This window comes from Gossypium raimondii, chromosome 3, assembly GCF_025698545.1.
Source record: "Gossypium raimondii isolate GPD5lz chromosome 3, ASM2569854v1, whole genome shotgun sequence".
NCBI classification, from domain to species: Eukaryota; Viridiplantae; Streptophyta; class Magnoliopsida; order Malvales; family Malvaceae; genus Gossypium; species Gossypium raimondii.
In genome coordinates, this window is record NC_068567.1 from 10,462,722 (window position 1) to 10,534,810 (window position 72,089).

Below are 72,089 nucleotides of genomic sequence, written 5' to 3' on the forward strand. Positions count from 1 at the left end.
AATAAATTATTATTTTAATATTATTTCTGTAAATTTTCCCTCTTGACTCTTTAAAGTAGAGGACAAAGAGTTGCTAACATCCACGTGAAAATACTGCAGATTCATGGATTTTTATGTTAACCAATCCATCAGCTTTTATGTAAAAGTAAACCCTTGAATTACTTGTACGTACTATATTTACTTCATAAAAAAGTTTGATATTTACCTGGACTAATCAATCGTCGCTTTGATTTTTATTTTGACAAATTCATGTTCCACATTCTTGATTAATGTAGATATAATATTTTAATAACTCTTCAAATCAAAATTAAAAAATAAACATATTTACTCGAAGACATATTTTTATTTAATATTTAATTTTAAATACAATTAAAATTTTTGATTAACTTGGGAGTTTATTAAATTTACTTTCCATATTTTCATTCAGTTACAACTAGATGAATTTATTAAAAAAGAAATACCAATGTTTAGTTACACCATTCAAAAACTTCTTATATCCGTGGGGCTTTATTTAGTAATACATTTTAAATTAACAAGTAGACAAATTTAATAATAATAATAAAGATGAACACCAAATTTTAGTTATACCGTTCGAAACTTCTTATATATGTGGGGCTTTATTCAGCAATATACTTTAAATTAACAAGTACAAGACATTATTTAAATTTAACTCACTCACCAAGTTGTAACCTCTCTTCTACATTTGTTCTAGATAACTCTCTTCGCTAAAATTTTCCCTTTAAAAGCTTAGTTGTAAGCTAAATAAGAACAATTTATAATGAATTTGCACTAAAATAAGTTTCTCATTTGAATAGAACAAGTGCTCTCTCAAATTCATGAATAAATATGAATAAAACAATGATAATCCTTTACTTAAATAGACGATAGACGATTAATGGTTTGTTAAACTACAATCAAGTGTGAATAACTATCTCCTCAAAATTAGCTTTTAACTAAATCTTCAATATAGAATAAAGTGGAAGAGATCTTATCGATATAAACTTCCTTAAAAATTAGATTTCTTCAAATATGGAAACTTCGATCATATTGAAAGTCTTCATAATATTCTTGCTTAACTCGATTTTTCATATTTTATCATCAATAAAGTGTTGCTAAAAATCTTTAAGGACGTGTTAATAAAAGCTCTAACAGTTTTGGCGAAGATGTCAACCAAATATAACAAGTTACATTGACCGAGCAGGAGAAAGCTAAGTTGTAACTCAAGATGCATTTTAACCATGAACTCACTCATTCTTGTAATTCATTCTTTTAATTACATGTTCTAATTTTGTTACATGTGACCCATGTACTCTCTCCTTTTAATGTAATATAAGTTCTAACTTTATTTTTTTTTTGTTTTCCAAGGAATTTATTGGAGTGAGTCCTGTGAATAATCCTCCATATTCATTGCAAGTTCTAATTTTATTTGTGAACACAAAAAGTTTGTGGAAAGTGGCTAAAACACCTCAAAATATATAGGGTTATAAGAAATAAATAAACAAGAAATTACTTAGTCTTGACGGTTAAGTAGTTAACATATTCCTTAGAGATCATAGATTTTATCCACTCCTCTCCCATTTTCCTTTCTTTTTTATTTTTAGTAAATAAGGATGAAAATCACCCTAGAATAAATTTTAAATGAAGTAAAAACTCACCAAGAGTGGGTAGCAACCCAAATGGTTAAAGCATCTACTTTCTCCTATGTATTTCCAAGTTCAAGCCATGCCAATCTTAAATATTTTGCCTTCTAAATTTGGGAGCATGGGAAAATTATCATACAACCCCTCTAAAATTTGTTAACCCTAACTATTTAGTCCCTTTTTTCTTAGTTACACTAAGATTGTGTTTCTTTTTCCATTTCAACTATAATTTTTCCTTTTTTTTTTCTCTATTTCTCTATTTTTTTTCTTTGTCATCGAATCTTTCGATAGTCCAGACAAATCTTGAAAACCACTATTAATTCTTGTGTAAATGTCATTTGAAGGACTTGATATAGGTACCATAGATCGAATTGGAAACGTGAAGAACGTCACTCGAGATCCTAGAGACAGGTGTGTGTGTGTTCTTTTACAAGCAAATCGGGCAAAGCCATGCCTAGGATAGGGCCACAGAGTCTTTCACACGGGTGTGTGGGTGTAAACTCGAAATTATATAGGGTTTTTTCTTTATATATTTTTACCACCTTTTTACTTAATAAATGTGTTTATCTTGAGTAGCTATTATTGAAATAAGTGAATTTTACTTAATTAGTAATTTTAGACATGAATTTAGAAAGTATGTGAAATTATGCTTAATTACATGATTTTCATGCATATTTTATATTAATTCATGTTAATTTATTAATGTATGTATTTTTCATTGTGTAGGAGGTCCATTGGAGACATGATTTAAATAAATACAACATGGACATGTACAAGTTATCCATGTGGATGGCAAGACCATGCAATTTGGGACATGAGGTTGACTACTTGACCCAATAAAGAAGGTGATGAAAGATGAACATGTCTGCTAAGTTTTTGGACTGAAGAATCACCCAACAAGGGGAACTAAGAGCCCAAATTCAACACTTAAAGGTGGCTGCCTAAAATATGTTTTGGGATAATTAATTGAAGGTCCTTATAGTTGGAAAATAATTGAAATTTAGCCCAACATCTTCTCTATTGAAATCATCCACTCTATAGCTATTTTAAGCTTGAATTTGAAATTCTAATGGAGAAGACTTTGTCATCCCTTGTTCCTTGAAGCATAGCCAACCACATGAGGGAGGGAAGGAAGGAAATTTAAACCTACTTTTAGTAAACTCAAACCCTTACCTTTACCTACAAATACCTTGCCATCTCTCACTTCTCAATCATCCCTCAACCCTCATCCCTTAACATTCCTCTCTCACTCTCACTAGTTTCATCTCAATTCCTTTTCCATTTCTCCCTTGCATAGTCGTCCATCTCTCCTCCATTCTTTAGCCTCAAAAGCTTCGTCAAAAGCACTCATTAGCCGGCTACCCCTTAAACACTTAACAAGCATCAAGCAAAACAGAGGAGCACATCAGTCAGAATAGATCCAAAAGGCTGCTAAACTAAATCAGTCATAATAGATTCGAAAGGTTGCTAAATTGGATAGTGTTTACTTTTTCCTCTTGTTATTTATTTTAATCATGTTTGCTTTGAGTTTATTATTTTTGACATCAATAATGATATTTTAAATCCTATTTGCTAGGATGATTATGTTAATTCAATAAGATCTATTTTATTCATGTTTAACATTTTTAGCCCTCAGTCAATCATGTTTTCAATTAATACCATGATGTATTTCATTCATACGTGATTAGGTGCACTTAGATTACTTGAGCGATCCTAACTAGATGACGGCTAGTAGACCCATAATTGAAAAGTGCAATGCTCAATTTAGGTTATTAAACTCGACTAAGTTGAGCTTCATAATATCTTTAGTTAGCTCTATTACCTTGCATAGTTTTTAGGTTTATATAATTAAACTGTTGCAAACGTAAATGTCCCTGTGACCTTACATAAATGCTAAAAAACCCTTAGCTAATATGATCAGTAAAATGCCTATTTAACTAAGTAAAAGACTCTAAAAGGACTTAATTTGGTTTCCAAACTTATTAAAGATTGAGTTGTCGTGGAAGTATTTTTGAACATTGTTAAGCATGATAAAGTAATTTGAATTGATTAATATAATTATCCTAGCCGATTTAATGTTAATTGTTTTTGTTGCTAAAACCATTCATTCATACATTTAGATAAATTACATCTAGATTAGAATTGCATAGGGATTAATCTTTGCATGTAATTAATTTACTTAGTTTAATTATCACCATCCAAATTATTGAATTTTTACATCTAGTTGTGAAGTTATAATTTTACAAATATTTGGTTAAGCTTATACAGTCCGTGTGGAGATGATAACTCATTTTACTTACTTACTACTTGAACGACTGTGTACACTTACACAAACCACGCTATAATGGGCCACGCGTGTGGACCACAAGACCCTTTAAACATCCATGTCCTCTTAAAACCCTAGGTTAGTTCGTGAACTGCACGACCAAGACCTCTCCACACGAGCTACCACATAGTCATGTCTCCCCTCCACCTTGGTTTTGTAATTTCCACACGGCCTCAATTTGTAACACGACTTAGCCACACGATTGTATACCCTTTTCACACAGTCCAGGGAATTCCACACGGTCTGATCACATGGCCGTGTGTCCTTTGTACCTCAAATTTTGCAGTTTCAACCCAAAATTTTATGTTTTGTTTAGTTTAGTCCCTAGATGATTTTCGAACTATTTTTAGTGCTTCAAAATATTCAATTAAGCCTCTGATGGTATAAATTATGTTAGAAACCATAATTTGATGGATGAATTTAGTATGATATCTATGTATATATGCATGAATTGTGAACATTATGTATATGTCTATTGTTTCAAAATTTATTATCATATGTAGGGTATGCCTTATGACACTGTCAAACCGAACACCCAGAAAATATGATTTTTGCTACTGAATTGATATGTCACAAGCACATTAATTACTACTGAATCAAACTGATAAGAGCATACTATTTGCTACAATATTGTTTTGTTAAAAGCATATTTAATTCTATTGTACTAATATGATGAACATATCATATTGCATTGCATGGGGTGGAACGTTATGAACGAAGGAAATATTGTTAATTTATCTTTATTTATTTTGCTATGTATCCACAACCATAAGCAGATTCCACCTTCGACGTTTTTGTTGCACATCCACAACCATTTAACAACTATCATTTGCAAGTTTGTTGTGCATCTACGACCATTAGTAGATTTTACCTGTATTATTTTGTTGTGTATCCACAGCTATATGCAAATTCCATCTGTGGTGTTTTGTTGTGTGTCCACAACCATTGTCAGTTAATCTGTAAATTATTGATGGTTAATCCAAAATCTGGTGTGTTGTTCGTTGGAGTTCTAGGTAACTCCCATTGTGGTGTGTAGTGGTGGGGTAGGATCTTTTCTGTTAAAACTGATATTGGATGGCATATATGAAAGCATGTGCGTACAAACCTTGAATTTCTGGTAGGATATATTTATATCTACATATATGAATGAGTACATTGTGAAACAATATTCTGATATTTGCTATTGTGAATTCTTGATGCTAATGGCTAAGTTGAAAACTGATATTCTAAACTGCTACTTAATTACGATCATGTTATGCATTATTATCTAATATATCTTATCGACTGTTACACTGATATTCTTATGATTGAACACACACTAAGTGTCATAGCTCATTCCCGCTTAAATTTTCATCCTTACAAATAATCCATCAGGTTAGAACATAGGCGCGACATTTGGAGGGTCTCAGCTTGGTTTTGTTAAAAAAAAATTTGTGATATATTATTTGATATTTTATTATTAAGATATTGTATTATTATTTTATTTCGAACTGTGACATGTTTAACACTCCAAACCCAACCTAGATGCTATGGCTGAATCTAGAGATGCTACGTAAAACAGTTGTAAATTCGACTTCCGCTTATTGCAAAACATAGTAAACCTTTGTTACTTAAAAGCCCGTTTTATTTCAAAACGTTTAAACATAATTATTCAATTATAAACATTGGTTATTTTCATTTTCCAAATACAGCAGATGCTTTGCAACGTCAATTCTTAAAACGTTATATTTTGGAAAACCAAGTTTGTTTTATCGAAAATAGTTTATTTCAAAAAAAATATTCATTTTTTAGAAGTCGTTTTATCGAGTGTTATGCCAAAAATTCAAAATAAAAGTCCAAATAAAAATTACCCCAAATGTTTAGAGAGTCCAAAATTTACAAAACTCTCAAACAAGAAGTTTAAATAACTTAAATTTAAGTAAATTAAGGTTACCGAAATGTGGATATAACCGAGCTCCCACTGCACCGACCCGCCTAAGTCTGAGGGTTACCTAAAAGTGTTAGACAAACAGAAAGTGAGTTTTTATAACTCAGTGTGTAACTTAACAGAAAACTGAATTATAGATTTATTTCCGGATTTATTACATAACAGGCAGATTCAGATGTATATCTAATACAAAATCAGAATCATATACAAATTACAATCCTACTCCCATCCGCTACACACAATCTCCAACCATCCCTGCACACCATGTAAGGTCTTAAAGACCCATCCAGCCCTACACGCCACTTAGCGTCGATATGACACTTTTTAGAATATTCGCAGCAGTACTGTCAATATAATGGGCGAGATGTTGCCTTTCACAGAACACTTCCTCCACATAACATATATCCCACCCCAAAATTAGAGATAAGCGGAACATAAAACATGCAAAACAATTTAGTCACAAATCATGTATATAACATTACTCTCGATTTAACCTGTCATATGACAGCTCAAACACATTTGCAAATATCAGAATTTATACTAATCAGATAACCCAATATCGTGTTTCATAGTTTATTTAATCACATACTGACCCCACAGACTGCCCACAGTCAATCGGGACGACATGTACGTCCTTAGGGAAAAAATATAAATTTTGGGCCCATATGCTAGTGTGGCCTAGACGGCCTATATTGACTTTGTAATGACCCAAAATTCACAAACACCGAAAAAGTACATTATCGGGCCTCCGTCTTAGTAAATTGAGTTCGAAAATAATTATTAGAAATATTTATTAGACTAGTTGTGTGTTTAATTAGGTATTAATTGGGTGAATTTAGTTTAATTAAGAGAAATTAAGAAAAATGACTAAATTGATCTAGGGTAAAAGTTGAATTATAGATTAATAAAAAATAAAAGGATTAAAATGGCAATTAAGCCATTAATAAGAAATGGGACGGTAAAAGTGATAAAATCTTAGATTTTTATGTTTTATATATATTATTTTATTATATAATATATCATATTATATTATATTGTATTATATTATATAAGTAAATAAAAAAGATGACAAATGTATGGTAAATATTGAAGACATGTGTAATAGTAATAATTACATGGGTACACTTGTAATAAAAATAAATATGTGCTTAATTAATAAGTAAAAGATTTTTTAATATATTATTATTAATATTATTAGTTAAAATAAAAGATATAAAGTAAAAGAAAGAAAGAAACAAAGAAGAAAAGAAACAGAATAGCTAGAAAAGAAGCAGGAAAGAGACGAAAACAGGGAAGATAAGGGAAAGAAAAATAAAAGGAAAACTAAGGATTTAAAGCTTTAAGTTAATTGGTAAGTTAAATTTAGCCCTTTCCTCTTCATTTTGATATTTTAAAAGCTTTAAAACAAAATTTTGTTGAAGTTAAGTGGAGGTTATGGAAGTTCATAGGTTTTTGAACATGATTCATTTTGAACAAGTTGTTAAATTAGGGGTTTAGTTGATAGAATTTCTAGTTAGAATAGATAAAAGAATGATTTGTAAACTAAGTTGTAAGTTTTACATAGTTGGGATTAAGTTATAAAAGCCTTAAATTAGGGTTTATGTTGAATAAATGATGGAATTGAGGGTTTATTTGATAGAGTTTCTAGTTAGAGTTGATAAAAGGATTAAATTGTGAACTAAACTATAAGTTTTGAATTTTAGGGATTAAATTGAGGAAAATTCGAAATTAGTGAAAAATGCTGAAAAATTAGTAGATAAATTTGAGTTTAGAAGAAATTTGAATAGAAATAGAGTGTGAATTAAGTTAGAAAAATAAGTAAGCTTAGTTAGAATTAAATTGGGAATAAGTAGGAATTGAATAAAAATTTTATTATTATTATTATTGTTAATATAATAATTATTATTATTATTTTTAATGATTGTAATTAATAGTGAAAATAATTATTATTTTTGTAGCTAACAAGGAAAACGAGGCATCGGCATCTAAAGGAAAAGAAAAGATCGTTGAGGAGTAAACGCGTATTCCGGGTTTGTATTACTATAACTTAATCTATTTAATAAATGCTAAATTGAAATTGTATTCATGAGACATTTAAAGTAAGGTAAGTATTAACATTTGAAATTAAGTAAGAATATGTGTGAATATTGAATTATATGTGAATTGAAATAATAGATGTTTTGTATTGATTGAATATTTGAAATTGTTGTGGAAATGAATTCGAAATTGGAAAAGTAAAATAATACCCTATTAACTTATCGGACTAGATTGGATACAAATGGCATGCCATAGGATTTGTGATGTGATGAGGAGATTTGTAGTTCGCCGAGAAGATGACTATGTTATTATATGCTTCGTTTATCCGAAGAGGCATTAAATGCCTTATTGGTGTGTTTGGGAGGATATGATATCTTGGTGTGTTATGGAGGATTTAAATTATTCCGTGTGTTTAGGTTGGATATTTTGGTGTGTTTGGGTGGAATCCACGTATCTGTCAGAGTCTGAGCCTTGTTAATAGGGTAAATAATTGAAATGGAAATTTGAAAATGAGATTAGTTGATTTGACATTATTGAAAAATATGAGAAAGAATGTATGATATAAATTATGAATTGATTTAGTATGTAAATATTTAAATATATAAATTTAAGATTTATGGAATGATATATGAATATTTATATTTAGTTTAAAGTGATTTTTAAAGACTATGGTCAATATTTGAAATTTTATTATTATTAAATAGTTTAATTTATAGTAATACCACTGAGTATAAAATACTCAGCGTACGGTTGTTTCCGTGCGCAGGTTGAAAAGGGGTTAGAGTCTCGGTTCAGCATCCAGGACAATCCCGACTCCGACATAAAGATTTTGGTGATGTTTTCTTCCTTTAAGAGAAAGTGGCATGTACATAGGATTTATAATAGTTATTTTGGCATGTTATATAGTTTTGTTGTAAAGTAAGATATTATGTGTTTTGATGATTATATTAGAAAAATGGTATAAGTTTTTTTTATAGCATTGGTATCAAGTTGAAATGGCTTAGTTAGTTTTATGTGTTAATTAGAAATGATAATAGGATTTTATTTACTTAAGTTGTTATGTCTATATGTCAAGTAGGATTAAGTATATAAATGCCTTGGTTGAAATACTGAAATTGGGTTGGTTATGTTTGAAATTTTGCAGGGGGTTTAATGTAAAAATAAGTCAAATGTCATTAAATTTTTATAAAAAAAAAAGAATGAAATCAATTAGTACAAATTTATAACAATTTATGAATTATTTTAATATGTTGGTTATTTATTTCGATTTATTTGTAAATTGTTTGATATGTCCGGTAATGCCTCGTAACCCTGTTCCGGTGACGGTTTGGGGTTGGGGGGTGTTACATTTTATGGTATCAGAGCTATCGGGTTTAGTCAATTCTCGGACTAAATCGGGCTCAGAATTGAGTTTAGATGTACATGCCACAATCGAGTCAAACTGAGTCGAGATTTTTGGATGCTGATATAATTATTTGTTTTGTTTTATAGTTAAAATGTCGAATGAACACGTGGAAGATGTAGATCAAGAAATGTATATCAGAGATAGAGAATTGGATGAAATAGAATCAGCTATACTGAGTGTAAATCCATTAGGTAACCAACCTAATATAGAACGGGAAAATGTTAGAGACAGAGATGACTCCCATTTACTGAGAATTATAGCCGATGCTTTGCAACGAATAGCGGGAACTGTACCTGCTACGACATCTACTCCTACTACTAGACGGGCCCCAATTAAAGAATTACGAAAATACGGTGCTACTGAATTTTTGGGTTTGAAGGGAATTGATCCATCCACTGCAGAAAATTGGATGAAATCAACTAAACGAGTTCTACAGCAATTAGAATGTACCCCCTGAGAGAGCTTGATCTGTGCTGTTTCTCTACTGCAAGGTGAAGCCTATTTGTGGTGAGAATCATGTCTGACATCTACCTACGAAACGTTGACATGGGATTTATTTCAAAAAGAATTTCAGAAGAAATATGTTGGGGAGCTGTATATTGAAGATAAGAGGCAGGAGTTTTTGATGTTGAAACAAGGTAACCTGTCTGTTGTAGATTATGAACGTGAATTTTCCAAACTCAGCCGATATGCTTCTGAGTTTATACCGACAGAGGCTGATAGTTGTAAAAGGTTTCTTCGGGGTTTGAGAGATGAGATCAGGGTACAGCTGGTGTCACATCGAATTACAGAATTTGTAGATTTAGTAGAGAGAGCGAAGATGGTTGAGCAGGTGTTGGGTTTGGATAAAAAGCCTGAGATAGCTAGATCGACTGGGAAACGAGCTGGCATTACTATTTCAAGTCCTCTACCGAAAAGATCCCGAGAATTCAGAGACAGTTGGAAGTCAAGTTTCAGATCAGATCGAGGAGATAAAAATCGAGACAAACAGACTGCTGTTTCTACCGGTAGTGTAAAAGGACCTTCACAAAATATTGATATCCCCGACTGTGAACACTGTGGAAAGAAGCATTTGGGCGAATGTTGGAGGATAACTCGACGATGTTTTCGATGCGGGTCTACAGATCATTTCATCCGGGATTGTCAAAAAAATGAAGGTTCTTTACCTGCAGCATCTCAGAGATCAGTATCTACTGCTAGAGGCAGAGGGTCAGGTAGAGGTAGTTCACTTTTAAGGGGAGGAAGTATTAGGAGGAGCAGTGATATAGCTACTCAACAGTCTGAAGCGAAAGTACCCGCCAGAGCTTATGTTGTCAGAACACGGGAAGAAGGCGACGCCCATGATGTAGTAATAGGTATATTCTTACTATATTCTGAACCTGTTTATGCTTTAATTGATCTCGGATCTTCACACTCTTATATAAATTCAAAACTGGTTGAATTGGGAAAGTTAAAATTTGAAATGTCTAGAGTTTTAATAGAAGTGTCTAGCCCTTTGGGACAAACTGTGTCTGTAGATAGAGTATGCCGGAGATGCCCGTTGATGATACATGGTAAAACGTTTTCTGTTGACTTGTTGATTATGCCTTTCGGTGATTTTGATATAATATTGGGTATGGATTGGTTATCCAAATACGGGGTGATTTTGGATTGCTACAAAAAGAGGTTTAGTATTCAGACAGAGGATGGAGATAGACTTGAAGTGAATGGCATTCGTACCAGTGGCACGACACGTATTATTTCAGCAATCAAGGCTAGTAAATTGCTTGCTGACGTGGTTGTACAAAGATATCTAGCTTATGTTATTAATTCTGATTCGATTGATAGTCAGTGTAGTCAGATTAGAACTGTATGTGAGTTTCGAGATGTATTTCCTAAAGAACTACCGGGCGTACCACCTGACAGAGAGGTTGAATTTGCTATAGAAGTGTACCTGTGCACAAGACCAATCTCTATACCTCCATACCGAATGTCGCCCACTGAATTAAAAGAGTTGAAGGTGCAGTTACAGGACTTACTAGATCGTGGATTTATTAGACCGAACATTTCACCTTGGGGAGCTCCAGTGTTATTTGTTAAAAAGAAAGATGGATCAATGCGGCTTTGTATTGATTATCGGCAGTTGAACAAAGTGACAATCAAGAACCGGTACCCGTTGCCTCGTATAGACGATTTATTCGATCAGCTAAAAGGAGCTTCGGTATTTTCAAAGATTGACTTGAGATCTGGGTATTATTAGCTGAAAGTAAAAGAAAGTGATGTTCCGAAGACTGCATTTCGTACTCGATATGGTCATTATGAATTTTTGGTGATGCCGTTCGGGTTGACTAATGCTCCAAATTGCTTTATAGATTTGATGAACCGTATTTTTCAAATAGTATTTAGATCGGTTCGTGGTGGTTTTCATTGATGACATATTGGTTTATTCAAGACCGAAGTAGAACATGATCGAGATCTTAAAACCGTGTTCTGATTCTCGCGTGAAAAACAGGTTGTATGGAAAGCTCAAAGAAATGTGAATTCTGGTTATCAGAGGTGGTATTTTTGGGACATGTAGTATCGGCAGATGGAATTAGAGTTGATCCGAAGAAGATTGAAGCTATTGTTGAATGGAAGGCACCAAAGAATGTATCTGAGGTACGTAGTTTTCTTGGTTTGGCTGGGTATTACAGAAGATTTGTAAATGGATTTTCAAGATAGCTTTGCCGATGACCAAGTTACTACTGTAAGAATGTTCCTTTTATCCGGGATGATCGATTGTCGAGAAGTTTTGAGACATTGAAACAAATGTTAACAGAGGCACCGGTTTTAACTTTACCAGAATCGGGGAAAGATTTCATAGTGTATAGTGATGCTTCTCTGAATGGTTTGGGTTGTGTATTGATGCAAGATGGAAAAGTAATAGCTTATGCATCTCGATAGTTGAAGCCACATGAACGTAACTACCCGACACACGATCCGGAGTTAGTCAGTAATTTTCGCATTGAAGATTTGGAGGCATTATCTTTATGGTGAAAATGTTACATATATACCGATCATAAAGTCTCAAATACCTTCATCATAAAAGGAGTTGAATCTAAGACAGAGACGATGGATAGAACTTCTAAAAGATTATGATTGTGTTATAGATTATCATCCAGGAAAGGCAAATGTGGTAGCAGATGCATTGAGTAGGAAAGCAGCGGTTGAATTACGGGCGATGTTTGCTCGGCTTAGTATTAATGATGATGGAAGTTTGTTAGTTGAGTTAAGAGTCAAGCCGGTAATGTTTGATCAAATCAGAGCAGCACAGCTAGAGGATGAAAAGTTGATGAAGAGAAGAGAAATGGTACAGCTTGGTACGGTGGAAAATTTTAGTATTGATGAGCATGATTGTTTGAGATTTCGGAATCGAATTTGTGTTCCAGCTACTTCTGAGATTAAAGAGTTGATTCTTCGAGAAGCACATAATAGTATTTTGCTTTGCACCTGTGTGGAACGAAGATGTATCGTGACCTCGAGAACTGTATTGGTGGCTGTGGATGAAGAAAGATGTAGTCGAGTATGTTGGTAAATGCGACTTGTCGGTAAAAGGTAACATCAAAATCGGCGTGTTTACTTCAGCCTATTAGTATCCCCGAGTGGAAATGGGATTGTATTACTATGGACTTTGTTACGGGATTACCGTTGTCAGCAAGTAAAAAGAATGCCATATGGGTAATTGTTGATCGACTCACAAAGTCTGCTCACTTTATAGCAGTCAGAACTGATTGGTCACTACAGAAGCTTGCTGAAGTTTATATCTGGGAAATTGTTAGATTACATGGTATTCCGGTATCAATAATTTCAGGCCGAGATCCTCGGTTTACATCGAGATTTTGGAGGCAGTTACATGAGTCGTTGGGTACAGGCTTAATTTTAGCACTGCATTTCATCTGCAAACTGACGGACAGTCCGAGCGGGTAATTCAAAATTTGGAAGATATGTTGAGAGCTTGTATTATCGACTTTGCGTCTGGTTGGGAACGATATTTGCCATTAGCAGAATTTGTTTATAATAATAGTTTCCAATCTAGTATTCAGATGGCTCCGTATGAAGCACTATATGGTCGAAGGTCTCGATCACCGATATGTTGGATGTAATTGAATGAAAGAAAAGTGATTGGGCGGAATTGATTCAAGAGACAGAGGAAACAGTTAAAAAGATTAAATATAGACTGAAAGTCGCATTCGACAGACAGAAATCTTACGCAGATCTGAAACGACGAGATATTGAATATTCTGTTGGTGATAAAGTATTCCTCAAAGTATCGCCATGGAAGAAAATTTTGAGATTTGGTCGGAAGGGAAAATTGAGTCCACGTTTTATTGGGCCGTATGAAATTGTGGAAAGAATCGGACTGGTTGCCTATCAATTGGCTTTACCTCCGGAATTACAAAGGATTCATGATGTTTTTCATGTTTCGATGCTTCGGAGATATAGATCAGATCCTTCTCATGTTATTCCCACTGAAGACAATGAAATTCGATCTGATTTAACTTATGAAGAAGAGCCGGTTCAGATATTAGCACGAGAAGTGAAAGAATTAAGAAATAAACGAGTTCCTTTAGTAAAAGTCTTATGGAGAAGCCATAGTGTGGAAGAAGCGACTTGGGAACCAGAAGAGACGATGAGAGCACAATATCCTCATCTCTTCTCGTAAATTTCGAGGACGAAATTTATTAAGGGGAGAAATGTAATGACCCAAAATTCACAAGCAAGAAAAAGTACATTATCGGCCTCCGTCTTAGTAAATTGAGTTCAAAATAATTATTAGAAATATTTATTAGACTAGTTGTGTGTTTAATTAGGTATTAATTGGGTGAATTTAGTTTAATTAATAGAAATTAAGAAAAAAGACTAAATTGATCTAGGGTAAAAGTTGAATTATAGATTAATAAAAAATAAAAGGATTAAAATGGCAATTAAGCCATTAATAAGAAATGGGACGGTAAAAGTGATAAAAATCTTAGATTTTTATGTTTTATATATATTATTTTATTATATATTATATTATATTATATTATATTGTATTATATTATATAAGTAAAAAAAAAAGTTGACAAATGTATGGTAAATATTGAAGACATGTGTAATAGTAATAATTACATGGGTACACTTGTAATAAAAATAAATATGTGCTTAATTAATAAGTAAAAGATTTTTTAATATATTATTATTAATATTATTAGTTAAAATAAAAGATATAAAGTAAAAGAAAGAAAGAAACAAAGAAGAAAAGAAACAGAATAGCTAGAAAAGAAGCAGGGAAAGAGACGAAAACAGGGGAAGATAAGGGGAAAGAAAAATAAAAGGGAAAACTAAGGATTTAAAGCTTCAAGTTAATTGGTAAGCTAAATTTAGCCCTTTCCTCTTCATTTTGATATTTTAAAAGCTTTAAAACAAAATTTTGTTGAAGTTAAGTGGAGGTTATGGAAGTTCATAGGTTTTTGAACATGATTCATTTTGAACAAGTTGTTAAATTAGGGGTTTAGTTGATAGAGTTTCTAGTTAGAATAGATAAAAGAATGATTTTTAAACTAAGTTGTAAGTTTTACATAGTTGGGATTAAGTTATAAAAGCCTTAAATTAGGGTTTATGTTGAATAAATGATGGAATTGGGTTTATTTGATAGAGTTTCTAGTTAGAGTTGATAAAAGGATTAAATTGTGAACTAAACTATAAGTTTTGAATTTTAGGGATTAAATTGAGGAAAATTCGAAATTAGTGAAAAATACTGAAAAATTAGTAGATAAATTTGAGTTTAGAAGAAATTTGAATAGAAATAGAGTGTGAATTAAGTTAGAAAAATAAGTAAGCTTAGTTAGAATTAAATTGGGAATAAGTAGGAATTGAATAAAAATTTATTATTATTATTGTTAATATAATTATTATTATTATTATTGTTAATATAATTATTATTATTATTTTTAATGATTGTAATTAATAGTGAAAATAATTATTATTTTCGTAGCTAACAAGGAAACCGAGGCATCGACATCTAAAGGAAAAGAAAAGATCGTTGAGGAGTAAACGCGTATTCCGGGTTTGTATTACTATAACTTAATCTATTTAATAAATGCTAAATTGAAATTGTATTCATGAGACATTTAAAGTAAGGTAAGTATTAACATTTGAAATTAAGTAAGAATATGTGTGAATATTGAATTATATGTGAATTGAAATAATAGATGTTTTGTATTGATTGAATATTTGAAATTGTTGTGGAAATGAATTCGAAATTGGAAAAGTAAAATAATACCCTATTAACTTATCGGACTAGATTGGATACAAATGGCATGCCATAGGATTTGTGATGTGATGAGGAGATTTGTAGTTCGGCCGAGAAGATGACTATGTTATTATATGCTTCGGTTTATCCGAAGAGGCATTAAATGCCTTATTGGTGTGTTTGGGAGGATATGATATCTTGGTGTGTTATGGAGGATTTAAATTATTCCGTGTGTTTAGGTTGGATATTTTGGTGTGTTTGGGTGGAATCCGCGATCTCTGTGAGTCCGAGCCTTGTTAATAGGGTAAATAATTGAAATGGAAATTTGAAAATGAGATTAGTTGATTTGACATTATTGAAAAATATGAGAAAGAATGTATGATATAAATTATGAATTGATTTAGTATGTAAATATTTAAATATATAAATTTAAGATTTATGGAATGATATATGAATATTTATATTTAGTTTAAAGTGATTTTAAAGACTATGGTCAATATTTGAAATTTTATTATTATTAAATAGTTTAATTTATAGTAATACCACTGAGTATAAAATACTCAACAGCATTTGTTGTTTCCGCTTGCAGTTGAAAAGGGGTTAGAGTCTCGGTTCAAAGATCCGTGACAATCCCGACTCCGACATAAAGATTTTGGTGATGTTTTCTTCCTTTAAGAGAAAGTGGCATGTACATAGGATTTATAATAGTTATTTTGGCATGTTATATAGTTTTGTTGTAAAGTAAGATATTATGTGTTTTGATGATTATATTAGAAAAATGGTATAAGTTTTTTTATAGCATTGGTATCAAGTTGAAATGGCTTAGTTAGTTTTATGTGTTAATTAGAAATGATAATAGGATTTTATTTACTTAAGTTGTTATGTCTATATGTCAAGTAGGATTAAGTATATAAATGCCTTGGTTGAAATACTGAAATTGGGTTGGTTATGTTTGAAATTTTGCAGGGGGTTTAATGTAAAAATAAGTCGAAATGCTGCCGAAATTTTTATAAAAAAAAAAGAATGAAATCAATTAGTACAAATTTATAACAATTTATGAATTATTTTAATATGTTGGTTATTTATTTCGATTTATTTGTAAATTGTTTGATATGTCCGGTAATGCCTCGTAACCCTGTTCCGGCGACGGTTTGGGGTTAGGGGGTGTTACAGACTTGCCCATGTCGCCCACACAGCCCGAAATAGGCTAATCTATGTGTCACGCATGACCTGCCACATGGCCTAGCACACGGCCATGTGGCATTGACAGTGCCCAATTTTGTCTTTCGTTGTTCGTTGTTTTTCGGGTTTCTCGTCACACACCTAGTTTGATTCTGACGCAAAAACACCTACAAGACTTCCAAAACCTAAACAAAATAATTAACACTCACCAAATCAGTAATATTTCATAAAATCCATCCACAAAATCAACCACAATCAACTTGCACACCCTTTCCAAAAGAACATCCACACGTTTACCTTTAATGAATAGCCACTGCACGAGTCCTACGTTCTGGAGGCACACCAACTGCGCCTTGGACCTCTCTTAAACATAGCGAACTAATTAGACAACACAACCAAAACAGAAGGAATACATGAATTTCACGCCACACTAACGAAATTCTGAAATCCTTAAATGCTAATGAATATTCCCATACGAAAACAAAATAGAAGTCGTTAAAAACCTTACCGTTAAGGGTTGAAATCAACCACCCGAGATACCTAAAATCTTAAAGTAACAACTAACTTAAACAAGAAGAAAAGGGACTAACAAACAGGAATTGAAAGGAAGAAAAATATTTATGAAAGAAAGGAGTAAAGAAAAGAGAAAGAAGGAAAAAGAAAAACGTGAAACAATGGGGGCAAACATGGAGCAAATTTTGGGTGTAACAACCTAATATTTTTTTAGAAAAACAACTAAAATAAAATAAAATAATAAAGAAACCTAAAAATAATAACAAAAGAAAATGAGATTTCCAAAATCCTTTATCAAATCCTACCCACCAATTTGCTAACATATTCAATTTAAACAAGTTCAAATCTCAATCCAACACACCCACTTGAGCAACTAACACAAGCCCAACATAAAAAATAATTTAATTTACTTTCATAGGAACTTGAACCCAAAACCTTAAAGACATCGCTCCAACACCTAACCACTAAAGCAAGTACAAAATTATGTGACTACATTTAGCAAATCACTTAGACAAACTTTGGGGCGTTACAACATGAGACTTAGGATTTGAGTTGTTTTTATTTTGCATGGCACTTAATTTAAATTTTTAGGACATCATGTTATGATTATTAATTAGTATGCATGAACCCCAATTTTTATTAAAAAAAACCCAAATAGATATTACTCTTCCCTTACTAAATCATAATTAAAATTTTGAGAAATAATAAATCGGTATGTAACTAAGTTTTCTACAAAAATAAACAAATGTTTTAAATTGACTATTTTCAAAAAAATCTGATAGCTTACTCGATCACTTTGATGGCTAATGCAATCTTTTGAATTCGGGTCTAACGCCTAGACTGGGTTAGGGAGGTTACATTTGGTGTTATTAGAGCCTAGGTTTTCTAAACTCGAACTTGAAAATTTGAATGAGATTGCATGCATGCATTAAAGGGGTATTTTTGGAAAAAAACCATGCCACAAGATTTTTGAAATATTGATTTTTTGTAAGAAATTAAATCTAAAACTCCAGTGTTGGTCCTATTTTAGTTACTATTACAACTTTAGATAAACTGTGAACTTTAGACTGTGAACATATTGGAATATAACTAATGCTTGAACTTTTGTTTGAAAATTGCAAATATACTTTAGATTTAAAAGTTTCAAAAGATCACTATGAACACTCAAGGTAGACGTGGTAGGGGTAGGCCGCGTATGGCTACACCTATAAAGTTACCCATTGCCTAGGGAAAAACCTCAATCTCTAGGAAGGATTATGTTCAGACTCCACCACCAATAGTGGCGAAGGCTACGAGAATGGTGAGGACATAGTAACTCAGACGATGTTGTGGGTTTTACAAATGGTTGTTGGAGCCCAAATTAGATCAGGGAGCTGCAAATCTATTACGAAAATACTCTAATCAAATGGGATGAAAACTTTTAAAAGCATTGCTGGTACGACTCCTACAGTGGCCAAATATTGGATGAAATCAATGGAGAGGATTCTGGAGGGCTCAGACTATACTCCGAAGCAACAATTGAAGGGTATTGTGTCCTTGCTTAGATAGGAGGCTTATCGTTGGTAGCAGTCTATTGTAAGGGGTACATAGGCTGATCGGATTAGTTGGGAATAATTCCAAGAGGCCTTTAGAAAAATTATGTAGGCAATAAGTATATGGAAGCCCGCATGCTCAAGTTTATTGAGCTAAAGCAAGGAAAAAATACTGTAGTAGAATATGGGGATGAATTTCTAAGGCTTAGCCATTATGTCCAATGGATGGCTGCCACGGAATAGGACAAGTGTGTGAGGTTTTGAAAATGGGTTAGGTTTCGACCTTAAGATTCAAGTTGCTCCACACCAAAAATGGGTGTTTGAGACCTTAGTGGAGAAAGCCAAGATCGTGGAGGAAATTCAAAAAGTGAATCGTGATCAGCAGGAGAAAAGTAAGGATCTAGTCAAAAGAGATTCGAGTTCCACTGGTTCAAACTCTCATATTGTAAAATGAGTTAGAGAGAGTAGACTATAACAAAGAGGCAAGGTGGCTAACACTAGGGATGAGGTTTACCACTATAAATTTTATGGAAGGCGCCACTTGGGTGAGTGTTGGAAGAAAAATGGCGTTTGTTTGAAATGTGGGTCGATGGAGCATTTGATGAAAGATTATCCTCGATGAACGAAATAGACACAAGCTTTGGCCTAAAACCAAACCCAAAATTAGAGAGTGGGCCAATCACCTTCGAGTGGTCGTAGGTAGAATAGGATCGCAAACACTATAGCTACTGATGCAAACCGAACAGAGGCTAGACAACTTGCCCTAGTTTATGTTGTTAGAGGACGTAAGGATAGAGATGCGTACGATGTCATTGCAAGTATTTTTACCATTAACTCTGTCCCGTACTTTGCCTTGATTGATATATGATCCACCCACTCTTATGTGTAACACCCTATACCCAGCTCGGTTGCTGAGCCCGAATATAAAGATTCCACACCACTATCTCAATACTTGTACATTACAATGTTCATTTTATTAAAACCAACACATGCTATTCTTCGTATTTGCATAGGTTTTAAGACATACATACATTAATCATTATTAAATCATGATGGACATACATCAATGTTAAAAACTTAAGCATTTGGACCATTTAGCAAAATTTAAAAGTTAAACACGTAGGTATCGATACAGACCCTAGGGTATCGATATTATCTTTAAGTGGTATTGATACCACCTGAAAAATCAATACTAGACTTGCATTCTATTTCTCACACAAAAATCATACTATCGAAAATTATCGATACCTATCATAGAGTATCGATATAGTTGCCCCGAGTATTGATACTCGAGCAAATGTATCAATACCAAATCTCTGTTCTGACTTTCTTGCACATTCAAGAACACAAAGGTAACTTTTCTAAAAGATGAATATCGATACCTCTACCTCAGACCACAAAAGTACAGTATGCAAAAGTATTTAGACCATTCTCAATTAGTTCTTAAACATCATGCATCAAATACTTTGATAAATAATCACCCAAACAGCTAAATTTAACAGTTCAAAACATCATAAGATTGTCCAAGCAAGAAACATCATGATATCATCAATGTTCATAAACCTAAGCATACTTGTAACTTATAAACCTCTTAAACAAAAGCAATAACTAACAAAATGCTCAGAACTAACATGGTTATAAACAAGTCTACCACATTGCCTTATTCCTCAAAACGTAAATAAATAATGAACACCTACAAAATATTAACAAGCCTTCCTTGGATCACTCCCACGGAAAGAGCACACCGCCCACACTGTGACATCACTAATCTACATATGTTGAAAAGAGTGGATGAGCTTAAACAAGCTCAACGAATTATTAGAATAACCACTACGTAGACATGTCATCATGTATCCATACCACAACCATAAATATATACAATTACAATATTCTTATGTCTAGGGTCATATAATACCTATTCATCCATTATCTATTAGTTCATTTACATAGCATTTACATACTCATTCAAGCATATATCACATAACACATATTCCAGTAATCATGTATCACATTTCATACAATCACATATAATGATAAATTGACATTTGAGGTATGAAACATAAAGTGGGCACTACCACCAAACATCGGATACACGGATATCTAATCACACCAAATGACTCATAGAGTTGTACATATCTCATAACTGAAGCATATAACTAACACTCTCCTTATTTCCCCTCACATGTCCTATTGAATGGAGCTTAAATCACATTCCCTTATCCCTCAAACATGTCCTAGGGCCTATAACATGCCAACTATATTTAATGATTTTAAGATCACAAGACCAAAATATCTGAAATCAAACATATATAACTTACCGATTATCTGTGCACTATCACTGCATATTTGCATTTTTAGGAAAACACTGTCATTAACATTTAACATATACATAACATGTACACATTTTCACTTTCACAACAGTTATCATAACCAGATATCACATGTTATAGCATCTAATCTCAATTTACATATTCACAAACACATAAGCACATAGTTCACAAGGTAACATATGTATGAAAAAGCTTACACTCGAAATTTGGAGTATGGGTTTAGGCTACTACTAAATTCCCAAATACACATGACTCTTGTCTACGAGCAACGATTCCAAACACTCAACAATTAAGATTTCACAAAAAAGGCAAAAGCTCAAACTAGCTTTTTCTTGCCTTTATCACTACTCGTAGAAGGTCCTATCGATTCCAATGCTTCAACAAAGTAAATCACACAACAACACAATCAAAATTCAGCCAAAGACTCACATCAAACAATCCAAAACCACAAGCCTAAGCTAGGTTCACTTTTGACTGAAACCTTCGACATAAAAAACTTAAAATTCAAATATATTAGTCTATACTTAATCTTTTTGCCTAAAACCAATTTTGTTCGTCTAATTATTTACCTATGGCTGATTCTCAACCTTTAAACTACACAAAACTACCCAATTCATGGTATCAAAATTTTTGACATTTTAACAAAAATTCATTAAAAATCAAGAAATATTTAATGAAACTTCAAGGTAAATTTAGAAACTTCTTAATCATGTCAAAACTAATTTAAAAACACTTTGAAACCACGTTTTTACTCAAGATCCCAAAATTCACCATTAACGACTTTGCTTTCGGCTTTTAATCAAAACATATGATTTAATTGCTAATAATTTAATTTTAAAGACTAATTAACATTAAAAAATAATGGATAGACAAAGGGTTACCTTTGATTGAAGAAAAACAAAAAAAATTTGAAAACCCAAAAAACTAGTAGATGAAGAAGATGATGAAATCTATGGAGTTTTAGGATGTTTTTTTTTTGAAGATTTATGAAGGTTTAATACTTGGGGAATGATGGAAATCAAACGAGTGAAAATTTAACAAAGAAAATTGGGGATAAGAGATTGTGAGAGCAAGGGGCGGTACTAACAAGCAAAAGAGAAGAAATAACGAGAAAAATGTAGGTGGTGATGATTTTTAGATTCAATTTTAAAAGTTGGTAAAACTGCAACATAAATGCTCACAATTTTTTCTCTGTTACAAATCAATCTTTTTTCTAAAACTAAAGGTTTCCAAAACAATTTCTCAAAAATTAATTTGATTTTCTAAAAACCATAATCGAAAACATTACCGATATAACATGTCGTAAAAATTCGAACACTATAAGGCTAAAATTCTTAAAATACCCCTAAAACTCTTAGGCCCTATTTTAGGCCCTATTTTGGAGTGTTACATTATGTTTATTGTAAAATCTCCAAAAAATTGAGTGTTGGGGTAGAGGAAACCACTACTGATGTAACTATAATAAGCCCCTTAGGATAATTAGTTATTGTAAACAAAATCTATAGGAGATGTCTGTTGGAGGTTTAAGGGGTAGTGTTTCCACAAATCTTATAGAGTTACCTTTTGGAGAGTTTGATTTAATTCTTGGCATGGATTGGTTAGTAGAACACCAAGCAGACCTAGATTATGCCTCTAGAAGGGAAACTTTAAAAACAACTGAGAGTAGTGAAATTGTTATTATTGGGGAGCGATGAGATTATCCGTCTAATGTAATTTTTGCTATGATCGCCGAAAAGTTAGTTCAAAAAGGGTATGAGGCTTACTTAGCTTATGTGTTGGATGGGAATGGCAATAGCTCTACATTTGATAACATTTGAATTGTTAGGGAGTTTCCAGATGCATATCGGCCTTGGATGTGTGTTGATGCAATGTGGTAAAGTAGTGGCGTATGCGTCAAGAGAGTTGAAGTAGCATGAGTGCAATTACCCGACTCATGACTTAGAGTTGGCTACAATAGTTTTTGCATTAAAAAATTTAGAGGCATTACTTGTATGGAGTATTACATTTACATTGATCAGAAGAGTCTCAAATACCTTCTCACCCAAAAAGAATTGAGTCTGAGGTAGTAAAGGAGGTAAAAACTATTAAAAGATTATGATTGTGTAATTAAATACCACCTCGGGAAAGCCAATATTACAGCAGACACTCTAAGTAGAAAACATATAATAGATTTAAGAGCAATGTTTGCTAGGTTAAATTTAGTAGATGATGAAGGTTTGTTAGCCGAGTTGCAAGTAAAACTCAACTTAGCCAATAAAATCAAAGCTAAACAACTTTAGATGTGGCCTTGTTGCCATGAATTAAGAAGGTGGAAGCTGAAAAAACTGAGGATTATGGATGCAATGATAAGGGTATCTTGTGCAACTAAAGAAGGTTTTGTGTGCCAAGTGAAAAAGATTTAAAATAGACTATACTTCGAGAAGTGCATGCTAGCCCTTATGCCATGCATCTCGGAGGAAACAAGATGTATTGGGATGTAAAAGAATTATACTAGAGGCCTAGGCTAAAACGTGATGTAATAGAGTTCGTAGCTAAGAGTTGATCAGGTCAGCAAGTTTAAGTTGAACATTAGTTCCCTTCTGGGTTGTTGCAACCTATCAAGATACCACAGCGGAAGTGAGAGCGAATAGCGATGGACTTTGTTAGTGGGTTACCCTTAAAACCCACTAAGAAAGATTTAATTTGAGTGATAGTAGATCGTTTGACGAAGTCAACATATTTCTTATCGTTTGACGAAGTCAACATATTTCTTACCTATCAGAAAGGATTATTCATTGCAGAAGTTGGCTAAGTTATATACTTCAGAGATAGTGAGGTTGCATAGGGTGCCTATATTGATTATTTTAGATCGAGATCCCCGTTTCATATCTCAATTTTAGAAGAAGCTACAAGAGTTGTTAAGTACTCATTTGGATTTTAGCATCGCCTTCCATCCGTAGACTGACGGGAAATCTAAGTAAGTGATACAAATATTGGAAGATATAATACGAGGTTACATTATCAAATTCTAAGGCAATTGGGAAAAAAATTTACTTTAGTCAAATTTGCCTACAACAACAACTTCCAATTGAGTGTCCAAAAGGCACCTTATGAGGCATTGTATTGTCGTAAATGTGAAACACATTTGTGTTGGATCGAACTGAGTGAAAACAAAGTTGTAGGTGTAACATCCCTAACCCGTATCCGTCGCTGAAATAGGGTTACGGAGCATTACCAAAAACTTTTAACATAAAAATATTCATTCTCAAACATTTCAAAAATCATATCATAGTGCATGCAAACACTTGCATAACGTCCCTTTTTTGAGCCCCCGAGGCCTTAGAAACACTTTAGAAATGATTCGGTGCTAAATCAAAAACATTTAGAACTTCATGGAAAAAGATAAAAACAATGTGAGATGGATTAGACCGATACCACCTCAACATCGAGATGTGAAACACATCGTGGATACGGTCTAACATCGAGACGTAAAACACATCGTGGATACGGTCTAACTCTGGATGTAGCTCCAACTGATAAGCGATTGGTCCCACACACTTCAAAATTCAATACGACCCAATAAACCTAGGGCTCAACTTGCCTTTGCAATAGAATCTCAGAACTTTCTTCCACGGAGAAACCTTAAGAAAAATGAAGTCACCCGTAGAGTACTCAATATCTCTCATCTTCAGATCTGCATAAGACATTTGTCTATCAGAAGCCACCTTCAGATGATCCTAAATCAGTCTAACCTTGTTTTTGGTCTCAGATACCAACTCAGGACCCAAAACTCGACGCTCACCCAACTTAGTCTATCATAACAGAGTACGACACTTACGACCATATAGAGCCTCGTAAGGTGTCATCTGGATGCTAGTCTGGAAACTGTTATTATAGGCGAACTCAGCTAGCGGCAGATAATCCTCCCAACTACCTCAAAAATCTATTACACAACTCCGAAGCATATCCTCTAGTATCTAAATCACCCTCTCAGATTGACCATCTGTCTGAGGATGGAACGTAGTACTGAAGTCAAATCTCGAAGCCAGAATCTCATGCAGTTTCTTCCAAAACTGAGAAGTGAAGTGATGATCTCTATCAGAAATTATCAAAACAAAAACCCCATGCAGTCTTACAATCTCGAAGATATAGAGCTTCGCTAGTTTTTGTAGAGAGTAGTCCGTTCGTACCGAAATAAAATGAGCAGACTTGGTAAATCAATCCATTATAACCCAAACAGAATCATTCTTAGTGGGTGTCAAGGGCAACCCACTAACGAAGTCCATCGTCACTTTTTCCCATTTCCATAAGGGAATCTTAAAAGGTAGTAACAGACCCGACGACAACTAGTGCTCAGCCTTAACTTACTGCCACGTTAGACAATGAGCAACGAAATCTATAACCTTACGTTTCAAACCCGACCACCAATACAGTTCACGGAGATCCTGATACATCTTATTACCACCAGGATGCATAAAATACGGACTACTATGTGCCTCCCTCACAATCTACTGCCTCAGATTAAAATCATTCGGCACACAAATTCGACCTCGAAAACACAAAACTCCATCTTTATTCAGCCCAAAATCTGAAGTACTGCCACTCTCAATCTGACGAAACCGCAAACCTAGAGACTCGTCCCTTAACTACTTATCCCAAATCTGATCAATCCAAGTTGGCTTAACTTGCAACTTAACCAACAGACTCCCATCATCAAACAAACTAAGACGAGTGAACATCGCCCTTAGATTAGTCATTGCTTTACGACTTAGAGTATCGGCCACCACATTGGCCTTACAAAGATGATACTCTATCGTGCAGTCATAATCTTTGAGCAGTTCAATCCATCGGCACTATCTAAGATTTAACTCCTTCTGAGTAAGGAGATACTTAAGACTTTTGTAATCAGTGTAGATGATGCACCTCTCACCATACAGATAGCGCATCTAAATTTTTAACATAAAAACCACAGTAGCCAACTCGAGATCATACGTCGGATAATTCCTTTCATGTGTCTTAAGCTGAAGGGATGCATAAGCCACAACCTTACCATCTTGCATCAATACACATCCCAAACCAACGTGCGACGCATCACTGTGCACCACAAACTCTTTACCAGATTCAAGCTGTATCATAACAAGAGCCTAAGTCAGAACAGACTTGAGCTTTTCAAATCTCGCTTGTTGTGCATCAGTCCAAACAAAAGGGACACCTTTGCACAAAAGCTTAGTCAAATGAGCTGTAATCAAAGAGAATCCCTCAACAAAATGCCAGTATTTTTTGCAAGACCCAGAAAACTACGAATCTCAGATACATTCTTAGGCTGTTTCCAATCAAGCACAACCTTAATCTTTTTAGGATTAACTCGAATCCCCTCAACAGAAACCACGTGACCCAAAAACGTTACCTCTCGCAACTTGAACTCACACTTGCTCAACTTAACGTAAAGTTGTTTCTCTTGAAGTATCTGAAGCACTATTCTAAGCTCCTCATCATGCTCATCCTCAGTCTTAGAGTAAACCAGAATATCGTCAATGAAGACCACGATGAACTGATCTAGATACAGTTGAAAGACTCAGTTCATCAGATCCATGAATGCAGCTGGAGCATTCGTCAGACCAAAGGGCATAACTAGGAACTCGTAGTGCCCATAACGAGTCCGAAATGTCGTCTTATGAACATCAACCTTCTTAACTCTAAGTTGATGATAACCAAAACGAAGATCAATTTTCGAAAACACAGAAGCCCCACAGAACTAATCAAACAAATCATCTATCCTCAAAAGTGGATGTTTATTCTTCATAGTCAGTTTATTCATCTGCGATAATCGATGCACATCTTTATGGTGTCATCATTTTTCTTTACAAACAGAACCGGTGTCCCCCACAGAGACATATTAGGACGAATGAAACCACGATCCAGAAGTTCTGTAAGCTCCTGCTGTGTCATACGGTATGGAGAGATGGACACTGGAGCTGTACCCGATAAAAGCTCAATGCCAAACTCAACTTCTCGATTCGGAGGTAAACTTGGTAACTCCTTAGAAAAGACATTCGAAAAATCCCTCACTGTTCTGATATCCTCGACAGAAGAGTCCCTAGAGACAAAAACACTGATGTTCCAAATACGCCTTACACCCTTTCTGAATCAGTTTCTCAGCCACAAAAGTGAAAATCACGTTGGACAGTTAATCTCGAAACTCACCGATCACAACCACCTCCTTATCATCCTCAGTCTTCAGAACGATCCTCTTAGTCACGCAATCCAAACTAACTCGGTGCTCAACCAACCAATCCATGCCCAGAATTAAGTCGAACTCCCCAAATAGACTGCCCCGACGGGCTTAGTACAGTAATCTCACTAGAATTTGTTGAGTTTATTTATTTCAAAATTTATTACATTAGTTTAGATTCGAATTCTTAGATATTTTAGATTACTAGATATATCATTAAAGGTTTTAAATTTTTATTTTGAATTCTTTGAGTTTATTTTTTAAAATTTATTTTCAACATAAATCACATCATTACACTAATAACCAAACCAAGTAGTATGGACTAAATCAATCACATGCCCTTTAAATTATAAACTTTTGGGAGTGGGAATTTCGTATTTTCAAGGATTATGATTGGAGTGTGAAGAATAACCCCAACACACAAATATGGATTTTACTTGCTGTATTTGTAATTGTGCTAGTTTAGTAAATAAAAAATATAATTATATATTTTACTTACTGTATCAGTAATGTCAAGCATGCTTGCTTATGTAAAACCCTTATTATATGCTCGTAAATTTGTAAATTAAAGAATTGATATATATATATGAAAACTAGCGATCGGTTTAAGATCAGTAGAGCTAATTATGCAGCTTTTGATCTTTCTCGATGCAACGTTCGTGGTAAAAGCAACGCCAGCGGTAGCTTATCAATCCAACTCCACCTGACTAATTTTTACTCGATGTAGAGCTTCATGCATTTCAAAGTTTATTTCTTTTACTTTAAAAAATAATTTTTTTAAAAAAATTATAAACTTGTAAAAGTATTATTAAAATTTACAAAAAATTCAAAAAAAAATATTTTAGAAGTTAAGTCTATAATGATTCTGGACATAGCTTTGGCCAGATTCAATGTGAATCTGGACAATATTATGTTTCATTCAAGACATTTTTTCTAAATTATATAAAGTTTAAAAATATTAAAAATTAAAATTATTTATATTTATTTTCTAAAAATTTTAGAATGAAAACATTTTCCTTTTGAAACAATACAAAAAATTAAAATTAAAATTATTAAAAATTAATTAATAAAATCGTTGTTCTCAAGTTTCAAAAAATACAGAAAAGGAATCTTTGTTGTTGAACTCAAGTGAAGACTAATAAATCCACTTGGCAAACAGCTGTAAGGACCTGAACCTGTGGAATGAGGATTCACTTGGGTTTTCAATCATTCAGTTTAACCAATGGAATGGAAGAAGGTGATCTTGGACTTGGCTTTTAAATTATTAACTTGTAGAAAGGGGGTTGGGGTCGTGGACTTGGTCTTATAGCAAGTCAATCATCGTACAGAGAGGGTTTCCTTGTTAGTCAGTATAAAGAAGGCTTAGATGATCACCAAAAGTTGAGAAATCAACTAAACCAAGTTTATTAAATAGAGTGAGTGTAAGGAGGGAGTGTGGGAAAATTGTGTGCCAAGTGCCAATCCTCATATGGCAACGCTGGCTCTGAGAATTTTACAATTGATACTTTTCAGCTGTTTGCTTGCAGCAGGAGCGTCGGTGGCTTCTCAAGCCTTGCCAGGTTGCAAACATGAGTGTGGAAACCTGAGCATTCCATATCCTTTCTGCATGACTCCAGGGTGTAACTTGCACGAGGACTTTCTAATCACTTGCAACACGTCTGTCAGCCCCCCTCGACCACAATTGTTGGATGGTAACTTAGAAGTCACTAACATAACACTTGACGGTCAGGTGGAAATCTTGAATTATGTAGCTAAGGATTGTTACAACCACAACGGAACAAATGCGGACTGGAATTTCCCTCAGCTTCGGGCGGCCATGTTTACCATCTCAAATGATAGAAACAATTTCATTGCTGTTGGTTGCGACACAAAGGTGCAAATTTGGGATGAACGTGAGCATAACAACAGTACATATTTTACCGGCAGCATGGCATATTGCGAGAAAACGGACGCTCTCCACCTTAATGGTTCTTACTCAGGTGTAGGATGTTGCCAAGTCTCCATTCCTAGTGGACTTAAGAATCTTAACATGTCAGTATTAAGCTACTACAACCATACTACAACCATACACGTGTATGGGACTTCAATCCTTGTAGCTACGCCTTTGTTGTAGACAGAGCAAGTTCAGTTTCAGCGATAAAAGTTTTGGTGAGTTAGCGAATAAAGAATTTCTTCCCATGGCGCTAGATTGGGCGATTGGAAATGAACCTTGCAATGTATCTGAGCATAAACCTGATTATGCTTGTAAACAAAATAGCATCTGCTACAACCCTGAAAACAGGTCCGGTTATCTCTGCAAGTGCAAGGATGGCTACCATGGAAACCCATATCATCACGATGGTATCTATTCTATGCTATTGCTCATATTACCATTTCTTTTTCATTGTTCTGTTCCTTTTTTGCCACTTTAGGAGTGATCTGTTTTCTTTTAATGATTTTCAGATATTGATGAGTGCAAAGATTCGAGCCTACACAATTGTATTTCTGAAAGGAATTGTTTTGATACGCCTGGAAGTTATAGATGTTTTTGCTCAAAAGGCTTTTATGGGGATGGCGAAAAAGATCGAAAGGGCTGCATGCGAAATCAAGCAAATGTCATAAAAATCTCTATTGGTAGGTGTTTCAATGTATGCATTTTTTTAACGTATTGGATCGATTCTAACTTTAGCTTATATAACACATACTGCTTAGATCATTTCCAACATTTTAGCTTCTGTTTTATGACAGATTTTAGCTTATGTGTGCTGGTTGTTGTCGTGGGTTCTTCATGGTTGTTCTTCATAAACAAGAAAAGAAAGCTACTCAACATGAAAAAGTTCTTTAAGCAAAATGGTGGCTTACTGTTACAGCAAGAGCTTCATGAATAACGAGTATCAACTGAAACCGTCAAGATTTTCACTGCAGAAGCTCTAAAGAATGCAACCAAAAACTATGATGAGAGCCAAATTATTGGAAAGGGAGGGTTCGGCACTGTTTACAAAGGTATCCTGAAGAATGGCACTGAGGTAGCTATCAAGAAATCCAAAGTTGTTGACCAAAACCAAATTAAGCAGTTCATCGATGAGGTTATTATTCTCACCCAAATAAACCATAGAAATGTGGTCAAACTTTTAGGTTGTTGCTTGGAGACTGAGGTCCCCTTGTTGGTTTATAAATTTGTTTCCAATGGCACCTTATCCGAGCACATCCACTGTGAAGACAAAGCTTCTTCGATTTCTTGGGCAATTCGGTTAAGGATAGCTACGGAATCAGCGCAAGTGTTGTCATATTTTCACTTTGCAGCTTCTATACCAATCATTCATAGAGATGTGAAGCCTACAAACATCCTCTCTGGACGACAATTATACTGCAAAAGTTTCGGACTTCGGAGCTTCACGGTTAGTTCCGATGGATCAAACTCAGTTATCAACAATGGTACAAGGAACTCTTGGATATTTAGACCCTGAATACTTGTGTACAGCGCAACTGACAGAAAAAAGCGATGTCTACAGCTTTGGTGTAGTCCTAGTTGAGCTGCTAACGGTAAAAACTGCGCATTCTTTTTTAAGGGCCTGAAGAAGAAAGAAACTTAGCGAACCATTTTGTTCTATGGTTGAAAAATGATCGGTTTTTTGAGATTCTAGATGATAAAGTGGCGAAAGAAGGAGTGGTTGAGCAGATTAAAGAAGTAGCTAAACTAGCAAAGAAGTGTTTAAACGTAAAAGGTGAAGAGAGGCCTTCAATGAAGGAAGTTGCACAAGTGCTTGAGGATGTAAGAAGACTCAGGTGCGAACATCCATGGGCTGAAGTTGCTGTTAATTTGGAGGAAACAGAGTTTCTGCTTGGAGAAACATAGATGTTTCTACTAATAACAGCAGCCAAGGTTTCACAACAATGGCGGTGTAGTTGTTTAGCAAGAAATCAGATAATTATATATCTGTATATATATTTGTGATCTTTGTTGATTTTAAATTTGTTTTCGGACATTTTAGGTGTTTATATTTTGTTGCTTATATGTAAGATTCAGAAGTAAATAAAACAGCCCTCGAGGTGTTTCATCTTCAGTAGTAAAATTAGAGAGTGCAACCACTCTCTAAAACCCACCTGGAAGGACATATTATGGAGGGCGTTGATGAGGTTAAGGAGGTTGGCGACGTTGGAGAATGATGCAGCCGATTTGGCGAGGGCTTCAAGGTACTTGGTGGCTACCAAGGTCAGGCTGTCCAGTGCCGAGACTCACCTGAACCTGAACCCGAACCCAACTGATTTGCAAATCTAAGACACTGCTACTTTGGTTATATTCAATAACTCCACGAGATGTGTTGTCTCTGGTGTGGTTATTTGATTTTCTCTTAGATTTTGGCTATTTCATGGCACTTGAAATTGATCGTCTTCTAATTGCTAAAATCCTAGGTTCTAATATTTAAATGTGTTTGATATATTGGAACTAATCTTTTCTGAATAGTACTGTAACTGTAAATGAACATAGCTTCGTTAAACAGTTTGGTTTTTGTTCATTTATATTCACATGAACAAGATTTTAAAATTTATTAAATGAACCAAACACAAACAAAGCTTGTTCGATTCATTTATATTTAAAACAAACTCGTTTATGTTTATTTAAAGCTTATTTAATAGATCATTTAAACTCGTTTATTGTGCTATATCTATACTATATAATAAATAAGATTTATTATGCATTTTACTGAGTTAATGTCATTTAATAATCGAGTCTCAACTCACTTATAAAATTACCAAAAAAAATTTCTTTGCAAAGTAAGTTATATTATTATATGGAGTTATTTTGTCTTTTTATATTTTTATAAAAATAAAAAGTATCCATAATAAATCAAGTACACCACGCATATAAATTTTTTAATTTATCATTTAAACTAAAGCAACTTTTGTACTTTAATAACTATATTTGTTATATACATTTTATATATTTGTGCATATATACTTACCATTAATAAAAAATTAACTGAGTTAATGTTAAGAGTAAATTAGTTACTGAATTAGGTTAGTGAAATTATGGAAATATATTTTCGTATTTAAAAAGTTATATTATTTGGGATTATTTTAATTTTGTTATTTTTAGAAAACTCAATAAAACCTTAGATGCGGTTAGATTTGAATCGTGCTATTAGCATCAATAAAATTCACATTTCCAAGAAACTAAAATTTATTTTAATATAATATTTACATTTTAATTGTATTATGCATAATTTGTTACATCTATCAATTGTATATATCTATCTATACTATTAAAAATTTTTGATCGGGTTAGTATTACAAGTTAATCGGTCACCAACTTGATTAGCGAAAGTATGGAAATATCGTTCATATTTAAAACAAGTTATATTATTTGAAGGTATTTTAATCTTTGTTTCTTTTTTTAAATCCAATAAAAACTTTGATGAGAGTGGTTTTGGGCCTATGCTATTAACGTCAATAAAATATTCACTTTACCACTAAACCAAATATTTATTTTAATACGATATTTATATTTTAATTGTCTTATGCATACCGTGTTACTTTATCAATCGTATATATTTATACTATTAATAAAATCCCTAAGCGAGTTGATGTCACGAGTCAATGGACACTAACTTGGTTAGTAAATTTATAGAAATATCCAGATTTAAAATAAATTATATTATTTGAGGGTATTTTAGTCTTTTTGTTTTAAAAAATCTAATAAAAATTTGCATATGATTAGATTTGAACTTGTATTATTAACATCAATAAAACATTTACCTTACCACTAAACAAAAGATTTATTTTAATATATTATTTACATTTTAATTGTATTATGCAAATTTTGTTGTCGTTATCAATTATATATATTAATAATGTTGTTAATTGAGTTGGTATCATAAGTCAACTCGACATCGACTCACGATTGATAGCACAATGATAAACAATTGTAATGCATTTAGTATTTTTAATATGATGTATTTATGTATTTAAATTTTATTTTATGCACAATTTAATTTATTTTATACACATCAATGTTCTAAATATGTGGTTTCCATACGCATAAACATGGGATAGATTTCTAGTATTAATAAACTTACTATGGTTTTATGCTTTTTTTATTGATAATGTAATTATTAACTTATATATGACAATTTTATATCTAAATAATATATATATATATATATATATATAGGAGGATCCACTTACACAATGTAAAAACTAAAGTAGTTTTATACACTTCCATAACTATTTATATGATAACAATCCAACTACTGAATTTATCAATATAATTGTATTTGTCATACATATAAAATTTTGAACTGATCCAATATCTCTATCATATCAATCTAAAGTACTCTATATATTAATATATTCAACAGTTGAAATTTTGTTACATAAAATAAATAGTTAGAATTTTAAATTCACATTAAATTTGACATGCATAATATAAATGAATAGACCATGAAATATAACGGTTGGATCATTAAATTATTAATCATATAAATAGTTATAGAAATTTGTAAAACTACTTTCGTTTTTACACTATGTAAATGGAACCCTTCCCTATATATGTGTGTGTTTAGTTATTGTTTGTTTGTTTGTTTATTATTCATAAAATTGTTCATGAATATATTCGTTTAATGTTCACGAATATCTTTGTTTAACTTAAACACTTAAACGAATGAACATGAACACACATAATTCTAAATAAATGAACAACGCCAAAAATTTTAATTTTCTTAATGAACATAAACCTGATAAAAACAAACTTAAAAATAAACAAATGAATATGAATGGAAGTTCATTCATTCAAGTTGAGTTCATTTATAGATCTACCCCTAAAGTTCAAAGGCCTAAATAATTAGAGGGGTATTTTGGTCATTTAAACAAGAAAACATTGATATCATGCTTGTGAATCCTAAATTGCATATCTATTGTTCGAAAATTTCGATCAAGCACCTTTCTCAAACCCATTCCAATCACTGCCCGAATCTTCTAACCCTCAATACCCAATCAGCCTTGTTTTGGTAAGACACCCTTGATGTGGTTCAATCATCTTGACTTCATAAATGCTGTTCTTAATAGATGAAATTCATTTGAGCCTAGCTCTTCTTTCTTTCAGCAGCCATGCTTAAAACTAAGGATGGTTTTAGGAATGTCTTAGCTCGAAAAAAGTCTTAGCTCGAAAAAAGTTTTAATGCCAGAATCTTATGATGTAACGATAAGGATCAATTTGTTGATTAATTACCATTTTATGAGCATATTTAAAATTGATAAAGATCTTGTGACTATCACTCCCATCCTGAATAACTAAATCAACCTTGCCTTTTATTTAAGCACTATGTTTCTTTTTTATCATCAATAGCTTTTATTGAAATCTACAACCCATTTGGTCTTTCAAGTATTGATGGACTTCTTTTGATCTTTTTTCAAAGATGAGATATTCTAAAAGAGAAGTTCTTTGATGTTATCTACTCAATCTTCAACTTTGGAGTTATTCCTCAAGAGCTTAATGAAACGCTTCTTGTGCTCATCGCAAAATGCTTAAGACCTTTCTCTATCGGTCACTTTAGACCTATCAACCATTGTAGAACCACTTACAAGTTCATTACAGAAATCCTTTCACTAAGATTGTGCCCTTTCTTGAACAATCTAACCTTGTCAATCGAATTCCATTCTAGGTAGACAAGTCTCCTACAATGTAATCCTTGTCAACTAGGCAATTCTTTGGATGAGTGTGAAGAAAGACAACATAGCTTTCATGGTAATCAAGTTAAATATTGAAAAGGCTGATCATTACAGTACTAACATGGTTATTACCAGTGCTGAACAATCTTAGATTCATTTTGGACTTAACTTTTAAATAGTTTTATCAATTTTTAATTTTTTTAACTTTATTTAATATTTTATAAATTTCAATAATGTTTTACAAATTTATAAATTTTTTAAAAAAATAATTTTTAAATTTTTAAAAAATTAAGTTTTGAAACGAATAAACCTTGACAACTACATGTCCAAGTTTATTCCAGTAAAAAAAATTTATTTTTTTAAAAATAAATTTTTTTATTTTTGATGCCACATCAGCAACTATCACTAACTTGGACATGGAGAGCCACATCAGCATTGTAATAGTCAACATTAGCTGAAAGGCCTATTTGGCCAATTTTATTAGTTTAGAGACTCAATTGAATATAAAATTTGCGAGGACTTAATTAATTTTTTCAAAAAAGTTCAAGGATTTTTTAAACCATTAAACCCCAATTTTTTATTATTGTTTTAATCAAACAATTATTTTAAACTTTGAACATAGAAACTGGCATTGGGTTTCTTGGACTCCTGTTGGGGTTAGTATTATTAGCGCGTTGGATGCTCAGGCAAAGACAAATTTCCAAACTAAAAGAAGCCCACTTTCAACAAAATGGTGGCATTTTGTTGCAGGGACAACTTTCGAAACGACAATGGTACCATGAAGATGTTAAAGTATTCACAGTTGAGGAACTTAAGAATGGCAACAAATAATTTTTGTAAAAACTAACATCGGTAATGGCAATAGAACGATCACAAAGTAATAAGAAAAGAAAATAAAAAACACAAAAAATTTTTACGTGGAAACCCTTTCAGGAAAAAATTACAGGCAGAGCAGAATAAAATTCACTAATGTCGAATTTAAATGATACAAGTAGAGTTCCGACTACATCTATTTATATGTTAAAAAACCTTATTCTAATCAATGTCAAATAAAAGCAATGCAGTAAGATTGAAACATCTTGTTCTAATCAATATCTAATATAAAAAGTGTACTTTTATACGGATTCCACTTGTACAGCAAAGTCCTACACATGATCAAGTCAAAGTCTCTACATATGCAACAGAGTGTTCAAAAAACCAGTTCTTTTATTGCATTTGTTACAAAATCTTTAGATCATCTTTTAGTGCAGTTGTACTTAAAGATCATGATTTTATATTTCTTTATTTCCTTATATTTTAAATAGTTATTTTTATTTAACTCAAGTTACATTTTAATCACTTATGTTTGAAGTATTACGTTTTAGTCACTGAGCCATAAATTGTTGTTAATAGTGTAACGGTAAGCTGACATGGAACGTTAGATCATCATTTTAGACAAAAAAAAATTAGGTTAATTTCTATAATCGGTCCCATATTTTTTCGTTTTGAGCAATTTAATTTTTTCCTTTTATGTTCTATTAACTATTTTTTTATTTTTTTCCATTCTCTTCTACTTCTCCCTCTTTTTTCCTCCCTTCTTCATTTCTTTTAACGGAGTTTTTCTATGTTTTCCATTTGTTAAAACTAGTCTCTATTATTTTTTGAACAATTTAATTTTTTCAAGTGAGGCAAGCTTATGGACTAGTTTTAACAAATAGAAAACATAGAAAAAGTATGCTAAAAGAAATGGAGAATGGAGGAAAACAAAGGAGAAGCAGAAGAGAATGGAAAATAAAGAAAAAAAAAAGGAAAGTTAAAAGAACATAAAAGAAAAAAATTAAATTACTCAAAATGAAACAAAAATATAGGGATCAATTGTAGATTTCAACCTGAAATTTAATTTTGAACTAATAATTTAATGTGCCATGTCAACTTACCGTTACATCGTTAACGACAATTAATGGCTAAGTGACTAAAATGTCACAACACAATAACGTAAGTGACTAAAACGTAACATTTCAAATATAAGTGACTAAAATGTAACCCGAGGCAAAAAAAAGTGATTATTTTGGTAGTTTACCCTAAAAAATTTAAAAGGAATATTAATTTTTTACTAGAATGTACATGGACATGCAGTTGTCTTGGTTCATTCATTTCAAAGCTTAATTTTTAAAATTTTAAAAAATTATTTTTTTTTAAATGTATAAATTTGTAAAACATTATTAAAATTTATAAAATATTAAATAAAATTAAAAAATAAAAAATTAATAAAATCATTTAAAAGTTAAGTCTAGAATGAAGTGGACATATTTCAATTCATTCAACACAATTTTTCTAAATAATATAATACTTAAAATCTATTAAAAATTAATTTTATTTTTTAAAAATTTATATGTATGAATGTTTTAATTCTATTGATACCTTTTAGGATTTATAAAAAATAAAATATTTTAGAAAATAAATAAATAAAAATAAAAATAATTTTATTTATTTTACGTGTAAATTTTTTTAATGTATGAATATAACCCATTAAAAATTTTACACCTTTCAAAAACAATATTTTAAAAAACTTGACACGAAGAATTAACAATATTATATAATATTATATAAAGTTTTTAATTTCATTTTTTCTAAATTATATAATATTTAAAAACTATTAAAGTTTTTACATGCAATAAAAATAATGGTAAACTACCAAAATAGTCATTTTTGTTTGCCTCAGGTTACATTTTAGTCACTTATGTTTAAAATGTTATGTTTTAGTCACTTACCGTTATTCTGTTGTAACATTTTAGTCACTAAGCCATTAAATACCGTTAACGGTGTAATGGTAAGCTGACATGGCACATTAAATAATTATTTCAAATTAAATTTTAGGTTAAAATTCTACAACTAATCCCTATATTATTTTAATTTTGAGCAATTTATTTTTTTCTTTTATGTTCTTTTAACTTTCATTTTTTTTTCTTTATTTTCCATTCTCTTCTGCTTCTCCTTTTGTTTTCCTCCCTTCTTCATTTCTTAAATGTAACACCTTAAATTCGGCCTAGACATCAAGACTAAGTCTAGAGAGTTACATCATCGATATTAAAAATACCATATTTATAACGTAGTCAAAATAAACCATTCAACATATAATATCAAACACAACTATTAACTAAGTATATAATCTTCCCAAACATCATAATATCATAGAATACCGAAATCCTAATAGTGGTATTTAAAGGAAAGATAAAAGCTTGACCGAGCTTATGTAGCGCTGACCCATTCAAGTCTGAGAACCACATGAAATCCAATCAATAACAAAATAAGTTGTGAATTTAGTGCATAAAAGACTCTTGTTCAATTAGAACACATTTATAAGGTAATTCTCGACTTCCAAGATTCGGTTAGGTAACAGAAGCAGTTTCAGTTCAGATACAAAACAGATCAATTACATATGTAGAACCAATTTAAGTTTCACATACAGAACAGATCAGATTCAAATGCAAATGCAAATATACCTACCCCCATTCGCTACACACCAACTTTGGCCATTCCAACACACCATTAAGGGCACTCAATGCCCAACCAACCCTACACACCATAGAGTGTCTGTCTGACACATTTATAAAGATGCAGCTTAGCTGCTAGATCAGAATGTTTCAAAGCACCAGATTCATATTTCTGTACATCATGGCTTAGCCATTAATTCAGAGTAGATTAATTCTTCACAATATTTCAACCCATGCAAATATAGAGTACAAATATCCACAACATGTGTTCAGTCATTATAATTCATTTCACAAATAGGTAATACAGTCAGTGTCAGAAATAGCCATCACAGTACACATACAATTATGTTACTCATACATCAGTCACAGAGCATAAGAGAGTCCTCGTACAATCACATTCAGGTCATTCATAGATTAAGGAAGCCAGTATTAGTGTTGGATCACAACCTTAAAAAATAAGATTTGGACCTTATTTGTGTGCCACACGGTCTGGGCACACGCCCAAGTCCTTGCTCGTATGGCTCATATGGCCTCGACACATGCCCATGTCCTCTGCTCGTGTGGTTCTAAAATGTAAATAGTAAGTTACACGACCAGGACACATGCCCGTGTCTTTACCCGTGTGACCCACATGGCCTGGGCAAACGCCCATGTCCCTGGCCATGTGATCCTAAAACATAAACAGTGAGTTACACAGCCTAGACACATATTTGTGTCTGCTACTCATGTGAACCCTGCACTAACATTACCACACACAGCCTGGACAGGCTCCAGTATGCCTTGCTCATGTCGCTCCAATTTGATAAACAGTGAGTTACATGGCCACCCACATGGCCTAGAACATGGTCGTGTGGCTCACACGGCCTGGGCACATGCCTATGTCCCTGGCCTTGTGGCGTCGACAACCACGTTTTTTGGCGATCGAAATTTGCATAAAATGAGGTTTTCGGTACACACCTGAAGAGATTTTGAAATGATAAGAGCATGAAGAGTCTCCAAAGCCTAAAACAACCATACAATCATTCAATCAACCAAATTCAGCGATAATAAAGTACAATTACACACAGAAACTTATGTCGATAAGTTCAACATAAAACCTTCAACGGAATCGGCACTTACCGAAAGATTAACTGAAGTTACTCGAACTATCCTACCGAGAGTCGTTACTTTCAACTCATATTCCTAAAACAAGGAACCAACATCACTTAATAACGAGAATTCATCCATTAGTGCAACTATTAACAATACCACACTGTTGTTTCTTAGAACTTTAACGAATTAACACAATTAACATCATAGAAGACATACTTACTCGACTCGTATAGCAGATCAGAATGAGACGTTTAACAATTGACAACAGTACACTCAAATGATGTAAAAAACAAAAACAAAAGAGGAAAAAAAAGGGGACGCAGAAGAGGAAGAAAACAAAAAGATTGTTTAAAAATCCTTTGTCTTAACCACCGGTGTATTTTCGACAACAAGCAAAATATTTCCTAACGCATATGATGGGACTCAAACTCGGGACCATACAGAATACAGATCCTTAACTAGTGAACCAACAGGCTCATTCTTAACACATATTTACACAGAATTGCACTTAACTATGTAACGTATGGATAGGGGTTGTTTTAAAAATAATAAAACTTTTAATGGTGCAACTCAAACTCCAGACTTTAAACATAATAGTAGAACATAGAGCTACAGATACAAAAATTAATTACTGCTGATTCTCACAATTAAATTCACAAAATTTTAGGGCATTACATTTTAACGTAGTTTTTCAATGTTTTCCATTTGTTAAAACCAGTCCACGAGCTTGCCTTATTCAAAAAAATTAAATTGTTCAAAAAAATAAAAAGTATAGAGACTAGTTTTAACAAATGGAAAACATAAAAAAGCTACGTTAAAAGAAATGGAGAAGGGAGAAGTAGAGGAGAATGGAAAATAAAGAAAAAAAAGTTAAAAAAACATAAAAGAAAAAAATTTAATTGCTCAAAATGAAAAAAAATAAGGGGACCAATTGTATAAATTAACCTAAAATTTTTTGTTTAAAATGATGATTTAACGTGCCACATTAGCTTACCATTACACTGTTAATGGTAATGAACGACTTAGTGACTAAAATATTGCAATGCGATAATGTAAGTGACTAAAACGTAACATTTCAAACGTAAGTGACTAAAATGTAATCTGAGGTAAACAAAGTGACTATTTTGGTAGTTTGCCTATTTTTTATTGTTTTTAGAATTTTTTTTATTAATTCTGCCACGTCAATAATTATCGCTGACATGGAGTGCCATGTCAATGTTATAACGGTTAACATAAGTCAAGTGGCTTATTTGGCCAGTTTTGTTAGTTCAGGGGCTCAATTAGGTGAAAAAATTTCATAGGTGTTTAATTGATTTTTTTTAAAAAGTTCAAGGGTCTTTTAAATTTCTAAGCCCTAATTTAACTGTTATTACTTTTTTAATCAAATAATGATTTTATGCTTTGAACATAGGAACTGATATTGGATTTCTTGGACTCCTCTTTGGGATAGTATTATTGTGTTGGATGCTTAGGCAAAGACAAATTTCTAAACTAAAAAAAAAGCCTACTTTTAGCAAAATGGTGGCATTTTGTTGCAGGAACAACTTTCAAAACGAAAAGGGTATCGTGAAGATGTTAAAGTCTTTACAGCCAAGGAACTTGAGAAGGCAACAAACAATTACCATGAAAGCAGAATTTTAAGACAAGGAGGGCAAAGGACAATGTACAAGAGAATATTAGTTGATAATCGAATAGTTGCCAATAAAAAAGTCAATAATTGGAGATCCTAGCCAAGTTGAACAATTCATTAATAAAATAATGCTGCTTTACCAAATCAACCACAAAAATGTTGTCAAACTACTAGGATGTTGTTTGGAAACATAGGTCCCACTATTGGTCTATGAATATATCACTAATGGAACCCTTTTTCATCATTTGCATCATGATGATGTTGCCCTTGATCTTCTATGGAAAACTTCTTTGAGAATCACCATTGAAACTGCCGATGCTCTTTCTTATTTACACTCTACAACTTCTATTCCAATCATTCATTGCGACATCAAGTTGGCTAACACACTATTAGATAATAATTACAATGCAAAGGTTTTTGATTTTGGGGCTTCGAGATTGATTCCATCTGACATGGCACAGATAAATACAATTTTACAAGGAACTTTTGGTTTTTTGGATCCTAAATACATGCTTACAAGCTTTCTTACTGAAAAGAGTGATGTCTATAGCTTTGGGGTAATGCTTATGGAGTTATTAACATGAAAAAAAGTGGCATGTTTCAAAAGATCGGATGGAAAATGAGTTTTGGCTATGTACTTTGTTTCTTTGATGAAAGAAGACAACTTTCGTGATATTCTTGATCCTCGAGTGCTTACCGATGAAAATGTTGAGGAGCTTAAGAAAGTAGCAGTATTAGCTAGGAGATGTGTAAGAATAAAAGGAGACGTAACACCCCAAACCTGACCTAGACGTTATGGCTAGATCTGGAGATGCTACGCAAAACAGTTGTAAATCTGGCTTTCATTTATTAAAGAAAATCGTGAACTTTTGTTACTTAAAATCCTGTTTAATTTGAAAACGTGTTTGACATAATTATTTAAAAAACGTTGTTTGTTTACATTTTCTAAATAAATCGAATACTTTGTAGCAAAAATTCTTAAACTATTATATTTTGTAAAACCAAGTTTTGTTTTCTTGAAATCAATTGTTTCCAGGAAAACAAAATTTTTCAATAAATCATTTTATTAGTATCTTGTGAAAATCAAAAATAAAATCCAAAACCAAAAACAATCCAAAACCAAAAACAGTCCTAAATGTCCAGAGAGTCCAAAATTTACAAAACTCTCAAACTAGAATTTTGATTAAGTCAAATTTAAATAAATCGAGTTTACGAAAATGTGGTTATACGTGAGCTCCCGTCACACTGACCTACCTAAGTCTGAGGGTTACTTGAAAGTGAAAAGCAAATAAAAAGTGATTTTTCATAACTCCATCTGTAACTTAAAAGGAAAAAAAATCATAGATTTAACTTCAGATTTATTACATAGCAGAGCAGATACAGATGTATATCTCATACATAATCAGAATCATATGCATATGTACAATCCTACCCCTATCCACTACACACCATCTCCGACCTTCCTTACACATCATGTAGGGTCTTAAAGACGCATCCAGCCCTACAACCACTCAGTGTCAGTATGACACCTTTCAGAATATTCGCAGCTGTGCTGCTAGTATAATGGGCGAGAAATCGCCTCTCTCAGAAACACTTTCTCCATATAATATATCTCACCCCAGAATTAGATATAGATGGAAGAGAAATCATGCATAACATTTCAAATGCAAATCATGTACATATTTAACGACACACTCAGTTTGAATTATCATATGACATCTCCGACACACTTACAGATATCAAAATTTCATAATAGCATATGACCAAATTTCATGTTTTATAGTATATTTAATCACATATCAACCCCACAGAAGGCCTATAGTCGATCGGGACGATGTGTACGACCTTAGGGAAAAATTTTGAATTTTGTGCCCACACACCCGTGCGGCCCACATGGCCTGTCATATAGCCCACACACCTGTGTGTCACACACGGCCCAGCATACGGTTTGTCACACGACTCTGTGGTGTCAGCCGTGCCCAATTTTAGCTTTCGTCATTTGCTATTTTTCAGGTTTCTCATTACACACGTGGTTCGATTGTCATGTGAACGCAACTACGAGATAGCGAATACTTAAAAAAATTTAATCGCTGAAAATCAGTCACAACTTACCAAATTTTACCAAATAACTTACTCGACCACAACTCATAATTACACAATTCTAACAATAGGATTAACTCATCAATGTTTGAACACTTAGCCAACATTCGCAACAGTTCCTAAAGCAATTAAGTCACCGAAGAACAATCTTGAGCCTATTGATTTCCCCTATTCCCACATTAAGATGAATAACACCATCAATAAATCTTTCCTTAACAAAAATAATGACACCCCCAAATCACACAATGAAGGAACTATCCAACATACTTACCTATCTAGAACGAAACGAAGAAGCTAAATGGACCGCACCCACAACCACAAAAACAATGGACAAAAATCAAAGAAATCATAGAAGATAAAGGTCAAAATTTCAAATCCCCTACTGACAGTGGCGTAAAGAAGTATGAACAAAAAGAAAAGAAAAAAATATCGAGCGTGAAATTGATGAGAGATAGGAAATATTTTTTGAACTAATTTTAAAAAATTGAAACTAACTTATCCCCCTACTAACCTAATGTCATCCAACCACTCCTTCCAACTTAAAAGTTAGTTTTCAATTCGAATTCTACACCTGAAACAACAACAACAAAAAGACTAACAAAACCACCATCACCAAGACTCGAACTTACGACCCTTACCATACACCCAATGCCTATAGCCATCGAACCAAGCACTCAGCTTATGATTGTATTTAACAAATCCGAACTTAAGATTGTTGGGGCATTACAACTTTACCCCTTTAAAAGAAATTTTGACCTCGAAATTTACTTGACTCAAATAAATGCGGATATTACTAACGAATCGAGTCTTTAGGTTCCCACGTGTCTTCCTCAATGTCATGATTCTGCCACTAAACCTTCACTAATGGAATAGACTTCCTCAACAAAAAATTAACATCTCGATCCAAAATCTGAATCGGCTCCTCCTCAAAGGTCAAATCTGGCCTTACCTCAATCTCCTTAACAGAAACAGTATGAGATTGATCCGACTGATATCGCCTCAATATAGAGACTTGAAACACATCATGAATATGATCTAAATCTAGAGGTAGCTCCAACTAATAAGTGACTTGTCCTACAAGTTTTAAAATCTAATATGTCCCAATGAACCTAGGGCTCAACTTGCCCTTACGTCCAAACCATAGAACATTCTTTCATGAAGATACCTTAAGGAACACATAATCCTCCTTTTCAGATCTGCATAGGACTTTTATCTGTCAACAGCTACCTTAAGACGATCCCAAATCAGTTTAACTTTATTTTCAGTCTTGGAAACCAACTCAGGACCCAAAACCCATCGCTTACCAATCTCAGTCCAACATAATGGAGTACAACACTTACGACCATATAAAGCCTCATAAGCTGCCATTTAAATTTTGGATTGGAAGCTATTATTTTAGGTGAACTCGACTAACGGCAGAAATCCTCCCAACAACTCTGAAACATATCATCCAGTATTTGAATCACCCTCTCAGATTGACCATCTGTCTAAGGATGGAACGCAGTATTGAAGTCCAACCTCGAACCTAGAGCCTCATGAAGTTTCCTCTAAAATTGAAAAGTGAAGTAAGGATCTCTATAAAAATAATCGAGACCGGTACCCCATGAAGTCTTACAATCTCTGAAACATATAACTTGGCCAATTTCTGAATGGACTAATCTGTCCTAATAGGAATAAAGTGAGTAGACTTGGTCAACAGATCCATGATGACCCACACGGAATCCTTCTTAGTGGGTGCTAAGTGTAACCCACTAACGAAGTCCATAATCATACGTTCTCACTTCCATAAGAGAATATTAACAGGTTGAAGTAAACCCGAAGGCAACTATTGCTTAGCCTTAACTTGCTGGCATGTTAGACATCAAGAATAAAATTCGTTACCTCCCATTTCAAACAAGGCCACTAGTACAGTTCGCAGAGATCTTGATAAATCTTATTTCCACTAGGATACATAGCATAAGGATTACTATGCACTTCCCTCAAAATGGACTACCTCAAATCAGAGTCATTAGGTACACAAACCCATCCTCAAAAACATAGAACCCCATCACTTTTTAGCCAAAAATCAGGTGTGCTATCATCCTCCACCTGACAGAATCGCAGAACTAGAGAATCATCCTTCAACTGTTTATCCTAAATCTGATCAATCCAAGTCGACTTAACTTACAACTTGGCAAACAAACTCCTATCATCAAACAAATTTAGACGAGCAAACATCACCCTCAAATCAGTCATTGCCCTATGACTAAGAGCATCGACCACCACATTGGCCTTACTTGGATAATACTCAATAGTGCAATTGTAATTCTTAAGTAGTTCAATCCATCTATGTTGCCTAAGGCTTAACTTCTTTTGGGTAAAGAGATACTTGAGGCTTTTGTGATCGATGTAAATGATATACCTCTCACCATACAGATAGTGCCTCCAAAATTTTAAAGCAAAGATAACCGCAGCTAACTCACGATCGTGCATAAGACAGTTGCCTTCGTGTGACTTAAGTTGTCAGGATGCAGAAGCCACTACATTACCGTCTTACATTAGAACACAACCCAAACCAACATGAGATGCATCACTATATACCATGAATTACTGATTAGATTTAGGCTGTATCAGCACATGAACCTGAGTCTAAACAAATTTGAGCTTCTCAAAGCTCAATTGTTGCTCATTAGTCCAGAAAAATGAGGCATTCTTATGCAATAGCTTATTCAGAAAAGCTGCAATTAAAGAGAATCCCTCGATAAATCTCTGATAATAACCCACAAGCCCAAGAAAACTGCGGATCTCAGAAACATTCCTAGGCTATTTCCACTCAAGCACAACCTTAATTTTCCTAGGATAAACTCAGATTCCCTTCGCAGAAACCACATGCCCCAGAAAAGTCATCTCACTTAACTGAATTCACATTTGCTTAACTTAGCGTAGAGCTTTTTCTCTCGGAGTATCTGAAGAACTACTCTAATATGCTCCTCGTGATCATTTTTGGCCTTAGAGTATACCATAATGTCATCGATGAAGACCACAACAAACTGATCTATATATGACTGGAAAAATCAGTTCATAAGATCCATGAATAAAATCGGAGCATTCGTCAAACCAAAGGGCATGACTAGGGACTCATAGTGCCCATAATAAGTTTTAAAAGAATTCTTATGGACATCAACCTCTTTAACCTTAAGCTGATGGTACCCAAAACGGAGATCTATCTTGGAAAACACAGAAGTCTCATGAAACTGATCAAATAAATTATCGATCCTTGGAAGTGGGTACTTATTCTTCACTGTTAACTTATTCAACTAACGATAGTCGATACACATGCTCATAATACCATCATTTTCCTTTACAAATAACACTAGTGCCCCTCAAGGACACACATTAAGATAGATAAATCCTCAATCAAGGAGTTCTTGAAGCTGAGCTTTTAACTCTATAAGCTTTTTCGGTGCCATACGGTAAGGAGTGGTAAACACTAGAGCTGTACCCTGTAAAAGCTTGATACTGAACTCGACCTCTCGATCCAGAGGTTCATTATATGATTCGATAAAGGGGTGATGATAAGCATATTGTATATTCGGTTATGATGCTAAATTATTTAAATTCAGATTAGTAAGATAAATAATGAATATAGTTGAGGTGGTTTGAATGGAGGTTAATTTGGTTGACCGAATATGTATATGTGGTTAATTGATATGGTTTTATGTGTATATATATTTGTCATATGAGAAGGATATATTCGGTTATTGAAATGATATTTGTTTATGCATATGTTTTGTACGCTATATGAATAATTTAAAGTGAAAATGTATTAGTGGAATAAATCATAAGATGAATGAGTAAATGTATGTGGGTTGGTTTGGTTAATGACTATACAAGTTGAGTATGATATGATTCGGTAAATGGTTAAATATAATGTATACATGAGGTTGATATCTAAAGTTATATGCTAGACCATTAAGTAAAGTTACTATTGTGGAATGTACTTTTATTTTTTTAGTCATGTGAGATATTGGTTATTAAGTTATCAAGTGAATAATATAATGTTTCATAAATAAATGATATAAAATGTGCTTATGGATTAAAAATGTAATAAGTTTTTTATACATTAGTATTTGACTAGCAAGCATGTAATAATTGAAAATTTTGAATTCCATACTTATTAAGTATAAGTATTTTAAATGTTAAAGCATTATTGGATATTAATTGATTAAGTGAAATATATGTTTAATAATTTATTTGAATGTGTTTTGATTTATAAGTCATGTGATATTGTTTATTAAATATTAAATACATTTGTATTGTTGTAATTGAATTACGAAGCATGAAATATAATGAATGCCTGTTTTGAGTTATGTTCTGTTCGGTAGTGCCTCGTAACCCAAATCTGGCGATGGATACAGGTTAAGGGTGTTACATTTATTTGGTATTAGAGCTACAGTTTAGTTGGTTTGAGGACTAACGTAGCTCATGTGAGTCTAGCTATACATGCCATATTTTATACTTCGATAGTGTGATGACTTCTGACATCTAAAAATGTGTTTTTGTATAGTAATGGATCCTGATCAAGCCGTAGCTGATGATGTTGAAAGTATAGCGCCTGTTCCTGTGCAAGCGACAATGCTAGTTGATTCTCGGCCTACCTCGAGTAGCCAAGAGGGGGAGGCTAATCAAGCCTTCTATCAAATGATGAACGATTGGTTTACTCGGTATATCTGAACTAATCGAGCTGTTAAACAACCCCCACCCCCGAATAATCCATCTCCGATACCTGTGATACCTCCGATGGTTGATCCGATGAGGTTCAATAAGCCCTCTGTTGAGAAAATTAAAAAATAAAGAGCCGAGGAATTCAGGGCCACAGTTAATGTTGATACTGAGCGGGCTAAATTTTGGCTCGATAGTACTATCCATGTATTCGAAGAACTGTTATGTACACCCGACGAGTGTTTGAAATATGCCATATCTTTGTTACGCGATTCTGCCTATCATTGGTGGAACACTTTAGTGTTAGTTCTGCTTAAAGAACGTCACCTGGGAATTCTTTCAGATTGAGTTTCGCAAGAAATATATCAGTCAAAGATTCATTGATCAGAAACGTAAAGAATTTCTTAAGCTTAAGCATGGTCGTATGACTGTCACTAAATATAAGCGGGAATTTGTGAGACTCAGCAGATATGCCTGATAGTGTGTTTTGACTAAAGCTACAATGTGTAAACGATTCAAAGGTGGTTTGAATAAATATATTAAATTGCTTGTTGGTATACTTGAAATCAAAGAGTTCGTGGTACTGGTCGAGCGAGCTTGCAAAGCCGAAGAGCTGGGGAAAGCGAAAAGAAAAGCTAATTTTGAAGCTAGAGATTCTCTTAAAAGATCATCAGGTAAGACTTTTCACTCAGCATCGAAGAAGTTCAGAGAGGATTATAGCCGATCTAAAGCTACTGTGGGCTTTTCTAGACGAGATTGAAATCGACCTCTTGTGAGTTCATGAGCCACTTCAATTGCTAGTGCTGGTAATGTTCGGCAGAATAGATCCGAGTGCAAGTATTGTGGTAAATGGTATCCTGGAGATTGTAGATTGCATAATCAGTCTTGTTTTAAGTGTGGATTGAAGGATCATTTTATCCGGGAGTGCCCGATGTTAGCCAAGCAAAACACTGTTCAGAGTGCCAGACCGAGTAATATGTCAGTGCGAGGTAGACCTCCCAGGCATACTGGTAATGTAAGTGGCAGTCAGAGAGGGACAAAAGATACGACAGTTCGATTTGAAGCTCGTGCACCTACCAGAGCATATGTTGTACGTGCTCGCGAGGAGGCTTCTTCTCCAGCTGTCATTTCCGATATTTTCACTCTCTATGATACTAATGTTATTGCATTGATTGATACTGGTTTGACTCATTCATATGTGTGTGAGACTTTAGTATCTAGTAAGACTTAGCCTGTTGAGTCTACTGAGTTTGTGATTAGAGTATCAAACCCCCTGGGTCGGTGTGTTTTGGTTGACAAAGTGTGTAAGAATTGTCTGTTGATGATTCAAGATTCGTGTTTTCTAGTTGATTTGATGTTGTTGCCATTTGACGAGTTCGATATAATTCTGGGTATGGACCGGTAGACTTTACATGATGCTGTGGTTAATTGCAAAAGAAAGACTATTGATTTAAGGTGTCAGAATGACGAGATTATTCATATTGAATCCAATGATATGAATGGTTTACCAGCAGTGATATCCTCGGTGTTGGCTCAGAAGCATGTAAGAAAAGGTTGTAAAGCTTACTTTACTTATGTGCTCGACTCTAAAGTAATTGAAAGAAAGATTGAATCAATACCAGTTGTGTGTGAAAATTTGAATGTGTTTCCTAAAGAATTGCCAGGTTTGCCGCTGATACGAGAGGTAGAGTTTGGGATTGAGTTAGTGTCGGGGACGACTCTAATTTCAATAGCTCCATACAGAATGGCACCGACCGAATTGAAAGAATTGAAAGCTCAGTTGCAAGAGTTAACAGATAGAGGTTTCACGCGACCGAGTTTCTCTCCCTGGGGCGCACCAGTTCTATTTGTGAAAAGGAAAGACAGAATGATGAGAATGTGCATTGATTATCGGCAGCTCAATAAGGCGACTATAAATAATAAATATCAGTTGCCACGTATTGACGACTTGTTCGATCAGCTAAAAGGGGCTACATTGTTTTCGAGGATAGATTTGAGATCAGGTTATTATTAGTTACGAGTTAAAGACTCTGATGTACCAAAAACTGCTTTCAGAACGAGGTACAGGCATTATGAGTTTCTGGTTATGCCTTTTGGACTTACTAATGCACCTGCTATTTTCATGGATTTGAAGCATCGAATCTTCAGACAGTATTTGGATCGGTTTGTGGTTGTATTCGTAGATGACATTTTGATATACTCCCGTGATGAAACCGAGCATGCTGAAAATTTGAGACTTGTGTTACAGACTTTACGAGATAAATAGTTGTATGCAAAGTTCAATAAATGTGAGTTCTGGTTTCGTGAAGTCAGCTTTTTGGGCCATGTTGTATCAGCATCAGGTATTCGGGTTGATTCGAGCAAAATTTCAGCTATATTAGATTGGAAACCTCCGAGGAATGTCTCTAAAGTTCAAAGTTTTTTGGGGCTCGCTAGTTACTATAGATGGTTTGTGAAAGGATTTTCTATGATTGCAACCCCGATGACAAAGCTATTACAGAAAGATGTTAAGTTCGCGTGGTCAGAAAAGTGCCAGAAAAGTTTTGATCAGTTGAAAGCTCTTTTGACCGAAGCTCTAGCGTTAATTCAGCCAGAATCAGGTAAAGAATTTGTCATTTATAGTGATGCATCTTTGAGTGGTTTGGTTGTGTTTTGATGCAGAAAGGCAAAGTCATAGCTTACGCCTCAAGACAGCTAAAGCTGTACAAAAAGAACTATCTGACACATGATCTAGAATTGGCAGCTATTGTGTTTGCATTGAAGATATGGCTCCACTATCTGTTTGGTGAGAGATGTCATGTTTATTCTGATCACAAAAGCCTGAAATATTTAATGACTCAGAAAGATTTGAACTTGTAACAACGTCGATGGTTAGAGTTGTTAAAAGACTACAAGCTTGTAATTGACTATCATTCGGGAAAAGCTAATGTTGTTGCTGATGCACTAAGTCGAAAATAACTATTTGCTTTGCGTACAATGAACGCGCATATAGCTATGTCTGATGATGGTGTGATGATAACTGAGTTAAAAGCAAAATCGTTATTTATTCAACAGATTTGTGAAGCTCAAAAAGCTGATGATGATTTAATTGCAAAATGGGCTTAGTGTGACTTGAATGTTGATTCAGAGTTTCTAGTTGATGTTGATGATTGTTTGAGATTCAAAAACTGATTATGTGTTTCGAAAAATGTAAAGTTAATTCAGATGATATTTAATGAAGCTCATAATAGTCGATTATCTATTCATCCGGGTAGCACAAAAATGTATAACGATCTGAAACAACACTATTGGTGGCACCGTAAGAAACGAGACATTTTTGACTTTGTTACAAAATGTTTAATATGTCAGCAAGTAAAAGCCGAGCATCAGGTACCTTCTGGATTTCTTCAGCCGATCATGATACTTGAATGGAAATGGGACTGAGTCACGATTGATTTTGTATCCGGTTTACAGTTGACACCGAGCAAGAAAGATGCAATCTGGGTTATTGTTGAAAGATTGACAAAATTGACTCACTTTGTTCTGGTTCGTACTAATTATTCACTTGATAAACTTGCTGAATTATATATTTCTCAGATTGTGAGATTGCACAAGGTACCTATTTCTCTAGTTTTGGATAGGGATTCGAGGTTTCCATCACGGTTTTGGAAGAAACTGCAAGATGCACTAGGTACTAAACTGAATTTTAGCACTACTTTTCATCCTCAGACAGATGGTTAGTCCGAATGAATTATTCAAATACTTGAGGATATGCTAAGATGTTGCATTCTCGAGTTTGAAGGTACGTGGGAACGATACTTGCGTTTGATTGAATTTGCGTATAATAATAGCTTTCAGTCTAGCATTAAAATGACACCTTTCGAGGCTTTGTATGGTTATAAATGTCGTACACCATTGTATTGGATGGAGCTCAGATACACGGGGTCGATTTGATTAAAGAAACTGAACAGAAAGTGAAAGTGATTTGGGATAGTCTGAAAACAACACCGGATTGTCAAAATTCATATGTAGACTTGAAAAGAAAAGATATAGAGTTTCAGATCAGAGATAAAGTATTTCTGAAAGTCTCACCGTGGAAGAAAATACTCAGATTCGGTTGTAAAGGCAAATTGAGTCCAAGATTCATTAGACCGTATGAGATTATAGAGCGTGTCAGACCAGTTGCTTATAGATTGATGTTGCCACCTGAACTAGAAAAGATTCCCAATGTATTTCATGTTTTGATGCTTCGTAGATACCGATCCGATCCTACACATGTGATTAGTCCATCAGAGATTGAGATTAAATCTGATATGTCATATGAAGAAGAGCCGATTCGCATTCTGAGTTGTGAGGTTAAAGAGTTACGAAACAAGAAAATTTTGTTAGTTAAAGTACTGTGGCATAAACACAGAGTTGAAGAAGCAACTTGGGAACCAGAGGATGCAATGAAAGAATGTTACCAAACCTATTCACCGGTAAGATTTTCGAGGACGAAATTCCTCAAGGGGGAGAGTTGTAACGGCCTGATTTTTCCCCTAATCGGACATAGTGGTTCTGGGACCACAAATCTGAGTCAGAAAAATATTTTAATATTATTTTGTGTTTTTATTATGTGTGATTTTATATGAAATTTTCATGTTTTAATTTTGTTTTTCGAGTGCTGATTTAATAAAAAGGGCTTAGTCGCATAAAATGAAAACTTAGGGGTTAAATCCAAAAGGGTCGAATAGTGGTTGTTCTTTTAATATGGAGTCTTTATGTTGTAATTTAGCCATTTATAAGATAGTGGGTGGCAATGGACTAAAATGACCTTAGTGTATATGTTTTATGTTTTCATTAGTAAAGGTTAATTTAGTAATTGAATAATAATATATGTTATAATAAAACAAAACATAAAAAAAATGGCTATTATGTTCATCTTCTTCATTGAATGTTGAAAAGAAAAAGAGGGTTTGAAAGCTTCAAACATTCGGCCATTGATGGAGCTTGAATCAAGGTTAGCTTTTGTTCGGTTTTTGATAATTTTTATGTTTTTGAGATCGTTACTTTGAACATTATCCGACCCATACTTAAATTTTTTATTTTAATGAATATTTTGAGTTATGCCATTGATTAGTATTTGTGTTTTGTGATGTTTGATGATGAATAATGAAAAATAGGTGAAAGATTAACATGTTTTATCTTGAAATTTTTTTATGAATTTGAGTAATTAGGGTTAAATTGTGAAAATAAAATTTTGGAGGACTAAAATGCAAAATAAACGAAATACATTGACTTGTATGAGTATAATAAATATCCGACCTAAGTATAGTCTAGTCAAAATTTGAGTGTTTTGTGTTTTCTGTAATTTGGACTAAATTGTGAAAAGTGTAAATGTTAAGGGAAAAATGGTAATTTGCCCGTTTGTGTGTTTGTGGATTAAATTAAGTGAAAATATGTTTGAAGGAGTTTAATTTGAATATGTTTAGATCAAGAAAAGAGAAATTCAAATTTGGATCGGGGGAAAACTAAAGTTGTCGACTAGCCGTTCCGTTTTGTTTTACATCGCCGAGGTAAGTCTATAAGTTAATAGATGTACTTAAATTAATTAAATGCGAAGTATATGTGCTGAAATGAAATATATGAAAATATTTGAGCTATTACTGAATATGAAACAAATTTATAACTATGTTTTAGCTAATGTTTTAAATTGTATTTTGAAATATATAAAAATAAATAAATATGAATATCATTGAAAAATTATGAACTTCGATATATGAAATATGTGATGGAATAAACTATGTATCAGTGATTATCGGGCGTCGTACCTAGCAGGCCTTCTGGCAGTGTGATATACTAGGCTATAAGCCTAGCAGGCCTAGTGCCGGTGAGTTTTTATCAGGCTTGAACCTAGCAGGTTTTATGCTGGTGCATTATTACAGGCTTTATGCTGATGTGATATTGAATATGTAAAACGAGCCAGAAGACCAGGTATGAATTAACTTGTGAGTACGTATGTGATTCGATATCTATTAAGAAATAGGTACTTTGATAATGAAAGATATATATATTTATATATATATATTCAGTTGTCAATGAACAATTGGTATATCATTGAGATGTTTCATAAATATGTGCATACATGATTTAATGTATTCGACCATGTAGACTATATGTATATGTGAGACATTATACTATGAATCACATTATACTATGAATCTTGGACTTAAGTATACAATTAAATGTATGTATGGATTTTACGATTAATTAGATTAGACTTTGAATAATAAAATGCTAAAATAACTAGGTGAGTATTCGGCCTAGTGGTGTTTGGGTAAGGAAATATTTTAACTATGAGTTTTAATAGTTTGAGTTGAAGTTTGGTAAGGTTAATGTGATTAGGTAATTATATAAATTGATTATTATTAATAAATTGATTATTATTATTAAATCATTTAATTTCTTAAAGACTTACTAAGCTATAAAGGCTTACTTGGTGTGTTTATGTTTCTTTGTTTTGTAGATTTCGGGAGTTGGTTACGAGCTCAGGGATTTTCAGAGAAGTTTATCACACTATCGACTCTTTTGGTATTTTGTTAAATTTGAATTTGAGCTGATGGCATGTATAGTCTAGTTATGATGTTTAATTTGGGATAGGTAAATATAAGCCATATGAAAATGGCTTATTTCTTTTGGTTAAGCTTAGTTTCTATGCTTTTGATATAATGGCTTAATTATAATGCTAATGGTTGTGTCAATTCGGTCATGGTTTAATCTTATATGGGAAGTAATCACATGATATATATATATATTGTGGTATATATATAGTTTAAAGTAATAATTTGTATGGTTTAAGATTGTTCATTATGGTAAGCTTGACATATTGGTATAATTAGCATTATTAAATAGCTTAAGTTAGTAAGCTTAAAATCGAATATCTATATGTGTTTGTGATTTTCATTATATGATTCGGTAAAAGGGTAATGATAAGCATAATGTATATTCGGTCATGATGCTAAATTATTTAAATTGATTAGTAAGATAAATAATGAATATAGTTGAGGTGGTTTGAATAGAGGTTAATTTGGTTGATCGAATATGTATATGTGGTTAATTGATATGGTTATATGTGTATATATATTTGTGATATGAGAAGGATATATTTGGTTCTTGAAATGATATTTGTTTATGCATAATGTTTACCTATTTATATGTTTTGCACGCTGCATGAATAATTTAAAGTGAAAAATGTATTAGTGGAATAGATCATGAGATGAATGAGTAAATGTATGTGGGTTGGTTTGGTTAATGACTATACAAGTTGAGAATGCTATGATTCGGTAAATGGTTAAATATAATGTCATGATGACGTTGATATCTAAAGTTATATGCTAGACCATTAAGTAAAGTTACTATTGCCGAATGTACTTTTATTTTTTAGGTATGTGAGATATTGGTTATTAAGTTATCAAGTGAATAATATAATGTTTCATAAATAAATGATATAAAATGTGCTTTTGGATTAAAAATGTAATAAGTTTGTTTATACATTTGTATTTGACTAGCAAGCATGTAATAATTGAAAATTTTGAATTCCATGCTTATTAAGTATAAGTATTTTAAATGTTAAAGCATGATTAGATTTTAATTGATTAAGTGAATTATATGTTTAATAATTTATTTGAATGTGTTTTGATTTATAAGTCGTGTGATATTGATTATTAAATATTAAATACATGTGTATTGTTGTGATTAAATTACGAAGCATGAAATATAATGAATGCCTGTTTTGAGTTATGTTCTGTTCGGTAATGCCTTGTAACCCTAATCTAGTGACGGATATGGGTTAGGGGTGTTACACTATCTTCGACCATCCCTACACATCATGTAGGGTTTTAAAGACCCATCCAGCCCTACACACCACCTAGTGTCAGTATAAGACTTTCCAGAATATTCGCAGCTTTGCTGCTAGTATAATGGGCAAGAAAAAGCCTCTCTTAGAAACACTTCTTCCACATAATATATCCCACCCCAGAATCAGATATAGACAGAACAGGAATCATGCATAGCATTCCGGATGCAAATCATATACGTATTTAAAGACACACTCAGTTTGAATTATCATATGACATCTCCGATACACTTACAGATATTAAAATTTCATAATAGCATATGACCAAATTTCATGTTTTATAGTATATCTATTAACATACTGACCTCACAGAAGGCCACAACCGATCAGGACGATGTGTACGACCCTAGGAAAAAAATTAAAATTTTGGGCACATACGCTCATATAGCCCACATGGCCCAAATAGCCTAGCTCGTGTGGCCCACACAGCTGACACGCCCGTGTGGTCTATATGGCCCAAAATAACCTAGCCCGTGTGTCACGCATGACCGAACACATGGTCTGCCACACGACCATGTATCGCACACGGCCAGGCATAAGGCCGTGTGGCGTCGACAGTGCTCAATTTTGACTTTTTCCATTTATTTTTTTCGAGTTTCTCGTTACACACCTGATTCAATTGTGACATGAACGTAACTACGAGATAGCAAATACCTAAAAACAACAATTAATAGCTCAAAATCAGTCACAACTTCCCAAATAACTTACTTGACTATAACTCACAATTACACAATTCCAATACCAGGATTAACTCATCAACATTCGAACACTTACCCAACGTCCGCAACAATTCCTAACGCAATTAAGTCATCGAAGAACAATCTTGAGCCTATTGATTTTCCCCTATTCCCACATTAAGACGAATAACACCATCAATAAATTTTTCTGTTACAAAAAGAATGAAACCCCAAAATCACACGATTAAAGAACTACCCAACACGCTTATCTATCCAGAACGAAATGAAGAAACCAAATAGACTGCACCCACAGCCATAAAAATGATGGACAAAAATCAAAGAAAATCACAAAAGAGAAAGGTCAAAATTTCAAGTCCCCTACTGGCAGTGGCGTAAAGAAAACTGAACAAAAAAAAAAGAAGAAAAAAGAGTTAAATCCTTCTGAATCATCAAAATATCCAGATTCATTTCTCCCCATTGAATAGAGGATATAACAATTTCGTTTGGATTTATCAGTCTAAGCAGGAGGCAATATACTTTGATATTATTGATTATTCTTTGATTTAAAGAATCATCCCATCTCAATTGAAAACGCAAATACCTTTTTAGGAAGAAATCAAGCTCTGCTTCCGTGTTGCTCTGTGTTACTTTTTCGAATAGAAAATAGCAAAAGATGGAACGTGAAATTGATTAGAGATAGGAGATATTTTTGGAACTAATTTTAAAAAATTTAAACTAACTTGTCCCCCACTAACCCAATGTCATCCAACCACTCCTTCCAACTTAAAAGTTAGTTTTTAATTCAAACTCTACACTTAAAACAACAAAAAAAAAAAAGAAGAAAGACTAACAAAACCACCCTCACCAAGACTTGAACTTGAGACCCACATCACACACCCAACACTTACAACCACCAAACCAAGCATTCAACTTATGATTGTATTTAACAAATCCAAACTTAAAATTGTTGTGGCGTTACAAGAGAAGAAAGGCGAACAATGAAGGAAGTTGCTCATGAATTAGCGAGGCTGCAAACAATGCGTAAGCATCTATGGAGTAAAATTAATTTACGAGGAAAACAGTCTAAATACTTGCTTGTGACATGTGCAACACTTATGCTGATGGTGCAATGAACAGCTCGATGGGGGTATGATAGCATTAATGACAAAATAATATTTGAACTTGAAGGTGCACGCTGATTATGTAATTCTATTTTCAATTTTACAAAATACCCAATATGATTTTAAGTAGTTTGCTTTTGTTTTTTTTGTAAGCATAAATTACGTTTTACAACGTTAAAGTGCAACGGAAAAAATCGAACCTAAATACCTCCGGTCATTACTTGAACCAAATGTAAAAATCTAGACGTTGTAACACCACTGATCGAGCGCACCAAACAACCAACGAGGATGTCGTATTTAGCTATACAAAAACATGAAAATTTAGAAAACACAAAAATCTCCAAAGTTTTCTAAACACTCAAAAATCTCGTTAGATGGAATTGCTTCCCCATCAATAACCACCAATCACGTGCTGACTATCACACAAATAATATAGAAGTGGAGGGAAATAAAATGAGAAACATGGGACTAACCCCACAAACCAATAACTGTAGTTTAGCAGTTCCAACATTCTCCCACTTGGTTCGTATTACCCATGAATACGTAAAGTCGAAACATAATGCACGAATTATGGCATTATTTTCCCTTAGAATTTGATTAGTATCTTCCATGTATCACAATATATCATGTCTCAATGCTTTAGCCCAAATTCAATGTTTATTTTAGGTCCAAACTTTAGTGACATTCTCAAATCAATCAAATTAATGTGCGCACAAAATATGAGAAACATCAAACTTAACAGAGTTTCTTTATAATCGTTATTATAATAAAAAATTTACAAGGTGGGCACAAGTCCCATAGTGACAACATCGTCCTTAAATTTGTGTGGTGGCAGCTAGCATCTGCTCAGCGTTAAGGTGCTCAATAACCATTTTCTTTTCTTTAACATGTTCCCTTATGGCTAAATATTTAATGTCGATATGTTTACTTCAACTTCCACTTTTTTTGTTCTTAGCCATAAAGATAGTAGTTGAATTGTCACGATATATTATCAACGACCTAGAAATTGAATCCACAAGTCTAAGCCCAGATATGAAACTCTTCAACCATACACCGTGTGAGGTGGCATTAAAACATGAAATGAACTCACCCTCCATAGTGGAAGTAGCAATTAAAGTATGCTTTATGCTCCTCCAAGATATAGTTCTGCCAGTAAACATAAATATGTAACTAGATGTTGATTTAAGTGAATCAACACATCCGAAAAAGTCTAAATCAGAGTAGCCAATCACCTTCAAATTATATGTTCGTTTGTACGTAAACATGTAGTCCTTTGTCCCTTTAAGATATCTCAAAACTCTCTTCGCAGCTCTCTAGTGGTTAATACTTGGATTACTCTGATATCTTCCCAACATTCCAACTGCAAATTTAATGTCAGGTATTGTGCAGATTTGAGCATACATCAGGCTTTTAATAATAGAAGCATATATAATGTTTTTCATTTGCTCCCTCTTAAATTCGTTCTTCTGGCACTGGTTCAAATTGAACTTATCACCCTTCATGATAGGAGCAACACTCGATGAATAGTCTTTCATCTAAAATCTTTCTAAAACTTTGTTAATATAGGTTTCTTGAGATAGACCTAAGATACCACGATGTCTATCACGATGAATCTTAATGCCAATAACATAAGACACATCACCCATATCTTTCATATCAAAGTTCTTAGAAAGAAATTGTTTCACCTCATGTAGATACCCCTGTCATTTGATGCAAGTAAAATGTCATTCATATATAGAATAAGGAAACAAATTTTAGTCCCACTGACCTTCTAGTATATGCATTGATCCTTGATATTCTCAATAAAACCAAACAAAGAGATAACCTAATGAAATTTTAAAAACCATTGTCGGGAGGCTTGTTTCAATCCATATATGGATTTCTTTAGCATGCATACTAAGTGATCACAATCACTAGTGGTGAATCCTTTAGGTTGTTTCATGTATACCTCTCTCTAGGTCACCATTGAGAAAGGCAATTTTCACATCTATTTGTTGCAACTTAAGGTCAAAATGAGCTTCTAATGCTAATACAATGTATAAGGAATCTTTCTTAGATACAGGATTGAAAGTCTAAGTATAATTGATTCCTTCTCGTTGAGTGAATTCCTTCACAACGACTCTAGGTTTATGTTTTTCTATGTTGCCCATTGAATCTCTTTTTGTTTTGAAGACCCATTACATCTCATGGATTTTACGCCTTCAGGAAATGACAAAAGATCCCAAACATCATTATTTTTCATGGAATTCATATCTTCTTTCATAGCATTGTACCACAATTCTGACTCTTTGCAACTCATGGCTTGTGAAAATGACTCAGGATCATTTACAGCTCTAATATTATAGTCAAACTCTTACAGATACGCAATATAGTCACTAGAAATTTCTGATTTCCTTTCTCTAGTAGATATCCTCAATATTTAACAAACATTTTCTTGTGGGTCATGTTGTTCAACTGATTATTCAATGATTTCCATATTCAATGATTTCAATATTTAACTTGTTGATTTTCATTGATTGGTTGTTCAACACCCAATTGATCTTTGATGGGTGTCGAATCCACCATTATAAACCTACGCCTTAATTTGCAAATTATGCAGTATAGGGAGTAGGGTCGATCCCTCAGAGATTGGGTTTACTGCAAATTGTTGTTCTCTTGACCAGATTTATGTCGGGGCAGTTGTCGTGCCCAAGATATAAGGGGGGAGGATAAAGTCGAAAATCTGGAACCTGAAATAAATAAATAAAAAGCATAAAAAGTAAAATTTGAAGACAGAATAATAAAAATAGTTAAATAAAATATGTAAGAGAATTAATTTAAATAAGCTCAGCCTTAGGCACGGATTTTCCTTCGTCTTTGAACCGATCCTCGAAATTAAATGAACTCCTCTTCTCCAATAAGCTACTTATAGCTACCAATGACGCCTCGGACACCAACTCTTCCTTGTGTAAATTAGTTATGGAACGTCCAATAACTAACTCTTATCGATCGAACAACCATGAAACGTTAGTGATTTAGAACTCCGACAGCTTTGCGTTCTAGAAAAGCCTAGCTTGAACCAATGCCCTCAACCGCGTAGGACATTTAAATCCGGTTACTACTTCCCTTGACGGAACCAAACAGTAATCTCCACTTGGCACGCCAATGTGTTCACAGAAAACCGATTAGAAATGTTCCTTTCGGAATTCCAATTGTACGTCTAATCACACTAAATCAAACGATGTCTTTTTTGACTTAGTGTTGATCTGACTTTATGAGCTGACAAAATCATACTCTTAATCCGGAGAAGTAATAAGTACTGGAATTTTAGGAGTTAAATGGCTCGGGTTTGTAACTCACGGGTTTTGACGAGGCTAATTTCGGCCTAAAGCTGAAAATGGGTTTAGTTGGCTAAGGTTTGGGACATGTTGGTATTTGATAAATTAATTAAGGTAAATGGGTGAAAAGGTGGGTGATGTGATTGAGTATGGGGGTTGGAATATATTAAAGTGGGGTGGTTGACTATTTGGAAAAAATTTGCAAAAGGAATTGCAAATGGCTTGATTTGGTGATTAGCTACTGGAAATTAAAAATTGAAGGAAAGGAAACTAAAGAAACAACAATGCTACATGAGAAAAGAGAGAATGTATTGAAAGACAAGAACTTAATATTTTTGATTGATTGATGAATAAATGAACAATACATGCTCTATTTATACTAGAGGATTTACTAAATTAGGAGCCAACTAGTCATAGAAAATTAAAGAAAAAATATTCCATGACAAAAAAATATCCCAAAATAATCTCCCCCACTAAGTCAACAAAATTTTCAGCTAATTAATATTGGAAAAATTCTACTTTGTCCCTCCTTCTTTGCTTCTTTCTTTAATTTGGCCCAATTGTTTCCCTTTTCTTCTATTTAGCCCCAAATTGCATTCCTGCACAAAATTCAATAAATATGGCAAAATTAGTGGTGTCTTTGGGAATCATGTCCCGAGATAGACCGCTCCCACTGGTTAAGTCATTCTCAAGAAATTTTACATTTCTCGATTCCACAATTCTAGTGCTATGAGATGGACAATAGAATCTGTATCCTTTGAACCTTTCAACATATCCAATGAAATATCCACTAATGGTACATGGGTCCAGTTTCTTTCCTTATGGGTTATAAAATCTTACTAAAGACATGCATCTCCATATGCATATATGTCACAAACTCGGTTTCTAACCTTTGAACAACTCAAAAAGGTGTCTTTGGGACAGCTTTAGGTGGAACTTGGTTTAATATATACACAACCTTTTTGAGAGCTTCAAACCATAAGGAATTAGGAAACTTAGAGCTACTAAGCATACTTCGCACCATGTCCATTAAAATTTAGTTTCTTTTTCTGCAACACCAATTTGATCAGGTGAGCCTGGCATGATGCATTGGCCAACTATACCATTATCTTGAAAAACTTCGTAAGTGGGCCAGATGCTTGTCCATCCTCAGTGTATCTACCATAATACTCACCATCTCTATCAATTCTCATAATCTTGATTTGCTTATCGTATTGTTTCTCTACTTTAGCCTTGAAAACTTTAAAGGTTTCTAATGCTTCACTCTTATGATGAAGCATGTAGAGATACAGGTATTGTGAGTAATCATCTATGAAAGTGATGAAGTATTTCTGACATTGCACATCCATATCTGGGCAATATATACTAGAATGGATGATTTCCAATATGGTCGAACTCCTCTTGGCACCTTTCTTTGACTTGTTAGTCTACTTGCCCTTAATGCAGTCTATACAAGTATTGAAATCAGTAAAATCTAAAGTACTGAGTACCCACTTATTTACTAATCTCTTAATCCTTTCAATAGAGATGTGTCCTAATCTCTGGTGCCATAAAATAGAGGAATATTCATTTATAACACAATGTTTTGTACTATTTTGAATGTGCATAACATTATGAGTGGAATTATTTTGAAACTTGAGAGAATAAATACCATCAGATAAAAGATCATTTGCAACAAGTTCAGATTTATAAAATAAAATGAAATCGGTGTTTGAAAAACTAAAACAATATCCAAATGGTGCAAGTCTTGAAATAGAAACTAAATTTCTAAAAAAAATGGGAATATAAAAAGTCTTCTAAATTTAAACAAAGTCAGTGCTAAGCACTAATTCGCATGTTCCAATTGCTTCCACATGTGACTCCGTCTTATTCCTGAATAGATGTGCCACTCAGCTCCCACTGGGTTTTTTAGGTTTCTTAATCCCTATAAAGAATTTGAGATATGGATATAGAACTAGAATAAATCCACCATTTGTTATAACTAACATCAATCATATTGGACTCAAAGCAAACAAGTGAAATTGATTTACCTTTCTTTTCAAGCTAGCTTTTAAACTTGACATAGTTCTTCTTTAAGTGTCCCTTCTTTTTACAAAAGAAACACTTGGACTTTTTCTTTATGTCAGCTTGGAGTTGTATTTTAGCCTTCCCTTCTTTTTTTGGCTTGGACCATCTTCTTTCCTTGAGTAACTGTTAGTGCAGCCTCTCCCATCTCCAGTATGAGTCTAACATCTTCCTGATCGCACATGGTCACAAGCTCATTGATAGACCACTTATCCTTATGTACGTTATAGGAGATATTAAAAGGTCCATACCGAGGTGGAAGATTATTCAATATAAAGTGCAATGGGAAAGATTTAGACATTTAAACCTCAAGTGCTTTTAATCGAGCTACTAAATCTCTCATCTTAATGATGTGATCATGTACACCTTTCACTGTAGTGAGCTTCATTAATGTGAACTTCATGATTAGGGTGTTAGCTAATGACTTTTAAGATGTTTTAAATTGCTTTTCAATAGCTGTTAATAATTCTTGGACGTTCTCATATTACTCAATTGTGCCATGAACATCAATAGAAACATGATACTTGAGCGATTTGATCGCTGCCATTTTCCACACATAGCAAGATCAATCTAAGTGTTGGTTTCAATAATGTGTAGCTCATATTTCCTTATGGCATAGTCAATATCCAAACACCCCAATTGGAGAAGAATACTCTCCTTCTAGAACTTAAAGTTCTCACTAGTTAGTTTAGGGATATCTGCTTTATTATCAAACATATTCACAGGTTGTAAAACTGCAAAATAAATGAACATACATGCTTAACAAAAATTTGAGCCAAACATAAATCATAATTAGGGGTGTAAATGAATAGAACGTTGAATGAACTGTTTGTGAACCATTCGTATAACATTAGTTTATGTTCATTTATTAAGCTAAATAAACGAGTATGAAAAAAATTCTTATGTTCGTTTACTAAACGAACGAACACGAATAAAGATGTGTTCAATTCGTTTATGTTCACAAACAAGCTCGTTTATTGGCTCGTTTATAAGCTTGTTTATTGACTTGTTTATGACTCATTTAGTTATTAATGATATTTTCTTATAAAAAAATTATTAGTATATATTAATAAAATTATCTTAAAACTCGTTTATTGTTCCATTAGTATATATTAATAAAATTATCTTGGTTTGTTTTTTTTCATTTATAATATAATTATTAATATTTAAATTTGACTATTTTATATCTAAATAATATATGTGTGTATGGATTTATTGTTTGTTTATTATTTATTAACATTGTTCGTGAACATGTTCAAGTGAACATTAAACAAACGAACATGAACAAAATTTGAAATTCTTAACGAACATAAATTGAATACGAACAAGCTTAAAAATAAACAAATGAACGTGAACAGAGGTTTGTTCATTCAAGCTCAGCTCATTTACAACCCTAATCATAATTTACCAATGCAAATTATGTAAATAATGAATCTAGTGACATAAAAATTGCCTGTGGACTAAATTTTTAATTCAAATAGATCCATTTTATAATAGAATTATTTACTATCATTTTGATAAAATTCTTAAATTCATTTTCATAATTCCTATGGATAACTATGAAAATCATTTAATAAATTTATCTTAATAAATTTTGCAATAGGATTTAATACATATGGCTTTCATATGTGATTTTTAACTTTAATAATTTTATTTAACTAAAGATGTTGTGGCTAGTCTTTAACTAAATATTACGAAAATCACTTACCTAGATATTAATCCTTAAACTTTATTCAAGATTGTTGCTAAGTCATTATGTAACATCTAATGTTTATAAACCTTATAAGATCCTCATTACAATAAATAATTTCATTTAATTAAAGTTGTTGTCGCTAATTCTCTAATTAAATAAAACCATTTGGATCCCTAGATATATATTCTAATGTTTTATTGCTAAATATCTTATGCAATAAGTCTAAAATTTTATGTACCTAAAAGTGTATGTCACCAATAACTAGATAATTCACATAGAACAATTTTACTTGTGCACATAAAATATATTCAAAGAACAAATTTTTAAAAAGATTTTACTTAATTATTTATAACATAATTAATTTTAGAAATTTTAGTTTAATAAAATCTCACGGTTTTACACAAAATTTGCAATAAAATTCTTTAAAAATTTAAAAATAATTAAAGAAACATGGAATCATTATTTTGAGAAATTGAAAAATTTTTAAAACTGGAAAAGACAGAGATTAACCTGACTAAGATACCAAATGTAAGCATAAATTATGGTTTAAAAAGTGAAAGTGTAGTAGAAAAGATTGAATCTAAATACCTCCGACTATTACCTAAACCAAATGTCAAAATCCAGATGTTGTAACACCATTGATCGAGCACGCCAAGAAACCGATAAGGACGTTGTATTTAGCTATACAAAAATACGAAAAATAGAAAAATACAAAAATCGCCAAAATTTTTAAACACTCGAAAACCTCATTACATAAAATTGTTTCAGAATTTGTTTTTAGCGCTTAAGGACTTTATACTTGAAGGTAGTTATGGTGGTGGTTTCCCATCAAAAACCACTAATCACATCCCTACTATCACACAAACAATATGGAAGTGGAAGGAGACAAAATGAGAAACCTGGGAATAACCCCACGAACCAATAAATTAATTGCAACATTTTCAGCATTAGATGGAGCTTAATCTGTATGCATTGTTTAGATTTTTTTTAAAAAAATAATGATCGATGCCTGCAACAACTTGGTCTTGACTTATTTTTTTCTTTAAAGTCTGCGTAAAAAAAGTCCCACACACATCAAGTTAGGTTTCTACATGTTAAAAATAGAACATCGGTAATGACAATGTATCGCAAAGAAAAATAGAGAGAAAAATAAAGAACACACAGATTTTACATGGAAACCCTTTCGAGAAAAAATCACAGGCAAAGGAGAAAATAATTCACTATATCGAATTGGAATAATTACAAGAGGAGTAGACTATGTCTATTTATAGGCTTGTAAAACTATATTCTAATATGAGTGTAGTAAGATTGAAACACCTTATTCTAATCAATATCAAATATATGGAGTTTAATAAGGTTTAAAAAACCTTATTCTAAAATGAAAGAAAGAAGTATAGTTCTATAGGGATTTCACTTTATTTTATTTTACCACTGTATTTTATTTAAATAAGGATTCGGGTCACTTAATTCTAACAATCTCCACCTTGACACAAATTCTCAATGAACAAGTTCTTCATCGCGAACTCTCAACGAACAAGTTCTCCACCTCTTCCATAAAACCCCTTAAGGGTTTAACTTAAACAATGGACACCAATCAAGTTTAAGCAATGCTCAAACTTGGTTATAAGAAGTGACTTAGTCATCATATCTACAGGATTTTCATAACTACTAGTTTGCTCACAACAATATCACCACGAGCAATAATTTCACGAACAAAATGATACCGATCATCAATGTGTTTTGTTCTCTCATGAAACATTTGATCTTTTGTAAGGAAGATGGCACCTTAACTGTGACAAAATACTGTATTGATTTGAAAGTCTTCATTGAGTTCACTAAAGAGTCCCTTCAACCAAATAGCTTCTTTAAAAGCCTCAGTAATCGTCATGTACTCAGCTTCAGTGGTAGAAAAAGCAAGTGTAGTTTGCAAAGTGGCTTTTTAACTGATTGCACAACCTCCGATTGTAAAGGCATAACCCGTGAGAGATATTCTTCTATCAAGGTCTCCAGCAAAATCAGCACCAACATACCCAATGATTCCATCTCTAGTTCTTCCAAACTGTAAGCAAACATTAGTAGTACCTTGGAAGTATCTTAAAATCCACTGAACTACTTTCCAATGTTCTTTACTGGGATTTGCCATGTATCTGCTAACTGCATTGACTGCATATGATAAATCTAGACATGAACAAACCATAGTATACATGAGAGATCCCACTGCACTTGAGTATGAAACATGTGACATGTACTCAATCTCATCATCTGATTGTGGAGTCAAAGCTAATGAAAGTTTAAAATGGGCTACTAAAGGAGTACTAACAGGCTTAGCATTCTCCATATTGAATCTGCAAAGAACTTTATCAATGTACCCTTTTTGACTTAGGTATAATTTATTTACTTTTCTATCTCTGAGAATCTTCATACCAAATATCTTCTTTGTTGGTCCCAAATCTTTCATCTCAAATTCTTCACTTAGTTGGGCTTTGACCTTTATTATCTATCATTTATCTTTCACAGCTATCAACATGTCACCAACCTAAAGGAGTAGATACATAAAAGAACCTTTACTGTTTTTCTTCAAGTAAACACAACTGTCAAAGCTACTTCTTTTAAAATCATGAGAAGTCAAAAAAGAGTCAAACCTCTTGTACCACTGACTTGGTGACTGTTTCAAACCATAAAAGGACTTTTTAAACAAGCAAACATTCTCCTCTTTCACTAAGACTGTAAAACCCTCTGGTTGTTGCATGTAAATATCCTCAAGTTCTCCATGCAAAAATGTAGTTTTTACATTTAACTGCTCAAGATCCAAATCATGCATGGCCACAATATCAAGCAAAGCTCGAATCGAACTATGCTTCATAACTAGGGAACACACATCTGTGAAGTCCACTCCTAGAATTTGACTGTAACCCTTTGCAACAAGCCTTGCTTTATATCTGGGTTCTTCAACTCCTATAGTCCCCTCTTTCTTTTTAAACACCCATTTATAACGAACAACCTTTTTACCTTTAGGAAGTTTCACAATATCCCATGTTTTGTTTTTGTGGAGTGATTCCATCTCCTCTTGCATAGCAAACATCCACTTTTCTGAGTCTTCACAACTAATCGCCTCAGAATAATTAGATTGCTCTTAGTTTGCATCTAAATCTTCAGCCACATTTAAAGCATAAGCAACTAGATCAGCCTCGGCATACTTCTTTGAAGGTTTAATTTCTCATCTAGTTCTGTTTTTGGCGATAAAGTATTGTGGTGAAGAAGCAACTCTAATTTAAATTTTTGTACTGGCTTGAGGAGTCGACTCTGTTGTAGATTCTGGCTTAATCTGATGTTCCACCTATTTTTGATTTTCTTTATTGGAAGAGCCTTTAAGAGATAAGTTAGGTAGCATAGCAGTTTCATCCAAAATATCTCTGCTAATCACAACTTTTCTATTTTCAGGACAAATTAACTTATACCCTTTTACACCAACTTTATAACTAAGAAAAACACATTTAATGGATCTCGGTTCCAATTTTCTATTATCAACATGAGTACACTCAGTACACCCAAAGATCTTTAAATCAGAATAGTCAGTAGGATTACCAGACCATACCTCTTGTGGAGTCTTTTTCTCAATGGCAACGGATGGAGATCGGTTGATTAAAAACCATGCAGTAGAGGTTGCTTTGCCCCAAAATGAATTTGGTAAGTTGGCATTTGACAACATACATCGAACCTTCTCAATGATCATTCTGTTCATTCGTTCTGCAACACCGTTTTGCTGTGGAGTATGACGAACTGTCAAGTGTCTCACGATCCCTTCTGACTTGCACAGTTTATTAAACTCATCAGAACAGAACTCTAAGCCTTTGTCTGTGTCGAGGTATTTTAATTGTTTTCCCGTTTATTTTTAATCATAGTTTTCCAAGACTAAAATGTGGAAAACACATCAATTTTTTACATTAGGAAAAATGTCCAAACTTTTCTAGAAAAATCATCAATAAAAGTTAGCATATAATTAGCTCCACCTCTCGAAGGCACTCTGGATGGCCCCTATAGATCAGAATGAATATACTCCAACGTTCCCTTCTTGTTATGGATTCCTCTGGTGAATCGAGGGAACCTTTGGAAATCTTTAAAACCCCACTTTCACCTGTGTATTTGTACCCTTTTGAATCAAGAGTACTCAATGAAATTAAATTTTTCTTCAATTATGGAACATATCGTACGTCACTAAGTGTTCTGACAACTCCATCAAACATCTTAACTTTAATTGTTCTAACACCTACAATTCTACATGGAACATTATTTCCCATCAAAATAACACCTTTAGACACTGTTTCATAAGTTGTAAACCAATACCGATTGGTACTCATATGGAAGGAGAAGCCCGAATCAAGGATCCACTCCTCGCTTATTTTAGAATTGTTGGTAGAAGAAACTAAAAGTTCACCATCACTGTAGTCTTCTAGAACATCAGCTTTACCAAAATTTTCTGGTTGTTTTCCATTTTGATTCGCAACCTTCCTTTTGATCTTGTTCTGTAACTTATAACACTCAGATTTAATATACCTTTTCTTCTTGTAGAAGTTACAAGTTTTACCTCTTTTTGAAGACTTCGATCTACCCTTAGATTTACCGCGAGGATTTCGTTCCTGTGTCCTTTCACGATCATCATCAGCATTCCAATCTTGTCTTCTACGAACAATGAGACCCTCTCCCTGAGAGCCGATTTTAACCACAAGATGTTTCATCTTATCATACGAGGTTAAAGAATCAAAACCTCATCAACTGTAAGAGACTCGCGACTATATAAAATCGTATCTCTAAAGGTTGAATAAGACGGGGGCAACGAACAAAGTAGAATCAACCCTAAATCTTCCTTAGCATACTAAACCTCCATGGCCTCCAAGTTTGAGAGAATTTCTTTAAGCACTGTTAAGTGTTCGTGCACAGACACACCTTCCTCCAAACGATGAGCATAAAAACGTTGCTTCATATGCAGCTTGCTAGTTAGAGTTTTTGATATACATATTTGTTCCAACCTCTTCCATAATCCAGCAGTGGTCTTCTCCTTCATCACATCCCGTAAAATTTCGTTAGACAAATGCAGATGTAACTATGTTAATGCCTTTCGATTCTTGTGCTTTTTCTCTTCCTCCATTAATGTTGAAGGCATCTTATCTACCCTTGGTAGGGCTTCCTCTAAGTCCATCAGTGTAAGAACTGCCAGCATCTTTTTCTGCCACAACGTGAATCTGGTGTTGCGATCCAATAGTGGAATTTCATACTTCAAAGACGTCATTACCGTGATTAAAATGAACAACCCGAAAGCTCTGATACCAATTTGTTAAAAATAGAACATCGATAATGATAATGTATCACAAAGAAAAAGAGAGAAAAATAAAGAACACATAGATTTTACATGAAAACCCTTTCGAAAAAAACCACGGACAAAGGAGAAGATAATTCACTATGTCGAATTCGAAAATTACAAGAAGAGTAGACTATGTCTATTTATAAGCTTGTAAAACTATATTCTAATAGGAGTGTAGTAAGATTAAAACACCTTATTCTAATCAATATCAAATAGATGGATAAGGCTTAAAAACCTTATTCTAAAATAAAATAAAAGAAGTATAGTTCTATAGGATTTTACTTTGTTTTATTTTACCACCGTATTTTATTTAAATAAAGATTTGGGTCACTTAATTCTAACACTACATATGCAACAAAGTGTTAAAAAAAAGCAGTTGTTTTTTTAGTGCATTTGTTACAAAATCTTTAGATCATGAACACTTTTACTTTGTTAGTCGGAATTGAGGTGAGTGTACTCATTTCTTCATATATGTGAAGAATCATAATCTCGTCATTATGTCAGTATATACATGTTTAACATAGGTATTTTTAGGAAAATAATATCACAAAGAAAATGGAGGTTACAACCAAAGCTATGACAAACAAGTTAGGATAGTTTATAAGTTTATAGATCCTTTCATAAAGATGAGAAGCCGTTAAAGGGAACCCTGTTAGTGAAGAAGAACAAACAAACATTTGCAACATTGTTATCGCCCTTGCAATATAATTTGTTGTCTACCGCTGTCATAGTCTGACGGACTGCCATCATTACCTTGAGCATTTGCACTTGAGGGTTCACTAAGCAAATACTTGGTCTCTTTCGATTCATCTTTCAGCCATGGATGCTTTGGATTTGATCTTAGACCCTCCAGTTCCATTGTAACTTCCTTCATTGAAGGCCTCTCTTCTCCTCTAACTCTTAAGCACTTGTTTGCCAACATGGCAACTTCCTTTATCTGTGTAGTGTTTCCTTCAACAAGCACTTGATGATCAATAATTTCGAATAATTGGTCCTTCTTCAATGCAGAAACGAAATGCATTGCTAGATTCCGTTCTTCTTCCGGCATTTGAAAACAAAGTGCCTTTCTCTTGGTCAGTAACTCCGCAAGGACTACTCCGAAGCTGTACACGTCGCTCTTTTCAGTTAACTGGCTTGATTGAAAGTACTCTGGATCTAAGTAACCAAGTGTCCCTTGTACCAGTGTGGTTAACTGTGTTTGATCCAAAGGAACTAACCTCGAAGCTCCGAAATCTGACACTTTTGCAGTGTAATGTTCATCTAAGAGAATGTTGGTAGACTTAACATCTCTATGAATAATGGGAGGATAAGCAGCTGAGTGCAGATACGAGAGTGCTCCAGCTGTTTCAGCTGCAATTCTCAACCTACATTCCCAAGACAAATACCCTTTGCCCGAACAATGTAGGCTTTGATGAAGGGTACCATTGGATATAAATTCGTAAACCAACAAAGGGACTTCGGTCTCTAAACAACATCCCAAGAGCTTCACAACATTTCTATGGTTAACCTGAGAAAGAACAATGACTTCATTAACAAACTGTTCAACCTGACTGTGATCTGCAATCATGGATTTTTTAATGGCAACAACCCTGTTGTCTTGCAATATTCCTTTATAAACTGTCCCATGACCTCCTTTTCCGAGAATTCTAGTTTCATGGAAGTTGTTTGTGGCCTTTTTCAGCTCTTCTGAAGTGAATATTTTAGCTGAAACAGACCCTTTAAGCTTTGAAAATTCTTGTTGTAAGATAATTCCACCATTTTGTAGGAAGAAATTTTCTCTTTGCCTGATAAGCTTTCTTTGCCAAAGTCCCCAGTATATCCAAGAAATGCTCAATACGAACACTAAAAGGCTTATACTCACACCTAGTTTAACATGAAACAGGGTAACAAATTGAACTATTTTTATTGAATCTTTAGAACCCAGAAATATTTTTACAATAAAAGTATAATAGTATAAATTGATGTTTTTACCTAGACCAATGTGAACAA

At 33.4% G+C, this 72,089-nt stretch overlaps 1 protein-coding gene and 2 pseudogenes across 1 annotated transcript in view; 2 read left to right on the forward strand and 1 right to left on the reverse strand.

The window, feature by feature from the left end:
- Positions 1-28,780: 28,780 nt before the first annotated feature.
- Positions 28,781-31,461, forward strand: LOC105797134 (putative wall-associated receptor kinase-like 16; annotated as a pseudogene).
- A 3-nt stretch (positions 31,462-31,464) lies between these two features.
- On the forward strand, positions 31,465-41,779 carry LOC128039905 (putative wall-associated receptor kinase-like 16; annotated as a pseudogene).
- Positions 41,780-70,788: 29,009 nt separating this feature from the next.
- LOC105797135 (wall-associated receptor kinase 5) overlaps positions 70,789-72,089 on the reverse strand; it is a 10,661-nt gene continuing 9,360 nt past the window's right edge. Inside the window, 2 exon segments of the mRNA XM_012627066.2 lie at positions 70,789-71,963; positions 72,072-72,089. The exon segment at positions 72,072-72,089 is cut by the window's right edge and continues 159 nt beyond it. Coding sequence (XP_012482520.2) covers positions 70,789-71,963; positions 72,072-72,089 — 1,193 coding nt within the window.